General features: G+C 33.4%; 10 protein-coding genes, 1 long non-coding RNA gene and 1 other non-coding gene across 18 annotated transcripts; 6 read left to right on the forward strand and 6 right to left on the reverse strand.

The window, feature by feature from the left end:
- Positions 1–4,330: 4,330 nt before the first annotated feature.
- Positions 4,331–5,209, reverse strand: LOC146930708 (uncharacterized). The gene has a single exon (XM_085702184.1). It carries the CDS (start codon positions 5,068–5,070, stop codon positions 4,534–4,536), a length of 537 nt encoding a protein of 178 aa, XP_085558310.1. The 5' UTR covers positions 5,071–5,209; the 3' UTR covers positions 4,331–4,533.
- Positions 5,210–12,716: 7,507 nt separating this feature from the next.
- Positions 12,717–17,175, reverse strand: LOC146930709 (uncharacterized). The gene is made up of 4 exons (XR_015006454.1): positions 17,017–17,175; positions 14,550–14,658; positions 13,021–14,437; positions 12,717–12,886 (listed from the first exon to the last, which is right to left on the reverse strand). It is a non-coding gene; the product is annotated as an uncharacterized LOC146930709 (long non-coding RNA).
- On the forward strand, positions 12,881–17,394 carry LOC146930710 (tropinone reductase homolog At5g06060-like). 2 transcript variants are annotated; one of them, XM_085702179.1, is made up of 5 exons: positions 12,881–13,226; positions 13,328–13,535; positions 14,242–14,458; positions 14,531–14,637; positions 17,030–17,394. In XM_085702179.1, the coding sequence occupies exons 1-5, from the start codon at positions 12,991–12,993 to the stop codon at positions 17,216–17,218; spliced, it is 957 nt and encodes a 318-aa protein (XP_085558305.1). In that variant the 5' UTR covers positions 12,881–12,990; the 3' UTR covers positions 17,219–17,394. The 2 variants fall into 2 exon arrangements, with proteins under 2 accessions (XP_085558305.1, XP_085558306.1); XM_085702180.1 differs by having other exon boundaries at positions 12,983–13,226; positions 14,242–14,383.
- Positions 17,395–21,650: 4,256 nt separating this feature from the next.
- On the forward strand, positions 21,651–30,958 carry LOC146930711 (tropinone reductase homolog At2g29170-like). 2 transcript variants are annotated; one of them, XM_085702183.1, is made up of 5 exons: positions 21,651–21,754; positions 29,412–29,619; positions 29,738–29,954; positions 30,061–30,167; positions 30,574–30,958. In XM_085702183.1, the coding sequence occupies exons 1-5, from the start codon at positions 21,666–21,668 to the stop codon at positions 30,754–30,756; spliced, it is 804 nt and encodes a 267-aa protein (XP_085558309.1). In that variant the 5' UTR covers positions 21,651–21,665; the 3' UTR covers positions 30,757–30,958. The 2 variants fall into 2 exon arrangements, with proteins under 2 accessions (XP_085558309.1, XP_085558308.1); XM_085702182.1 differs by lacking the exon at positions 21,651–21,754 and adding an exon at positions 28,853–28,959.
- A 1,879-nt stretch (positions 30,959–32,837) lies between these two features.
- Positions 32,838–34,859, forward strand: MTPB1 (metal tolerance protein B1). Of its 2 annotated transcripts, none has more exons than XM_085702186.1 (2): positions 32,838–33,283; positions 33,646–34,859. In XM_085702186.1, the coding sequence occupies exon 2, from the start codon at positions 33,656–33,658 to the stop codon at positions 34,835–34,837; it is 1,182 nt and encodes a 393-aa protein (XP_085558312.1). In that variant the 5' UTR covers positions 32,838–33,283; positions 33,646–33,655; the 3' UTR covers positions 34,838–34,859. The 2 variants fall into 2 exon arrangements, with proteins under 2 accessions (XP_085558312.1, XP_085558311.1); XM_085702185.1 differs by lacking the exon at positions 32,838–33,283 and adding an exon at positions 33,318–33,444.
- A 697-nt stretch (positions 34,860–35,556) lies between these two features.
- LOC146930713 (ras-related protein Rab11C) lies at positions 35,557–37,831 on the reverse strand. The gene is made up of 3 exons (XM_085702187.1): positions 37,631–37,831; positions 37,316–37,509; positions 35,557–36,350 (listed from the first exon to the last, which is right to left on the reverse strand). The coding sequence occupies exons 2-3, from the start codon at positions 37,478–37,480 to the stop codon at positions 35,868–35,870; spliced, it is 648 nt and encodes a 215-aa protein (XP_085558313.1). The 5' UTR covers positions 37,481–37,509; positions 37,631–37,831; the 3' UTR covers positions 35,557–35,867.
- Positions 37,832–40,770: 2,939 nt separating this feature from the next.
- Positions 40,771–42,174, forward strand: LOC146930714 (BTB/POZ domain-containing protein). 2 transcript variants are annotated; one of them, XM_085702190.1, is made up of 4 exons: positions 40,771–40,892; positions 41,017–41,122; positions 41,657–41,774; positions 41,875–42,174. In XM_085702190.1, exons 1-3 carry the CDS (start codon positions 40,781–40,783, stop codon positions 41,733–41,735), a joined length of 297 nt encoding a protein of 98 aa, XP_085558316.1. In that variant the 5' UTR covers positions 40,771–40,780; the 3' UTR covers positions 41,736–41,774; positions 41,875–42,174. The 2 variants fall into 2 exon arrangements, with proteins under 2 accessions (XP_085558316.1, XP_085558315.1); XM_085702189.1 differs by having other exon boundaries at positions 41,657–41,754.
- Positions 42,175–43,649: 1,475 nt separating this feature from the next.
- On the forward strand, positions 43,650–46,347 carry LOC146930715 (Pentatricopeptide repeat (PPR) superfamily protein). The gene is made up of 3 exons (XM_085702191.1): positions 43,650–44,200; positions 45,014–45,404; positions 46,045–46,347. Exons 1-2 carry the CDS (start codon positions 43,805–43,807, stop codon positions 45,401–45,403), a joined length of 786 nt encoding a protein of 261 aa, XP_085558317.1. The 5' UTR covers positions 43,650–43,804; the 3' UTR covers position 45,404; positions 46,045–46,347.
- An 872-nt stretch (positions 46,348–47,219) lies between these two features.
- LOC146930716 (uncharacterized) lies at positions 47,220–48,079 on the reverse strand. Its single transcript, XM_085702192.1, has one exon. It carries the CDS (start codon positions 47,915–47,917, stop codon positions 47,348–47,350), a length of 570 nt encoding a protein of 189 aa, XP_085558318.1. The 5' UTR covers positions 47,918–48,079; the 3' UTR covers positions 47,220–47,347.
- Positions 48,080–48,145: 66 nt separating this feature from the next.
- On the reverse strand, positions 48,146–48,217 carry TRNAD-GUC (transfer RNA aspartic acid (anticodon GUC)). The gene has a single exon. It is a non-coding gene; the product is annotated as a tRNA-Asp (tRNA).
- Positions 48,218–49,494: 1,277 nt separating this feature from the next.
- Positions 49,495–51,361, reverse strand: LOC146930718 (universal stress protein PHOS32-like). The gene is made up of 4 exons (XM_085702193.1): positions 51,141–51,361; positions 50,923–51,032; positions 50,696–50,814; positions 49,495–49,846 (listed from the first exon to the last, which is right to left on the reverse strand). The coding sequence occupies exons 1-4, from the start codon at positions 51,313–51,315 to the stop codon at positions 49,756–49,758; spliced, it is 495 nt and encodes a 164-aa protein (XP_085558319.1). The 5' UTR covers positions 51,316–51,361; the 3' UTR covers positions 49,495–49,755.
- A 2,609-nt stretch (positions 51,362–53,970) lies between these two features.
- On the forward strand, positions 53,971–55,733 carry LOC146930719 (uncharacterized). Of its 3 annotated transcripts, none has more exons than XM_085702195.1 (8): positions 53,971–54,118; positions 54,257–54,494; positions 54,589–54,676; positions 54,787–54,825; positions 54,931–55,035; positions 55,146–55,181; positions 55,287–55,334; positions 55,428–55,733. In XM_085702195.1, the coding sequence occupies exons 2-8, from the start codon at positions 54,274–54,276 to the stop codon at positions 55,524–55,526; spliced, it is 636 nt and encodes a 211-aa protein (XP_085558321.1). In that variant the 5' UTR covers positions 53,971–54,118; positions 54,257–54,273; the 3' UTR covers positions 55,527–55,733. The 3 variants fall into 3 exon arrangements, with proteins under 3 accessions (XP_085558321.1, XP_085558322.1, XP_085558320.1); XM_085702196.1 differs by having other exon boundaries at positions 53,971–54,049; XM_085702194.1 differs by having other exon boundaries at positions 53,971–54,001.
- Positions 55,734–69,655: the final 13,922 nt, after the last annotated feature.

Genomic DNA, 69,655 nt, shown 5'->3' on the forward strand with positions numbered 1-69,655 from the left:
CTCTCAATTTCACACTTTTCTCTCTAAATTTTCATCACTAATAATGCTCATGTGACATACTCTCTCCAGCCTCAATTATAAGCAAAAGTTAACTTTTTTTAGATTTATTCAATAACTAAAGTATTTAGTCTTTATTAGAGACCAAACACATTAGTTTTCATCCCCATGTATGTTGATATGACATACTCTCTCCAACCTCAATTATTTAGAAAAAGTTAACTTTTGCTTATAATTGAGACCAGAGGAAGTATGTATTAATGTCGTAACAGAGATTATTAAATATATTTGTGTGCTATTATGGATATTCAACGTGGCTATATAAACTGTCACATTATTAATGAATATGGCACATCAACAAAAGTGATTATAAAAAGCGATGGGTGACCTCGGCTTTCGAAACATGGAAGCTTTCAATTTATCCATGCTTGGTAAGTAAAGTTGGGAACTCCTTTCAGATTCGTCTTCTCTACTTACATGAATTCTCAAAGCCAAATATTTCCCGCAAAGAGATTTCTTGGACGCTCCTCTCGGTCATAATCCAAGCTACACATGGAGTAGCCTTTGGAGTACAGAACATTTACTTACCTTGGGCCATAGATGGAAGATTAGCGATGGTTCAAGAATTAAAGTGTGGAACATGCCTTGGCTGCAAGACCTTCCGACCCTTAAACCGTCCACTCCTCTTCCACCAAATTTTAAGGATCTAACTGTTAACCACTTGATGCTACCGAACCTCTCTTCTTGGAACTATAACCTCGTACACTCCTTGTTTAATCATAGTGATGCTGCTGCAATTTTATCTACTCCCCTCTATAATAGACAAAGAGAAGATACTTGCTTTTGGAAGGCTACGGTTGACGGCTCCTACTCCGTTAAAACGGCCTACCGCATCTGCACCAACATTCTTAGTGAAGCATCGCTGCAACCGAATTCAACACAACGGCAGCTACTTTGGCGCCTTAGTATCCCTCCAAGAGTATGAGCCTTCCTTTGGCGTGCAACTCACCACTATATACCTACAAGAGACAATCTATCCAAGCGTGGTATCCCTTATTCATAAACTTGTTTATCTTGTGATCTTCAGTCTGAATCTCATATGCACTTATTCTTTGTTTGTCATAAAGCAATGGCTTGCTGGAACCTCCTTGGCATAGGTAGCATTATTCAAGATTTACTCTACATGGCCGATTTGTTTCAACAAATGTTTTTGACTTGTTGCATAAACTTCATGATCATCAAAGACCATTAGCAGCTATGATCATTGAAGCTTGTGGAAGAGTCGAAACTTGTTACTTTAGGAAGACATCGACACTACTCCAACTCTCAAAGTCACTCGGGCCCAAGAAGTTCTTCATGAATGGAGTTGTGTTCAAAAAGCCAAACATTAGGAGCACCATGTCGAGCTGCACCCTGCCTGGGAAAAGCCTCCTCATGGCACAATCAAGCGCAGTGTCGACGCAACCCTTTTCAATGGTAACTCCGTAATGTGTTATGGTTTCTGCTTCCGTGACTCTTCTGGAAACCTTCTCTTCGGTAAGTCAGACTTTAAACTTTTGTCGGCCACTGTTTTGGAAGATGAAGCTATAGGTCTCTTGGAATCTCTCAAAATGGCCATCTCCAAAGACCTTTGCCATATTGCATTCGAAACAGATAGTAAACTCTTGGTTGATCTACTAGGAAACACCAATATTCTCCTTAATGAAATTGGTGATGTAGTTTCGGAATGTAAAACTCTCTTGTTAAGTAATCCCGACTATGTAGTGTCGTTTGCTAGGAGGCAAGCGAATAGTGTGGCTCATAACATTGCTAGAACTGCTCTATCCAATCCTAGCCCCCGTGTCTTTTATGATGTTCGTACTACCTTGTATTCTCTATTTATGAATGAAATGCAGTAATTTTGCCTTTGCTAAAAAAAATATGATGGGTGGAAAATTCAGAAAAAAATATTAATTGAATAAAAATATAGGATTTTAAAATGGGAGGACCAAAACTTTATTATTTTTATATAAAAAAAACATAAAAAAATGAATTTAAAACTTTCATTCATATTGATTTTTTGTTAATGAGTAGCGAGTATTGGTGTTACTAGATCATCTACCTGTGCTGCCGCACGAGTCATATACATTGCAAATGTAGTAGTTAAAAGCAAAATTATCAATCATTAGTTCAAAATATGATGGAGGGAAACTCACATATTTTAAAATAGAAAGACCAAAGTTAAAAGAACAGGAGGAACAAAGTTAAATTAAACCTAAAACATAAGATAACTCATTCTGAATTAATTGACTTGCTTTATTGTTCCCGTTTTTTTTTTTTGTAGAGAACTTGCTTCATTGTTAATCGTTAAGGATTGACAACTTTCAAAATGGCCAAAAGACAACTTTATTGTTATTGGGCAGTCCCTCTAAAAGCTCTTGATTGCTGGTACCTAGAAAAAACACAATTTTTATCTTTTTCCTTTCTCTTCAAATGTGCTAAGAAATTGGGAAGAGATAGCAACTTTCTTCTTTAATTTCAAAAATATCGGTTTCTATATCACAATCTCTTCTACGTTTGCTGGCTTGCTGCTAAGGGTAGGAATAAGTTGGGCAAAATTTCCTTAAATAGGTTAGGTCTAGTTTAAAAACTAAAGCCAAAACCAAACCTATTAGTCTGCCAACCGCTTTATTTTGAGTTTGACCGGGCCTTATTAAAAGCATAGGCTGGCCTATTAGCATATCTAAAAGTCTAGTTTGTGTTAAGAATTTTAAATAGAACTTTTGAAAAAGTTTTGCGTCTCATTTCAATAGACATTAATTAAATCCCAAAAGAATAAAAATTGTGCATTTCATATCTTGGAAATGCAAAGAAGAGTTCTTTTCCATCATTTGTCCAACGCTCTAAAGACTTTGATTTATCTCAGGTATAAATAAAACATATGAAGTATGTTTGATATTTGAGAGAGTTTTAGCAGCCACAACTCTTTTGCCTTTAACATCACCATGTTCTCCATTGCCAATAACAATTTTTGAGTAAAAAGACTCATCAAGTTCTTTGGAAAAACTAACATTGTTAGTCATAGTACATCCACTATCTATTAGCCATGTTTCTTTGCTACTGCTGGTTGAATAACAAGAAGCCTTAAACAATTGCTCCTCATCTTCTTGGTGGTGCTCAACAATTCGGGCTTGTTGTTCCTGTTGGTTTCTTTTGTTTTTGCAAATCTTCTCCACATGACCAAGTTGATCAAAAGACTCTATGTTTGGACTCTGGTCTGTACCAATAAAACTTTTTTAAATGAGTATCTTTTTTGCAATGTGGAAGAGTGGAAACTTCTTTTTCCCAAAACTATTGAAGCCTTGGCTTTTGCCTTTGTTGTTGCTCAAAAAAGCACCTTCAACATTTTTTTCCATCTCTGGAAGAAACATTGAAATTTTTTCCTCAATTCTTTGAGCACAAAGTTCTAGCAATCTGATTTGTGTAACAACTTTTGAAGTTTACATGCACCTCTTTCTTCACAAATACTCCTACCCGCCTAAAGATATATAAAAAAAGGACACCTCTAATAAATTCATGCATGTATTTGAAGCCTGGAAGCTCCTTACAATGTATTGTGTGCTCTCCAAAGTTATCGAGGTACACCTTACGACTAACAGGACAAAACTCATCAATAGGAAATTTTTTGGCATCATGAGGTGACACTTGAGAATTGTATGACATATGACCTAATCCATCAATAGTGATAGCTAAAAGAAAATCCTGAACATATGTTGGTTGCAAACACCTAACCTAACAATTGCTTTCTTTCTTGTGGTCATGTCTTATTATTCCAAGTAGATTCAAATTTCTCAAATTTCAAATTATTAATAAGTACAACATGTGTGAGTTTTGTAAACTCTTAATTCGATTCTTAATCATAAACAAACAAACAAAAGATTTGGGTGGAAAAGCCAATAATAACTAGGGCTCACCGATCCCCCAACGTCTACCCTGGGCTAGAAGTCCACCCACTTCCAACGTAAGATACAGGCAAGTGAATTACCTTATACTTGTCTGTCTCAATGATACTTATTGGTTGTGGCAACAAGGCAAGGCAATGCTGGTTCACTTGGTTCTAATCGAGAACAAAATCTTATGTATAGTGGAAAACAAAAAACACTCATTCTGAGGTTTATATTGTACATATATGCCTTCACTGCTCAGCCACATCATATTGATTTTGAAAGCCTATTCTATATGACATGCAACGGCAATTAATACTACTAATCACTGTTCTAACTTTGGTTTATTTGATACGAATAAGAACATAATAGATTTGTGTTGAATTAATACAAACAAAAAACACAAGTGATTCATCTTTAAATCTCAAATATAAACTGTTGCACCCAAAACAAAATAATTAAAAGTAGTAAACTTCGATCCAATTTAACAATACAATACAAAAGAATGCTCGTAACAAAATAATCAAACAATGAATTATTTTCAACAAGAAAAAAAAATAGTTTCTTGGGCATGTACAATCAAATAATTAAATTTATGCATTGAAGTCATTAATTAAAAGAATTTTCTGGTACCCGTTGGCTTTGATGGATCATGTGGCTCAGGCCCTAATCTTAGTTCAAGGTCTAACTCCGATGAAGAATCTTGAGCAGGTAATAACAAAGCCTTTTGTGTAGTAATAATTTCCCTTTGAACTTGACCTTGTGGGATATTAATTTGTGTTTCATTTCTAGTTGGTGATTCAGCAAAAAGTGGAAGTTGTGTTCTCACTTGAGTTACAAGAATTTCATCACCTCTAGAAGGAGCTTGTTGGTGATCTTGTTGAGACACAATATTAGTATTCAAGTTTGGTAATAATTTGTTGATCTCTTCACTAGAACTTCCCTCCAAATTAGATGGTAATTGAGTTTGGTAATTTGTTGAAGATTGTTGTTTGAGCTTTGCTTTGTCTTTCCTATGGATATTCATGTGTCCACCAAGAGCTTGTGCATTAGAGAATCCTCTCTTGCAAAAATTACACTCATAAGATCTAAGGTTCACTTGTTTTGCATCTTGATCATCACCACCTTTATCATGTTGATCAGACTCCATATTCAAAGATTAGTAATTTCAACTTAATTTTCAAGTAATAATAATTATGTAATGATGAAGTAAGTAATAGTACTAGTACTATGTTATAGGAATTAATAGCTAGATGGTCAACATAGGGAAATTATATATATGTGAAGTGGGGCACATGCTAAGGCCTGCTTTTCATCCTTATATTATTGTAAACGAATGGCATGAAAGGAGAATGCAACTTCCTAGAGTACTTGAGACAAATTAAAAGACAAAAATATAAGTTATAAGGAATGATGAAAAACTGGGTCATGGTATTGAGAACAAAATTTTGTCTCTTTGCTTCTTGGCGTGTACTTCTTTGCCTACGTTAGCTTCAAATGATATATTGTCGCATGGACACACAATGTTATTATCAGAAATTTTATTGATATTATAATAATAGTTGATAACAATATGTTTTTGTGTTTGTTCAAAAAAAAACAATATGTTTTTGTGTAATTTATACAGTATGTTAATGTATTCTCTCCACCGAATTTGTCTCTTCTAAATGAGCTTTCACTTCATATGAATATATATATATATATATATATATATATATATATATATATATATATATATATATATATATATATATATAAATTACACCAGAAATTCTTTAACATAATTAAGTATAGAAAAAGTCATTTACCTTCTTTTCCTATCAAGTTGATCTTTCATGTTTAAAAAAGTAAATAATGTTGGAATGATTTCAACCCATTTGGGGTTGGCCTAGTGGTTAGCTTGAGATCTTGGAGTTTGCTCCTCCAAAGGTCTCAGGTTTGATTCCCTCTGATGCCAATTTCGGTGGGCTAAGTCCATGTTGTTTGGATGGTCCCCTCGGATTAGTCGGTCCTTGGATCGGATACCGAGTTTTAAAAAAAAAATGTTGGAATGATTTATTAAAACCATTCAAAATAAATAACATATTCAATTCATCAACGTGGCATCTAATTTTTTTTTAACCGACCAATATGAAATATATATTACCACAAAAGGTTATCTCAAATACAAAGAGCGCACATGAAGAAATCCGAGTACATTAAGATACACAAGAAAAACAAAAAAAATACAGAAAACCTGAGTTAGTAACTCAGCTAAGTAGATAATCACGTGTTAAATTATTTGTATTCTATGAAACCTTAGCCGTCTTTGTTAGTCTCTTTGTTATTTTCTCTCATTATCTACATTGTTAACATGATATACAGGGCATGGTTTAATCCTCCTTGAATTGTTTGTCACTTCCGCTATTGAATTCCCAAAAATTACGGAATGTTGTGTGATTGATTTGGTTTAATTTTTACTGTTGGTCTTTTGGAATTTTTGTTGGTCATGTGTTCGAGGAAAAAAATTATGATTTAAGAAAAAGCATGTTTCCTTCCGTCAATTGCTTGGTAGAAACAAATTAGAGAAACTGGGAACATGATGTTTGCTTCGAAATGATAATTTGCAACATTCCACTAATTGATATTATTTCTTTGGATTTTTAGATTCACGGTGTGCATATTGTTTGGATGGTTTTGAGCATGTTTTGAAATAATTGCATCACTCATCAATAGCTGAATCCAAGTTATTCTTTCACCATGGTCTTTCCTTGTTTCTTTGATACTTGTCGTCATTGGTTAATGTTTGTTCGGTTTGCTCTGGTTGTTGGTTGATATAGATAGTTTTGTCATGTTTTGGGATGTGTGTGGGTGTTCTTTTTGGTTGAGTTTTTGTCTTTGGATCGCTCTTGTTCTTGGTTTATTTGTTTGAGGATGTAGTTTTTTTGTTTGTGGGTTATTTGTCCGTGGTGGTTTGATCAAGGTTGGTTATTTGGTTGTTCGTCTCTTCAATTTCGGGTAGGGTTTTGAATTTGGTTTGGTTTGTTTTGGTTCATGCTTGTTCTTTAATTTGTCTTGGTTTGGTTTCGCTTGGTTTTATCTGGTTCTAGTTGTTTGGTGAGTTAAAGATAATGCTCACAATTAGTTTGTTTGTTTAGTTGGTGAGTCAAGTGTACTCACAATTTGGTTGTTTGATTGGTTCATTCCTTGACACTTCAATACCTTCATCTAAACCAACCTAACAAGAATTTAATCTTTTCAAAGGAAAAACATGAATGTTGGGCGAATGCTGAGGACCTGGCGTTTGGCGAGTTTGAATTACCCCATTCAAAGGTAAGACAGTTGTTGTAGTTGGAAGGTGCATTCCCTACCTAATCACGATTTTCTGGCGGAATCAGACTCTTGATAATATCTTCAGTTGATCTCAGCAACGTCACCCGCATATCGATCCACTGGAACATGATGTGCTCCCAACACATGCTCGTCACGTTTTCGTCGTTCTTTAACTCCACCCAAGTGAATGATACCCTCCCCTCGTCGAGCGTTGGACGTTTATACCGGACGTATTCCACCCTCCTTGTGTCTCTGGGGTTGAGTGCTTGGTTGAATTCATTCAGTTGATCCTTGAGACCTCTTAACGTTACATCAAGGCACCGAACCTTCAACCTCTGAGGTTCTCCGCCGTTGAATTCTGCATGAACGTCAATCCACCCGACCATTGCTTCAAATCTACACAATTAGAAATTAAACACAATCAATAAAAACTCATTCAAACATTTCATCAAACACTTGGAGTCCAAATTATACATAAACCCTAAAAATGATAACTACAACATAAACATGCAAACATCTCAATAATTAAGCAATATTACTCATTTGCATGTAACATTGTATCATATCTTCCAAAAAAAAAAATTAAAAAAACCCTAAATCTAAAAAAATCTAATCCAAGTGTAAAAAATCTAACATAATCATGCAAACATCTAAACATCATAACAATTAAGCACTATAAGTCATTTGCATGTAACATTCTATCATTTCTTGCAAAAAAATTAAAATTTTAACAAAACACTAAACCTAAACAATTCAAGATTAAGTGAAAAAATCTATCATACCAACATAATTTAAGTGAAAGCTTACTTGTTCTTGTTGTTGGAGTGTTGTTTGATTTGAAGTTGAAGGAATTTTGGTGTTGGGTAATTTGAGAGAGAATTGAGATTTGAATGTGTGTTGTTTGAAAATGAGGCAGAATGAGGTTCTGCCTGGGCTAATAACAGCACGCAGCGTGAGTTAACGTACGTAAGGGCATTTTGGACTTTTACTTTGGGAATGAGTGAAACCATTTGGGTAAAAAGCAGCACTCTAAGTGTTAGATAATAAAGTAAAGGGATATGCTATTGGGTCTGTTAGTTTAGAGTTCATTAGATTATATATATATATATTCTCTAATAACCTTTTGTAATTTTAAATTATTGGTATTCTATGAAACCCTAATTGTCTTTGTTAGTCTTTTTGTTATTCTACTCTGATTATCTTTATTGTTAACAAACCCCACACACATGAAAGGATTAATCCACCAATAATTAAGATCAAAAGCTAAACTTGAGTTATTTTCTTTCATTCACTAAAAAGATAATAATTTAACCTTATCAAGCAAGTGTGCAATCGTCTCCTCCTTTTGTCGAAAACGGCAGTCATTCCTTTCTTTCCAAACACAAGCAAGCCACACAATATGCATAGAAGACTTTATTTGATACGAATAAAATTAAGAACATATTAGATTTCCTCAAGGCTGGATCCCCCAGAACATGTGAGACTCTTTAACACACCCCTCACGACCAACACAATTGGGCTTGGTTCGTAGACATAAGTGGTGGTGACTCGATTGCGGAAACTTGATAGCATGTGGCCCAATAGATCTTGGAGATGTTTTGATAGCATCTTAAAAATCGTGGTTGAGCATAACACAGCCAACAAAATCGGCTTGTAAGGTGATGATAACCCCCACTTATAAACACGTTCAAACCATTTTTTATCCAACGTGAGACTCTTTAACAGTAAGTGACAAAGCTCTCTCTCAAGAGATTTAACATTGATACATTTTCGGTGTTTGTTTCAAACTTAAGATCTCTTATAGATCCCTTACTATTTTGTTCAAATGATTTTTAATATGTTACTAGAAGAACATAATTAACTTATTAGAGACGCTAATTATAGGGAAAATTACACCAAGAGTCCTTTAAGTTTGAGGTTTGTAACAGATTGGTCCTTTAAGTTATTTTTGTTACACATAAGTCCTTTAAGTTTGAAGTTTGTAACAAATTGGTCCTTCAAGTTATTTTGGTCACACATAAGTTCTTCAAGTTTGTAAACGTTTTCAATTTAGTCCTTCTGACATATCATCATTATGGTTAACGAATTGACTAAATTGAAAACGTTTACAAACTTAAAAGGATTTATGTGTGACCAAAATAACTTAAAGGACCAATCTGTTACACACCTCAAACTTAAAGGACTTATGTGTGACCAAAATAACTTAAAGGACCAATCTGTTACAAACCTCAAACTTAAAGGACCCATGGTGTAATTTAACCCTAATTATATATGTGGTGTATTGAATCACGAATATGAAAGTTAAAACAGAAAAAGATAAATGTTTGAGCAAATTATCCTGAGCTGTCGGGGAAAGCTAAAATAGTGGTGTTTTTGTATTTCGGTCGGATTGGTGTTTCTAAGGATGAAAAGGTCATCTAAGGAATCACGCTATCGTTTATACATTGACCATTTGATTAATAAAATAGTCAGAAAACTTTGGATATTTTATTTATACGTGTCCCGAATCATAAGTTTAGTGTATTAATTCATCAAACCTCATTAGAACTTTTTTAGTGCATTAATACACTTGTTCTTATTAGAACTTTGCAGTTAGACGTGTTTATGCGAGATTTTTTATGAGAAAAAGAAAAACTAAGTTTACTGTGATGCATGCATGCATATACTTTGAAGTAATATTTAATCAGTTATACAAACAAAATTGGTGAACACATCTTACGTATATTTGATCGTTTATCTTCATTGTACTTTTTTAATCATTTGTATTGATGAATTAAAAGGCGAACCCAATGTATTATTATTATTATTTTTTTTTTTGAAGAAGTTATTATTATTATTATTATTATTATTATTATTATTATTATTATTATTATTATTATTATTATAAGAAACCCAATATATTATTTAATGGGAATTTCTAGGTTATACACCCTTAAATTCCTTAAAAAAAAAGTTTACACCCTTAAATTAATGTGTACTGGTGCATTTGTTTCATAAATCACTAAATTAACAATTATTTTTATGTGATCAATAACTATTTGTCGACTTTTATATTTTAGAAAATATCGTTTCATAAGAAAAAAATATCATTTCGTTGTTCATAAAAATCATACTAATTTTTTTACATTTCATCGTAAAAAATAATCAATATTCTCTATTATGAATAATAAAAATGTAAAAAAATGTTAAATTTTGCTTCACCGACACTTTTGACATATAAAATTTAGTTATTATAATTGTATTTAGTTATTATAATTGTAAATGATAGAATATATAATTTTTTCTACAAAAAATAACATATTTAACTATTAATTTTTGAAAGAAAAAACTATTAATTTAAATATAGGTGTACCGGTTCATTCAAATTTTCAAGTGTACCATAGAAATTGTCTTATTTTTTTTAATGGAAATATATATATATATATATATATATATATATATATATATTTAGATATATTTTTTTGGTAGTGTAAACTAATTTAGATATATATATATATATATATATATATATATATATATATATATATATATATATATATATATATATATATATAATGATATCAAGTTCCACATTTAAAAAAAAAAAAAGTTCAAAATGAGTTTATACGAACATAATTTCCTTTATAAATCGATTTTGTAAGAAATAGTTAGATCAAGATGATATCATGGTTTATACATCCATATATTTATTAATCAAATCTAAAATGTATTAAGGAAAAAAAAAATCTCACTTTACAAATCAATTAATTAATAAGGAAGTAAAATGAAGTTTGAAATAAAATAATAGCTACTAGTCTTTTTTTTTTTTTTTTCAGTATGGAAAAAGCCAAACAACATAGCTAGTCTTAATAGATTGTTTGCAATCGACAACTTTCATAAATATAATCATCTGTCCAAGTCCAACCTTAACTGTACCATGATTCCTAGCTAGTTTAGCCGTCCTAAGCATTGAATTTGAAGCTGACTTGGTAGTTATAGTTTGGAGTCAATGTACATGCAAAAGGAAACAAAGAGTAGTACATATTGGTTTTGCAGCTAGCTGGTAGATGAACACAACTCAGTTGAACCAACCTGTTACATGACACAACAAGGTAGCCATGAATGTTTTCCACGTGGAACCACTACCATTAAGCCAGCTAGCTGGACGTATTGAGGAGCTACTAGTCATACAAAGTTGATGCAGATGATTGCAAATTAGAAGAACGTGGCACTTTAGAGCTGTGGATTATAAAATATGTTACACATGCTAACAAAGATTGGTGTATTTGGTTTAATGATAAGCATTCAAAGGCATCAGATGCAGGGGATAAATCCTGGGAAATGAGAGAAATCTTCAGCTCAATTCAGCACAAAAGAGAGAAGCCAATAAATTAATACATTGCAACTGCTGAAAATAAAGTCATCTAAATCATTTACTCAGATCAAGTTTAATTGATTGAGTAGTTCTAAATGGTGGAGGGATTTGTTGTTGGTAGCTTACTCAAGTTAACAATTGCCTAAATTGGTGTTCTATATAAATACTATTGTCTACAAAGTAAAAAATTAATGTAGGTAACAAATTAATGTATCTTTTTGAAATGATAGTTTGGATTGGTGGTTGATGTCTTAAGATTTATTCTCTAGAAATTGTTTTATAGACACTTATTAATTGTCCACAAGGACCTCAAACTTTCAAAAATACCCTTATTAGGAGTTATAAACCGTTCCGCGACGAATGAAAGTTAGGAATCATTCACTACATTTTAAATCGATTAATAGAGTAACCGCTCTAAACATATGGGACCTTGCCGCTCCAAGATTTGTGTATTAGTCACATCAATTTGTTGCCAAAGCTTCAAGCATATGCTTTTCCATAAACTCCGCAAAATGGTTGCAAATCATTCACTTTGAGATTCATGAAAACGGTTCAACAACATAAAAATTGCAGCCTCCATAAGTTTGATGCCCGCCATATTTGCACCCCTTGCGGGCACTCTAGCAAGGCACGTATGAGTGATATCCTCATAGTTATTATGAATACAAATTATGCATTCTGATGGTCATGATACGCCCCTACTACTAAGATGAGCCCTTGTGGGAAAACAACCCATACAAATCAGCTACACTAGATTTTTAACCTTTGGGACAACCTTAAACTTTTAGATTAGCTTTCATTTCCCCTGTCATTTTAGTTTTAGATGATTTAAACTTTATTAGGCTTTGACTTGAGGATACTATTTGATTTTATGATATCCGTTGAATTTAACCTAAAAAATTGGAGAGAAAAAAAATCTAAGACATGATGCACCCCTTAAGGTTGAATTTTGATTGAAAAATCAAGGCTTACATATACTTTTGCTCTTTTATCTTTTACCAAAAATACATTTTGGTCATTCATCTTATTTTTAACATGTTGTAGTCCTTTGTCTTTTAAAAAAAAGTTCACGTTTATCCTTATGTTATTCAAACGTTAGAGAAAGTTGGAAACTAACCCACGTGACTCACCACTTATCAAACGTGTTGCTGCAATTTAATCTTCTTCAAAGGCGTCGCAACAAATCATTTTTGTTCAAAGACATCACAACAAAATCTCCTTCAAACGCTTATGTCATTTTTCCTTCGTTTTCTGCATTTCTTTCTTGGATTGCTAAAAGATGACGCCATTTTTCCTTGTCCTAAATTGTGAATATTTTTAAAAAGATAAAGGATCAAAACACATTTTTAGTAAAAGGAGAAAAATAAATTTAAGTCAAAAATCAATATCCATTTGATAATATAAATGCAAAAATCACGATTAGACTGTAATTACCACAAAATGCATCAAGCTTGTCTCTGTGCTGCTACTCTCCCACTGCAGTCATACAACAATTGTTCCGGTTCTTCAACAACAATCTCTTTCAACCTTGCAAAACCAATTCGGAGCCAAACCATGTTACATTCCCACACCCCAACAAACCAGAAATGGTCTCTTAACGGTATGACAGCTCTTGTCACAGGTGGAACTCGCGGAATTGGGTACAAAGTTTCTAACTTTAATGCTCATGCTTTCTTTTTTCTTTGACCCTTTTGATGTTAATTTGTGATTTTGTATTTTGTATGGTGTAATGTATGAAAAGGTATGCCATTGTGGAGGAATTGATGGGGTTTGGTGCTAAAGTGCATACATGTGCTAGAAATGAAGATGATCTTAATAAGTGTTTGAAGGAATGGAATCATTTGGGTTTTGAGGTTACTGGTTCTGTTTGTGATGTGTCAGTTCCACAACAGAGGGAAGTGCTTATGGAGGATGTTTCCTTTGTCTTCAATGGGAAACTCAACATCCTTGTAAGCTCCTTTTTAATTTATTTTTCTCTCTCTTGTTCATAATCATAATTTTTGTGTTTTGTTTCATTTTTTGTTTCCTGCTTTGAAGGGTCAAAACTAGCATTTTTGTTGTTAAGTAGATAGTAGTTTTGGACCCTAAATGTGTGAGACAGTGTCAGTTATAGTCCCTCCCTGAGTGTATTGAATTACAAAAGACGTCTCTGAGTTTCTGTTAGTAATTTCATGGACTAAACTAACTAATAGAAAACCACAAGTCCTAGCTCAACTGGTAAAAATGTTGAAATCGCTAGGTCCGACTCCGATGTCGAGACCGGGATTCGATCCTCGGCTCCACTTGTGTGTGTGAGTTTCCAATAACTATTGTCATTTCCTCTATCTACAAAAAAAAAAAAAAATTGACTAATAGAAGTGATCTTTGAGGATCAAGTTAACTAATGAAAGACACATTTGAGGATCAATCTCACTTAGGAAAGACACATTCGGGGATTTCTTTGTTTAATATATTCAAGGACTATAGTAACAATGTTTGACACATTCAAGTATCAAAAATGACTATTCACTCTTTTTTTAACCGCTAATGTAGTTTTGACCTTTGGAATGATGGTAAATGGGGGTCATTTAGAACTTTAAGACTACATTAATATTCACTTTGGATAGTGTGTGTGTGTGTGTGTGTGTGTGTCGACCTTATTAATTTAATGTGTAGATAAACAATGTAGGGACAAACATTCGGAAGCCAATGACAGACTTCACAGCTGCAGAGTTTTCCAAACTCATTGATACCAATTTAGGATCCACTTTTCATATGTGCCAGCTTGCATATCCACTTCTCAAAGCATCAGGAGTGGGTAGTGTTGTCTTTGTATCTTCTGTTTCTGGTTTTGTCTCACTGAAGTCAATGTCTGTTCAAGGAGCAACAAAAGGTAATCTACGAATTCAGTAAGGTGATGAGTTTATAAAATTTTGAAGATTTGTTTGTTGTTTATGGTTTGTAGGGGCAATCAATCAACTTACGAGAAATCTAGCTTGTGAATGGGCAAAAGACAACATAAGGAGTAATGCAGTTGCACCTTGGTACATCAGAACTTCGATGGTAGAGCAGGTAATTTTCTTTTTCTCCATCCTGTGACCATTAGAAGAAACAAAAGAATTAGCTACATGGTATCGTAATTTTGTTACTTGTTTTAATAATTGGTTGTGTGCATAAAAAAGTATGCCATTAAGCATGAGTGCATGAGTCATGATAGGACATTGTAATGCCGACAGATCTATATAATAATTCCACTCATTGACAGAAAGGCTTTGGTTGTTGTATTTGAGTGCATGAAAAAAAAAAAAAATCCACATTAAAACAGCTTTGAAATTGCAAGGACAAATACAACTTCTAAATTTTCATACAAGTCTTTCATTCCCTTTGTAATTTTCTATTTCAACACAGCAGATTTGATATGCCAGCCTAGACATATATATACGATCAATCTATTTCCTTTAGCTCTTCCAGCTAAAGTGCCAGCCACCTTAGGTAAATTGCAGCATAGCTATTGTCTAGTGACAGTTAATAACCAAGCTATTATGTTTATAATCTGTGTGTCTAAATCAGACGACACTCACATCTATTAGTAATAGCATATAGAATAAATAAATTATGCTAATTCTAATACTAATTGTAAATATTAGGATTTGATTCTAACAACCCCCTCAAGTTAAAGCTTACTTAGCTTTAAACGTATAACGGGAGGATGTTCTTAGAATTTGGGTTGGGTTTAACTTAACCCTTACAAAACCGACTTGTATGGTGAGGATTGCCCTCACTTAGGGCCATATCTCATTTAGTGTGGGACTCTTAACACACACCCTCACACCCATGACTGGACATCTGGAGTGTGACTCGAGTGGCCCAATAGCGGTGACCTGATAGCCTCTGGCCTAATGGATCTTGAATAGGCTCTGATACTATCATAGAATTTAGGTTGGGCCTAACTCAACCCTTACAAAACCGACTTGTATGGTGAAAATTGCTCACACTTATAAACATATGCTCAGCCCATATCTCATTCAATGTGAGAATCTTAAAAGATTTAATATAGAGGAAATAGAAACGACAGGGATGTAGCTGCAGCTAGAAAGTTGTAGCGCAACCTGAGGTGACATAGCAAAGATTGTTGGGTTTGTCGGAGGATTTTGAAGGTTGCTGTGGTGGTTGTCTGGAACTGGTCTCAGTGGAGAAGGCACAACTGGTTGAATGACAACTTGATGTGGAAGAACCGGATGAAGCACGATGAATGTGCACAACAGGATGGAAGTAGGCAAAAACTTCAACTGGTTGAGGAAATGGTACATGACAGAGATGTTTGTACGGTAAACTGTGTTATCAAATTTAGAATCTCCAAAACATGGCCAGTGCTAGGACCGGTGGGGCGCGGCGACCTTGTCGCCAGAAAACTGGTCATGTGCCTCCACACCTAGCAGCGGCTGTGATCGCCAGAAGAAGGCGCGATTGTCTGTGGTCGTGGGTCTCATCAGAAAGCAGCAAACTTGAAATTTTTTCTTGTGGTGGCCAGCAGCGGCTGCGATGAACCGCACTGGTCATATAATCAGAACATGCTCTAATACCATATATGTTTGCAATTTGTGTGTCTAAGTCAGACCGCACTTACATCTGTTTGTAATAGCATATTTAATAAATACAACTAATGCTAATCGATATGATGTGCTAGTTCTAGTCCTAATCTATTTTTCTAACGCAAGCAATTTATTGTGACTCATGTCCTTTGGAACATAAACTCTTTGTAGTAAGCTTGTGCTCAAAATTTCATAGATAAGGCTGCATTAAAATGCACAGCCCATAGTTCTATTAGACTAAACAAATTAAGATCAAATCATTCAGAAGGAAGACATGATATGATAGATCATGACTGTCTTCCAAATACCCAAGAATATTGAGTTAGACACTTTTCTGATCCCATATAGTTGGATAATCCAGGACTCCGATGTAGAATATAAAATCATCTCTATCAAGTCATTGGACGCAATACGATTTCCCTAACACCAAGAAACTGCATATTTGTGGTGCCTCTAATCCCATAATTGAACCATCCAGAATTATGATCTACATCGTAGAATCATCTCAATTCATTGGACATGCTTCTAGTCCTCTAACACCAAGAAATTGCCTTTTCTTGGCATAGAAATCAAATAAATTATGCATTTTCCATTCAAAATAAAAAATTATGCATCTCAAACGTTTGTGTTTCCTCGATCACTACGTAACTATCCTTATCTGAAGCTAGTGCTGCAGAATAGCTATTTGAGAAATGCTAACAATAGTCATTAATCTTTCATTCCCTGCATTTGATTTAGAACACCGCATTTGATTTTGAAAATTTCATTTTGAATTTCATTCTTACAAGAACTTTCGCAATGCTCTGAAACACTAAAGTCTAACACAACAATCAGAAATAAAACATTATCTGAATTTTACCCTTTTGGTTTAGGTTCTGAGCAACAAAGACTATCTGGAAGAGGTGTACTCTCGAACTCCTCTAAGACGCCTAGGTGATCCAGCAGAAGTGTCTTCCCTTGTCGCCTTTCTTTGCTTACCAGCATCGTCATACATCACTGGGCAGATTATATGTGTTGATGGAGGTATGTCCATCAATGGTTTCTCCCCGACACACATCTAAGAACTGCATCTCAAATATAGTCCTTGTATTTTATTAATTTTCCTCATCACACAAAGGACCGAGGGACTGAGTTCAAATCTAAAGAAATGGTTATAAAATGACAATTAAGTGTGGCCAAAATGAATAATAATTTCCTATTCTCCATTTTTTTTAAATGAAGCTTGGAGTCCCTAAAAGTCTTGCATAGGCCTTTGCAAGGTTTTGGCATCCCTTGGAGGTCCATCTATTCTGCTATCGCAATTTCTTTTTGACTCCTTTTTTCACCTTATTGATTTCTCGCGTCCTATGCAGTTTAGATTATATAATTTGAGATGTTGCACCCAAAAAATACAAATAATCCATCCCATGAATTTTTCAATGAATCTTAAAAAGAAATACTCTCTCCGGTCCTATTTACAAGAGACAATTAATTTTTTAGATACATTAAATAATTTATGTATTTGGTTTAAATTCTTGACTAGATACATAAATTATTCAATGTATCTAAAAAGTCAATTTTCTCTTGTAAATAAGACCGGAGGGAGTATTTGTTTAATTACTTGTCAATATTCTTAAAACTTTTGACAACAATAGCACTGCCCTCATCCAGAATGTAAAATAAACAATCAAGGGATTGAATTTATGCAGTAAATGAACTAACAAATGTTTTAGGAGAATCATAGTTTGAATTTTGAATATAACAATAATTGACTAAATTTTACTTACTTCTCAATCATACATATTAGAATTCGTTTTCTCTAGGAATCAGAGGTCTAAGACCAACAAAAAGAATTCGATGTCAAGTTTATGAGGTCTAAGTAAGATTTTTGACTATCATCTAACAAATGATGTTGTATATCATCCCCAATAGGGGTATTTGCACTTCGGTTTTTAGGCAAGAAATCATTCAAAATATAATTTTTTTGTATATGGGTCGGTTTCAAATATTTCCTTAAAAAATATGACTTGATCTATTTTAGATCAGATAGGTTCATTAGGATTTTTTTTTTTTTTCAAGTGATTCATTAGAATTTTATTGTTGCATTTTTAGATATTCATATTATGTCACATAATACATTACATATTAAACAACATTAACATATACATATACATTTATTAAAAAAAAAAATTAACATATACACAATTTAATATGGGGAGAGATCAAATAAAAGCAAATAAGACTTTAATTTTGATGTGTCTCAGTACCATATCAAATGAATTTAAATTTGTATCAAATTTTATATGGATGATCAATGTAAGATAAACATTCATTCCAATAGTGAAATTTGTAAAATTTATTTTCGTAAAATTTTAAGGGGAATAATTTAATCATTCTTGTATGTATAATAAACTAATGACTAACATTTTTTTTGATCTTTTTAAGAAAATAAAATCATTTTTTTCATAACTACCTCCACTTAAATTTAACACCTAGTCCTTTTGTAATGATAAGTTTGTCTAGCATAATTGTCTCTCTCGGTCGCTATCTTATCTCTCCATAATTTCAAAGATACATGTAATGTATATTGTATGATTTGTCTGACCAACACCTAAACATGCAATGGATTATACTTTAGATCTTTTTTATAAAAGATAAATGTATCAACAAAAATTAATGTATTTGTTTTATAACAAAAATTAAATATATCAATTTTATCAAAAACATCGAAGGAAGTACAACACCAGTGGAAACAAATTTGAGGTGTGTTATTTAAACACAATTTCTAATGCCGGTTGAAAATTTAGATGTGTATGAAGTTGAAAGCTATGATAGAGAAAAAATAATATAAAAATTAGAAATATATACAATGATTTTTTTCCAGTGGAAACTAATTTGAGGTGTGTTATTTAAACACAATTTCTAATGCCGGTTGAAAATTTAGATGTGTATGAAGTTGAAAGCTATGATAGAGAAAAAATAATATAAAAATTAGACAATGATTTTTTTCCAGTGGAAACAAATTTGAGGTGTGTTATTTAAACACAATTTCTAATGCCGGTTGAAAATTTAGATGTGTATGAAGTTGAAAGCTATGATAGAGAAAAAAATAATATAAAAATTAGAAATATATACAATATTTTTTTTTTGGTAGTGGCCGGGGTTTGAACCCTTTTTTTTTTGGTAGTGGCCGGGGTTTGAACCCCGGACCTTGCATATTTTTATGCATTGTCCAACCAAATGAGTTAAGCTCACGAGGACATACAATGATTTTTTTTAGTATATACAATGTTGATGTCAAATTTTGTGTCTTAAAGGAAAATATTTTGTTTGGACTAACTATATTTAAATATATATATTTTTTTGAAAGATAATTAAATATATTGTAATATATATTTGATATTTTTAAAAATTAAACAACATGATACATAAACATATTATAATATCATTTTTCAAAATTATATATATAAAGAAACTATATATTTTACCTCAACACTCCAAAAATAAGGAGAATGATAATAAGTGTCCTTGAAACATTTGGTTAAAGTGTTAAAATTAATAAATTTGTATTAAAAAGTAATGTAATTATTGTTGAGACAAAAATAAAAACTTATATTTTTAAGACAAAGTTTCTATTAATGGATTCTTACCGATGCAACAAGTTAGCAAGACCACAAAACTAACATGCAAAACACACGGCATTAATATTGTGGACTGGGCAACAACAAGTTAGCAAGACCACAAAACTAATATGCAAAACACACGGCATTAATATTGTGGACTGGGCAAGGAGGATGCATCTAAAAAAAAGTAGTTAGTCAAACAAACAAGAAAAAACACACGAAAACTTCTACTTGGTTACGTAGTCTACATTCAAACTCTGAACTTTACTCCCATGCATATATAAATGGCTTAATTGCACTTTTGACCCCCTATCTTTGCAAAAGTTGCGGTTACAGCCCCTTAACTAATTTAAATACAAAACAGCCCCCTAAGTATTGATTCTTTGGCAGTTTTGGCCCCTGATCCATTTTTGCCTTGGTCAACGCTGACGTGGCACCCAAACCCCTTATGTTTGGTGCCACGTGGATATTTATTTATTTATTTAAATCTTGCAGGCTTTTTTGGCTTTTTTAAATTGGATGAAATTAAAAAAAAAGGAAAAAGAAAATAGAAAAATCTTAGACTGTATTAGTTGGCCTGGTTCAATGCCTGATGATCAAGTGTTAGAAAAATCAGCACTTTTTCAAAGGGTTAATAATGGAGGACTTCTCAAAGGTGTTTGGATTGTTGGTAGTTCAGGGTATCCTTTAATGGATTGGGTTTTAGTACCTTATACTCAACAAAATCTTACTTGGACACGACATGGTTTCAATGAGAAGATTGGTGAGATACAAAAAGTTGCTAAAGATGCATTTGCTAGATTGAAAGGTAGGTGGTCTTGTTTGCAGAAAAGGACTGAAGTTAAGCTACAAGATTTGCCTGTTGTACTTGGTGCTTGTTGTGTTTTGCATAACATTTGTGAGATGAAAGGTGAGAAAATGGATCCTGAACTTATGGTTGATATTGTTGATGATGAAATGGTTCCTGAAGTTAGTTTGAGATCAGTTAATTCATTGAAGGCTAGAGATTCTATTGCTCATAATCTTTTGCATCATGGTTTAGCAGGCACTTCTTTTCTTCAACCGCTTGAGAAATCGCAGATCGAAGAAAACCAATCTCCTCCTCAATCACACACGTGTCAACAACAAACAAAAACACCGGAGGCACGTGCGGGCCAAAATCGTTAACGGAATCGTATTCAACGATTGTGTATTGAGGAAAAAGCTCAGCAGGCATATTATCTTCAGAGATTTTTTTTTGAGAGAATATTATCTTCAGAGATTGAAGCGTAATGATTAGGAAAATGATTGTGTTGGAAACAAAACGAACAGATCCAGATCTTGGCGGCGAAATCGACAATGCAGAAAGGATTGAGGAGAGTATGGGAGGAGTGGCATGGTAGGGAAGTGATTGATCGGAGTGTAGATGGCGGCGACGGGAACGACGACGTTTGTGGATTCTTGTTTTGTGCCGGGGATTACGTTCCATGGCATTCGTACGCCGTTTTGGGTTTCGAGATCGATGAATTTCGTCGTCATATTGATGAAAGGAGGAGGAGGAGGATGGGCGAAAATCTCTCTTCTTCTCCATTCTTCTATTTTTCTATTTTCTTTTTCCTTTTTTTTTTTAATTTCATCCAATTTAAAAAAGCCAAAAAAAGCCTGCAAGATTTAAAATAAAATAAAAAATAAATATCCACGTGGCACCAAACATAAAGGGTTTGGGTGTCACGTCAGCGTTGACCAAGGCAAAAATGGACCAGGGGGCCAAAACTGCCAAAAAATCAATACTTAGGGGGCTGTTTGTATTTAAATTAGTTAATGGGCTGTAACCGCAACTTTTGCAAAGATAGGGGGCCAAAAGTGCAATTAAGCCTATATAAATCCCTTTAGACTAGAAGGTAGAATCACCAAGTATTAAGGAGAAATGGCAGAGGGAAACACAAACAGCAGAAGCAGTAAGTGGTCTTTGAAGGGGATGACAGCACTGGTCACTGGTGGATCCAAAGGAATAGGGTTGCTATCTTTTGTTCTTTTCCTCTTCTCTTATTCTTTTGTGCAGATTATTTTGCTTATTTCTCTTGTTGCAAATTAATTGATCTTTTAGCAGCTCTACCATAGATCATGAAATTAGTTGAGTTAGTCACAAATATACTATTTTAATTTTTAGCTAGCTACCCAAATTTTGTAGTTAATTGATCATAACTAATGTTTTTTGTTTAAAACTATAACTAATTCTAAATTAACTCAAAGCTAATTTCCTGGTTGTCAATAGTCTAATTCACCTAGTCAATAGTTTTGAGTTAATTTAGTCATGGCTAGGTGAATTAGACTATTGACAACCAGGAAATTTGGTGTCAATAGTCTAATTCACCTAGTCAAAGTAAACATGTTTAGTCATGATTCTTGTTTGGAAAAAATTTGTAAAGCAAGTCAAACATGTTTACTTTGACTAATAATAACCAATGGAATAATATTTTAACAAAATAAATATGATGGTCGTATATGCCAATTTATGTGAACTAATTTAGCTTATGATAGTCTTATATTAAAAAGATTTATGAATCATGATTTTTCTCACTGTTTATTTATGTGATTTAAACTATGACTAGGTATGATTTAAACTAATTTAAAAGAAGGAAAAGTAACAATTGAACAACAAAAGGTTAAGGCCATGATATTCCTTCGTCACCACCTTCATAAGGATCTAAAAAATGAATACCTTACCATAGAAGATCCAAAAGTTCTTTGGGACAATTTAAAAGAAAGGTTTGACCATCAAAAAACTGTCATCCTTCCTAATGCTCGTAACGAATGGATGCATTTGCGTTTACAGGACTTTAAGTCTGTAATCGAATATAACTCGGCTGTATTTAAAATTACTTCTCTATTGACATTGTGTGGAGAAAAAGTGACTAATGCGGAGATGTTAGAAAAAACATTCTCCACTTTTCATGCATCTAATGTGATCCTGCAACAGCAATACTGCGAAAAGGGTTTTAAAAGGTATTGTGACTTGATATCATGCCTGCTTGTGGCAGAACAAAATAACGAGTTTTTGATGAAAAATCACGCGGCTCGTCCCACTGGTAGTGCTCCATTCCCAGAAGTGAATGTAGCAACACATGATCACTATGGACAAACTCGTGGTCGTGGTTGTGGCTATGGTCATGGTCGTGGACGTGGACGTGGTCGTGGTCATGGAAGGGGACGTGGTTTTGGTTTTAATCGTAATCACAATGGAGATTACAAGAACACATACTCTCACCAAAACAAAAACACATTTTCCCACCAGAAGATGAAAAATGTTGAAAAGAATGATATTGGTCAAAGCAGCAAAAGTAATGAGAGTATTTGCTATCGTTGTGGAGGCAAAGGTCATTGGAGTCGTACATGTCGTACGCCAAAACATCTTGTTGATCTTTACCAACAATCACTTCAAAATAAGGATAAAAGGGCTGAAACGCATTTTACATGTGAAAATGATGAAGATGATTATGGTAATATGGAAGGTACCCACTTAGATGCTGCTGATTTCTTTGCTGATCCTGATGGAATGATTGATCATCTCATTGGAGATGAAAATGTCCAGAAATAAAACCCCACCAATAAATAATCATGTTTAAGAGTACCTTTTATTTTCTTATAATAAAAGGGTTTTATGTTATGTTTTTATCTGATGATAATAAAATTTTACAGTTTTATGTTGTATTTATTTGTTTTATGTTATGTTTTTATCTAATAATAATAAATGTTTTATAGCAATTCTTATATTCATACTTATCTCTTATTTGTTCATTTTTAGATAGAATGAGTATTAACATTAACCCCAATAATGGAGATATGTGTCTCGCTGATAGTGGAACAACTCATACAATTTTCAAGGATAAAAAATATTTCTCTTCTTTTCTAAAGCAACAAACCGGTGTTAGTACTATATCTGGAAGTTCAAAAATAATTGAAGGCTCCGGAAGAGCTAATGTAATATTGTGTGGAGGAACAAATTTAAACATTGAGAATGCATTATATTCTCCCAAGTCTCATAGGAATTTATTAAGTTTCAAGGATATTCGTCTAAATGGATATCATATTGAAACAAGAAATGAAGGAAATATTGAAACGAGACATAATTTGGATAAAATAAGTGTAGTGGAAAAGTTACCTTCCTTTTCCTCTGGTTTGTACTACACTTATATAAGTGCAATTGAAGCACATGTGATTGTAAACCAGAAGATTACAAATCATAATAAATTTGTTGTTTGGCATGACCGGTTGGGCCATCCCACGTCTATAATGATGCGAAAAATAATTAATAATTCTTGTGGTCATCAGTTGAAGAGCCAGGAGAATCTTCAATTTGATAAGTTTTCATGTACCTCTTGTTCACAAGGGAAGTTGATAATCAGGTCATCACCAACAAAAATTAGAAGTGAATCTCTAAATTTTTTAGAGCGAATACATGGTGATATTTGTGGGCCAATACACCCACCATGTGGACCATTTAGATACTTTATGGTTTTAATTGATGCATCAACTAAATGGTCACATGTTTGTTTATTATCAACTCGCAACCAGGCGTTTGCGAGATTGCTAGCTCAACTAATTCGAATAAGAGCTCATTTCCCTGATTATCCTGTCAAGAAAATACGACTTGATAATGCCGCTGAGTTCTCTTCTCAATCATTTAATGAATATTGTATGTCCATTGGGATTGACATTGGACATCCCGTAGCACATGTTCATACACAAAATGGACTTGCGGAATCATTTATCAAGCGTATACAGTTAATTGCAAGACCACTTCTCATGAGATGCAAATTACCCATTTCCACTTGGGGACATGCAATTTTGCATGCTGCATCATTGATTCGCATCAGGCCAACAAGTTATCATAACTCCTCCCCTTTAGAAATGGTTCTTGGTCGAGAACCTAATATTTCCCATCTAAGAATATTTGGATGTGCGGTGTATGTTCCAATTTCTTCACCACAACGCACTAAGATGGGTCTTCAACGAAGGTTGGGAATATATGTTGGATATGAATCTTCATCCATTATAAAGTATCTCGAACCAACAATAGGAGATTTATTTACAGCTCGATTTGATGATTGTCATTTTGATGAATCAAATTTCCCAATATTAGGGGGGAGAGAAAATGCAGCTAAAAAGGGAGATCAGTTGGAATGAATCTTCATTATCTCATCTTGATTCTCGAACTAAACAATGTGAACTGGAAGTTCAAAAGATAATTCATTTGCAAAGTTTAGCAAATCAATTACCAAATGCATTCACTGATCCAAAAAGTGTGACTAAATCACATATACCAGCTGCTAATGCTCCAATAAAAATGGATGTCCCTGTTGGACAATCTAAAATTGCAAATGAGTCTGAACCACGCTTGAAGCGTGGTAGACCAATCGGTTCCAAAGATAAAAATCCTCGAGCAAGCAAAGGAGCTAAAAGGAAAGATGACCCAAAAGAGGATATAGAAACTCTAAAAGAGCCTTCTGACATAATTAATATTTCAGTTCCAGAAGAACCTAATCAGATACCTGAAATACATGAAAATCAAGAGATCTCAATAAATTATGTCACCAATGGAATACAATGGAACCGACATGAAGTTAACGTTGACTATATTTTCGCGTATAATATAGTGCTAAATGTGATAAATGATAATGAGGATCAAGAACCAAGGTCTATAAAAGAATGTAGACAAAGCGAAAATTGGCCAAAATGGAAAGATGCAATTGAAGCAGAATTAAATTCTCTTAATAAGAGAAAAGTATTTAGACCTGTTGTCCGAACACCTAAAGGCGTGAAACCAGTTGGATATAAATGGGTGTTTGTCCGAAAACGCAATGAGAATGGTGAAATTGCAAGATACAAAGCAAGACTTGTTGCTCAAGGGTTTTCCCAAAGACCCAGAATTGATTTTGATGAGACATACTCACCTGTAGTTGATGCAACTACTTTTAGATACTTAATTAGCCTTATAGCTCATGAAGGGCTCAATTTGCACATGTTGGATGTTGTTACAGCCTACTTGTATGGCTCACTTGACAGTGACATTTACATGAAACTCCCTGAAGGATTTAATTTGCCTGAAGCAAATAGTTCAGGATCTAGGGAAGACTACTCCATAAAATTATATAAGTCTCTCTATGGGCTAAAACAATCAGGACGCATGTGGTACAATCACCTCAGTGAATATTTGCTGAAGGAAGGATATAAAAATGACTCCATTTGTCCATGTATTTTTATGAAAAGATCTGGAAAAGAATTTGCTATAATTGCTGTTTATGTTGATGACATAAACATTATCGGAACTCCTAAAGAGCTTCCAAAAGCCATAGATTGCTTAAAGAAAGAGTTCGAGATGAAAGACTTAGGAAAGACAAAGTTTTGTCTTGGATTACAAATTGAGTACCTAAATGGCGGGACTCTTGTGCATCAAGAAGCTTACACAACAAGAGTGTTAAAGCGTTTTTACATGGATAAATCTCATCCATTATCTACTCCAATGGTTGTTAGATCCCTAGATGTGAAAAAAGATCCTTTCAGACCTCAAGAAGAAGGTGAAGAAATACTTGGTCCTGAAGTACCATATCTCAGTGCAATAGGTGCATTGATGTATCTTGCTAATAATACATGTCCCGATATATCATTTTCTGTCAATCTATTAGCAAGATATAGTTCTTCACCTACACAAAGACATTGGAATGGAATTAAGCATGTACTTCGTTACCTTCGAGGTACAATGAATATGGGATTGTTTTATCCCAAAGTACCCAAACTAGAATTAATTGGTTATGCAGATGCAGGTTATTTGTCAGACCCTCATCATGGTAGATCACAAACAGGTTACTTGTTTACAAGTGGAGAAACAGCCATTTCATGGAGATCTGTAAAGCAGACCATAACAGCAACATCATCAAATCATGCAGAACTTTTAGCACTCCACAAGGCAAGTAGAGAATGTGTTTGGTTAAGGTCATTGATTCAACATATACAAAAGAATTGTGGTTTATCCTCCAGAAAAATGGATGCAACAATAATTTACGAAGATAATACAGCATGCATCGCTCAGTTGAAAGAAGGATACATTAAAGGAGATCGAACAAAACACATTTCTCCAAAAAAAAATTTCACTCATGATCTTCAGAAGAATGGTGATGTCAACATTAAACAAATTCGTTCATGTGACAATCTTGCAGATGTTTTTACAAAGTCACTCCCAAGTAAAGTATTTGAGAAACTTGTATCAAGAATTGGTCTTCGCCATCTAAGAGATATTTGTCTTCATGAGGGGGAGAAATAAATATATTCTGCACTCTTTTTCCCTTCACCTAGGTTTTATCCCATTGGGTTTTCCTGGTAAGGTTTTTAACGAGGCAGATTACACTCAAAAGGATATTGTACTCTTTTTCCTTCACTAGAATTTTTTTCCACTGGATTTTATTTTAGTAAGGTTTTAATGAGGCATATCATCGATGGACATCCAAAGGGGAGTGTTATAAATATTAATAAAATATTATAGTGGATGTCATAGGTGAAAGAAAACAAGCACGCCTATGAACAATAAATGCATATGAAGCAACAGTGTCGATGCATATGAAACAACAGTGGCTCAGTTTTCTCCTATAAATAGGAAGCTTTGTAATAGAAACGATAAGAAGAAAACTTCCTTTCTCTCATACTTTTCTCTCTTCCTTTATTTATATATCAGTCATCTCTCTATATTTTATAACATATACAATGATTTTTTGAGTATATACAATGTTGATGTTAAATTTTGGGGTTAATTATGTTTTTGGTCCCTACAAAATTGTGACCTTGTAAGTTTAGTCCTTACTTAATTTCAATAGCATTTTTAATCCCTACAAAAAATTTCTGCACTCAATATTAGTCCTTACTCAATCCAAATTTGCTTAATTTATGCTTAAACTCTTAAGTTTTTCAACAATTTTTTACAGGCGTGTTAAGAACGTTATTAAAAGGTCCTCTAAAAAAAAATATCGCAAAAATTTGATTTCTACGTCCATATTTTTGTTACTTATATCTTAAACTTTTGTCGTTTTAAAAAATTCATATTTAATTTATTTCATGTTAAAAAATTATAGTTTTTAGTAAATGAACCTTACATAGTGTTCTAAACTTGTATAAAAATAATCGTTAAAAAATTTAAGAGTTTAAGGATAATTAAACAAAATTTATTTTAGCAGGGACTAAAATTATAAGTAAATTTTTTTTTTGTAGGCATTAAAAAAGCTATTAAAATTAAGTAAGGACTAAACTTAGAAGGTCGCAATTTTATAGGGACCAAAAACATATTTAACCCTAAATTTTGTGTCTCAAAGGAAAATATTTTGTTGGACTATATTTAAATATATATATTTTTTTGAAAGATATTTAAATACATTGTAATATATATTTGATATTTTAAAAAATTAAAAAACAACATGATACATAAACATATTATAATATCATTTTTCAAAATTATATATATGAAGAATTATATATATATATATATAAAGAAAGTACATATTTTATTACCTCAACACTCCAAAACTAAGGAGAATGAAAACAAGTGTCCTCGAAACATTGATTACAGTGTTAAAATTAGTAAGTTTGCATTAAAAAATAATGTATTTATTGTTGAGACAAAAATAAAAACTTATTTCAAGACAAGGTTTCCATTAGTGGATTCCTTAACCAATGTTTTTTGGGTCCTGTTAACGAGTGTCTCCGGGGCACTCTTTAAACATTCTATATTAAGTAATTATTCTTTAAAAATGTTAAAGTTTTCAATTTTCAATGCACTTTATTACACAAACTTTCATAAAAAGTTACCATTTATAGTCCTTAACCAGTGCCCGGGGCACTAGTTAACATTTCCCATGTTTTTATGACACCGATTAGCAATACCCAAAACTAACTTGCAAAACACATGGCATTAATAATTGGGCAAGGAGGATGCATTTAAAAAAACTAGTTAGTCAAACAAACAAGAAAAAACACATGAAAACTTCTACTTGGTTACGTAGTTTACATTCAAACTCTGAACTTTACTCCCATGCATATATAAACCCCCTTAGACCAGAAGGTAGAATCACCAAGTATTAAGGAGAAATGGCAGAGGGAAACACAAGTAGCAGAAATAGTAAGTGGTCTTTGAAGGGGATGACAGCTCTGGTCACTGGTGGATCCAAAGGAATAGGGTTGCTATCTTTTGTTCTTTTCCTCTTCTCTTATTCTTTTGTGCAGATTATTTTGCTTATTTCTCTTGTTGCAAATTAATTGATCTTTTAGCAGCTCTACCATAGATCATGAAATTAGTTGAGTTAGTCACAAATATACTATTTTAATTTTTAGCTAGCTACCCAAATTTTGTAGTTAATTGATCATAACTAATGTTTTTTGTTTAAAACTATAACTAATTCTAAATTAACTCAAAGCTAATTTCCTGGTTGTCAATAGTCTAATTCACCTAGTCAATAGTCACGATGCTTGTTTGGAAAAATTTGTAAAGCAAGTCAAACATGTTTACTTTGACTAATAATAACCAATGGAACAATATTTTAACAAATTAAATATGATAGTCTTATATAAAAAATATTTATGAATCATGATTTTTCTCACTGTTTATATATGTGAATTAAACTATGACTAGGTATGATATAGTGGAGCAATTAGCAGAGCTAGGGGCCACTGTACACACTTGTGCTAGGAATGAAGCTCAACTCAATGAATGCTTACATCAATGGGTCACAAAAGGATACAAAATCACTGGTTCAGTCTGTGATGTGTCATCTCGTGCACAAAGAGAGGAGCTCATAGCTAGAGTCTCTTCTGAGTTCAATGGCAAACTCAATATCCTTGTAAGCAATTAATAATACAATACATGAAATTGAAGTTACTATTTTTTTCACCTTTTTATAGGATTTGTTTAGTTTGTTACATTAGACCGACATTTATTTATTTATGTATGAAATTTAGGTGAACAATGTGGGAACAAACATACCAAAACAATCACTAGATTTTACTGAGCAAGATTTCTCATTTCTGGTGAATACAAATCTTGAATCTGCTTTTCACATAAGCCAGCTTGCACATCCATTACTCAAAGCTTCAAACTCTGCAAGCATTGTTTTCATGTCCTCCATTGGTGGGGTAGCATCACTAAATGTAGGAACCATCTATAGTGCAGCAAAAGGTAACTATTTCATGGTTTTAATTTAGTAAAATTGACACTGTAATTTTATTTTTTTTTTGAACTAAAAATGTTTAATTTTAAAATATATATGTAATTTACAATGCAGGAGCAATAAACCAGCTTACAAAAAATTTGGCATGTGAGTGGGCTAGAGACAACATAAGGACTAATTGTGTTGCACCAGGGCCAATCAGAACCCCTCTTGCTGCAGAAGTAATTTTCTATACTTGTTGTTTGTGTATAATGATTTTACACTTTATCTAAAAAAATTGTTTCACTCACAATTATCTAGTTACATCTCACGATGTACATATTTGTTGAGAAAATAATATCAAATGATGATATATAATTCTTAAAATTTGAGTTGCGCTTAACTCAACTCTATAAAACTAGTTTGTCCGATGTGGGAGGACTAGTCCAACTCATTAGTCGCATACCAAAAAAATTTGATTGTGTCTAATCCAACTCCTAGAAAATCGGCTAATACTGTGTTACTTGTCTCCTACTTATAAACTCGTTTTTTAGGCCATATTTCATTCGATATAGGACTTTTAATAATAATTGAATAAATATGTAAAAAAGAGTTACATGTTAATGCATAGTTATTTCCTTCTTGCAGATCTTAAAAGATGAAAAACTTCTCGATGCTTTCATTTCAAGAACCCCTCTTGGACGTATTGGAGAACCAGAAGAGGTGTCTTCCTTGGTGGCATTCCTATGCTTACCTGCAGCCTCTTTCATAACAGGACAGACCATTTGTATTGATGGAGGGTTAACTGTCAACTGTCTCCTTCTACAATAAGCTGGGCTTGCAAACATGACTTTAGTTTGAAAAGCTTATTATTTTAAACTAATGACAAAAAAAAATAATGTTGGTGGTTATTATTACACGTACACATAAGTCGTGTTTTCATTTTATTTCAATGAGTTTTTTAATTAGTCAAACTCACTACTTGTAATAGTTGTATTATTTAAGTTTATAAATAAATTTTGTATTATCTTAATTTTGTATTATTTACGTTTTTATTTATATCTTTAGTTGATGTCTCTAAAACAAGCATTATATTTTTCTTTGAGGGAGACTATTTGTGTTAGTTTGTTTGTAATGTCGTCCAAATGCACTTACACAAATTTTGAGGGAGTACTTTGATGTTGTAAACTAAGTGTAAAGTATCCCTTTTTATAAATAGGTATTATCTTTATTCAATGGCTGACTTTAACTTTTTATTCAACAATATGCGGTGAGAAATGGAGAAATGATTGTTTGTGTGATGATAGATTAAAGGAAGAATCAAACCTTCCATGATTGCAAGACGATAAGAAACTAATGGTAAACAAATGCATATAAGTCCTTGTGAGCTTAACTCAATTGGTAGAGACAACGTATGGTAATATGCAAGGTCCGGCCAAAAAAAAATGCATATAAGAATCTGATGATTTTTGTGGTATTAGTTGTGGATTCTTGCCATCATTAGTGGTTGATAGCTTGATGCAGAGGATTATTGCATAATGCTACTTTTTAGATTCTATTAGGATATCCATTATTCCAAACAAATCAATATTGGGAAATATCAACAACAACAACAACAAAAAAACTATTTGGGAAAAGCTCTCGGGAATTTGTGCTCTATTAGTTGCATATTGCTACTTTACGAATTACTTGTACAAGAGATCACTTTATTTTTTGGGTAAGCAGTTCATGAAATATGGAATGATATATCTCTCTATTACTATCTTCTCTAATCAAACCTATTTGGGAAAAGAATTATTGTTTACACGTAACAATTTTTTACTATTGATACAATTATTTGTTCTTTTCTAATAGTAGCCTTAATGATTTAATACTTCATTTTATATATTTCTTTCTATGTAAGAAATAACAAAGTAAAATATTGATAAAACAATAATCAATATTATATTAAATTTTAAAAACGACAAATAAATATGCACAAATATTTTCTACCATACAAAAATAAGTACTCAAGTTTTTGTCTATGGCAATAGATTTTGATCTCTAAGAAGCATAGTTTCACAAATCGGTTGGTCTAAGCATATGATAAACGGTGAATCCTAACTTGAAAAAATTTGGGAAGAAGAAAATCACTAAAGTGATTTTAGATGAATATTTTAACATATTATTGTTTAGAGATAGTTAGTAAGAAGATCATCTCACAATAAGGATAGGTTAAATTAAGATGTATGAATCGCAATTCGGTCTTACAACATATCTCAACCCGAATGCAATGGATCAAGGTTGATATGGTAAAAAAAATTAGAGACGTGACAATGACGCAACTTAAGCATGGATCGTGTTTGAGTTACCCATCCCAAATTTCATTTGAGGACTAAGAATTTTTTTTAATATTATTTCACATACTCACCCTAAACTCATCTCTCTGACACACGACTCTTTCACTTCCCCACTACTCACTTTCTATTTTAAAAATCACCTAAGGTTCACTTCATACTCGATTGTTGCTCACCTTCTCCGACTCAGCCTCACACCGTCTCAAATCGTTGTTTTATTTTGAATGATGATTGTACTCTTTAATTTATGCACTATTTATTTTGATAATATATTATGTAAATCGTTAATTAGTTTATAACACAATATTCCTACTTTTTAATTTTGATGATATAAATTCGATACTCATACACACCGGAATCTAGCGATTACGTCAAACACTTATCAATCTTGTCCATTGGATTTTTATTTTTTTATAAAACAATTGAGTTAATTTTTAATCTAAACTGTCGGATCTCAAAATAATGGCCAAGATTAATTTCAGTTAATAATATCCCTATACGTTTCTTGTTCGAAAAAAATATACCTATACGTTTATCTATAAAATACATGGAATGGAATCCATATCATGTTAATGTAACCTGAAATTGTTGTACCAGAAAAACTAGAAGCTCTTTTTTTCTTCCCCTAATTTCTGACGGAAATCAATATATTATTATTTTTTGTCTCAATTCGGATTCCATTTCCAGAGAAAGGGTCTCTGCAAACCCATATAAAGAACACAAACATATTTCTTTCCTTTCCAAAAACATATTATGTCTTTGTCTGTAATTTAGGTGATTGGTGCTAACTCTATGCCGATGTATGTGCAAAAGGACAACATACGGCGATGCCGAACAACCAATGTCTCAATTGCGTCTTCTTCATCTTAATGCCCCCTTAATATTCTTTTTTATTATTATTCTCCACCTTTTCGCAACTACCTCGTTCCAACTTCATCAATATCATTATCTACCATTCTCAATTCCCAATTCAATCTTTGTCGTCTTTTGGGTTTTACACGTTATATTCTTCTCTTTTGCTGGTATAATTTTTATTTTTATTTAATTTATTTATCTTATTAATTCTTATGTTGTAGATGTCTAGTTTTGAATCTCTTTATGTTTCTCTTACTTTACCAACTGTAACAATAAATAAATTAATAAACCTTGGAATTTTATGTTTATTGTATGTACATTTCTTGAGGTAGTCATGTTTGTGCTTAACCTACTCGACCCGTATTGACTTAAATGTCTTTTTTTTTGTTGTTCTTTGCCTAGCTTTAGTTTGAATTGAAATTTTCAAATGTGCACAATTCACCAAACATTTGCCTGTTTTTTCTTCTGATACATAATTTTAAATGTTCCTTTGAGATGACTTTTCTGAGTGGTTTATTTGTTTTTATAGGCTCGGTTTAATGAAGCAAATGGAACACGTGAAAGCACCTATCTCAGATACAAGATCGGTAGAGGAAACTGGAATACCTATGACAACATTGTCACTATCCTCGCGCAAAAATTCTGTTTGTCGTTTTTCCACAAAGGAAAAGAGTGTTGGGGGATCAAATGAATCGGCGAAGAAACTTTCTTTACTAATAGTTTTCTATGCTATTGTTATGGTTGTTGAATTTATTGGGGGTTTGAAAGCTCACAGCTTATCTGTTATTAGTGATGCTGCACATTTACTTTCTGACATTGGTGGATTTGCAATCTCTCTGTTTGCAGTGTGGGCTTCGGGTTGGGAGGCAACGCCTCATCAATCTTTCGGGTATAATCGACTTGAGGTTTTAGGTGCTCTTATATCTGTTCAGTTAATTTGGTTCATATCTGGTTTTTTGATATATGAAGCAGTAGGTAGACTTGTTTATAAAAACGATAGAGTGAATGGAAAGCTCATGTTTGCAATTGCCACATTTGGGTTTGTTCTTAACTGTATCATGGTTTTATGGCTTGGTCATGATCATCATCATGGTTTTGGAGCCTCGGATCATGGTCATGATCATGGGCACAGTCATGATCACGGTCATCATCATCGTCATCATGGTCAAGATCATAGTCATCATCAATGCCATGGATCGGATCATGATCATGGGATGGAGGAACTACCTAAAATAACTGATGAGGAGAACCTTACCATGCTTTCAAATGGTAAGAAGAATACTAATGTTTTGAATATAAATATCCAAGGGGCTTATTTGCATGTGATGACTGATATGATTCAATCTTTTGGAGTGATGATTGCTGGAGGAGTAATATGGGCTAAACCAGAATGGTTTATTGTTGATCTTTTATGTACTCTAATATTCTCTGTTTTATCCTTAAGTACTACTCTGCCAATGCTTAGGAATATTTTTGGCATTCTAATGGAGAGAACGCCCAGTGAGATTAATGTCATTCAGCTGGAAAATGGTCTTAGATGTATCAAGGGAGTGCAGGAGGTTCACGATTTGCATGTCTGGGCTATAACAGTGGGAAAACTGTTTCTATCTTGTCATGTAGTGGCTGAACCTGGCATAAATTCCATTGATTTACTTTCTGTGATTAAACAATATTGTGAAAACACTTATCAAATACAACATGTAACGATACAAATTGAGTAAGGTTATATTCTTTTCTGCTCCATTATTTTCACCTTATTAATTGTTTGTTTGACGCATACTCATATAGATTCACAAGACGTGCTTTATTCTATTCTATTTTGACTTTGAACAACAGAAATACCAGTACTTGAAAATGCCCATGTTTCAAGGTCATAACCAATTTTATAAGACAGCTGTATCAAACAACATATTCGGTCATTTTATTCGCTATTTGGTCATTCTATTCTATTCGCTATTTGGTCATTTTGATGTTCAATCAAACAACATATTTCGTGTTCCCTTTAAAATGCAACTATTTGGTTTTGCTATTTCTAGTTCTATTTAAAATTCAACTATTTGATTTTGCTAAGGAGGAGCGAGACACCTTGAAAAGTAGCAAATGAATTTGTGAATTTATTTACAGACTAATTCTGTGGTGCACAAGTGAGCTAGGCATGCTGTGTATCAACACAAGTTTGTTTCAACCATTGAATCCATAAGTTCCACAATTGGTTCAAGTGAGATATGATGAATCTTTTTATTCCAATGGTTGAAAACAATTGCGCATTGTACAACACTACCTTATTTGTGCACCAATATAATTAGTCTTGGTAAAAAAAGATATTGCAATCGTACCAAAAATATATACTATATTCCATTCCAAAGGGGATGACCGTACATTCGGTGAAAATATCTCAAGTAACCTTGTAACAATTTAATAAACAAAAACCGAAAGCAGATTTTAATCTTACAAGACCACCCTGAAACGTCAGATTCTCATTAACCAAAGCTATATCATCAAATATCTGTCAGATCCAATATTACATCGATTCAAAAGAAACTATCACATCAAGGAAGAGATAACCAAAGAAACTAGCAACACTAGTTTTGAATCTTTCACAATCTTCCTCATCGCAACTCAATAAAGTAAAATGTAATCTACATGTTTATCTCTCACCCATAAAGGAAGAATAAAAAGAGAAAGGAGCAAAAACAGAATTGGGGGGAAAAAATACTATCTGCTAGTAACAATTTATCTGAAAATATCACATTAAGTCGAACAGCAGCCTCTCTTTGTATTGGCAGATGAATCTGCAACATTGATGGTGGTTCCTTGGCCAGGAAGTGAGGTACCAGCTGCTTCCTGAGCTGCAAGTGCTTTTTTGCTTACAATATGATAAATCTCTGTCAATATGGTCTGGAATGCCTTCTCAATGTTGGTTGCTTCCAATGCAGATGTCTCGAGAAAAGAGAGACCTTCCTTCTCTGCCAATGCTTGACCGTCATCCTCCGAAACAGCTCTAAGATGGTTCAAATCAGACTTATTTCCTGCCATCATGATCACTATGTTAGAATCCGCATGGTCCCTTAATTCACGCAGCCACCGGTTGACATTGTCAAAGGTTTGCCTCTTAGTAATGTCATATACAAGAAGAGCACCAACAGCTCCTCTGTAATAGGCACTGGTAATTGCACGGTACCGCTCCTGACCGGCTGTGTCCCAAATCTGTGCCTTTACAGTCTTTCCCTCTACCTGTGGAGGAAGACAAAGAAACAACCATTGGTAACATTGTAATACAAACAAGGATTCATAGACAATCTCTGCACAACAGCATATTAAAAAAATCCAACACAGGCAAAAGAAAATTTACTCTCGATATACATCATATCATAATATTTGTTTTAAGTTATAACAACAGAGGTCAATGAGTTCGTAATATTTTTTAAAACGGAAAAAATTAGAGTGATGAGATGTCACTCCAAGGAACACCTTTGGAATGGTGATATATGGTGTAATGAAGTGGAATGGAATACTATAAAACTGATAAGAACATATACTACATTGATCTTAGCCAAAAGGCCCCGGAAAAGGTGGAATCAAATTTAGTTGGATTTTTAAAAATAGATGTTATCGCATTCAATTTCATCTCACTCCATTCCACCTTATACCATCAGTTCAAACAAGCCTTCAAGCTTCGGTGAGTGTTTACCAATAAAATTACATTCACCTGGCCCGAAAGGTACTAGCAGAAACTTGAACCGGCGACATGGTGCATACAAACATTGTCACACTTCACTCAACCAAACCATTGGGGTTCTGAATAAAGCATATTTGGTTACTGATATGCTTAAACACACAAGATGAGTTTACATTTGAAAAGCTATATATTTATATTAAGTTACAACAAGTCAAGCTTAAACATCAATCAATATACTTTTTCAACGATAACATGAATTTTAGTTCTCTGCACTTGATCACAGCAATTGAAGCTAAAATCATTCAACTATAACAAACTAGTTGCAATTTTCAAAATTCTAATCAATCGAAAAATCAACCAAAAATGAAAAGAAAAAAAAAATACTTAAGAAAAAAAAAAATACTTAAATAACTTGGAAAATTAGGATTATTACAAGGATCAAACGGAAAAAGATACACGTTACAAATACACGCATTCAAAGGTATTGATCGAGAAATCAACAAAGAGAAATTGGAAGTACCTGAAGGGTTCTGGTGGCGAATTCAACACCAATAGTAGATTTAGACTCCAAACAAAACTCATTTCTTGTAAACCTAGAGAGAATGTTGGATTTACCAACACCAGAATCTCCGATCAAAACGATCTTGAACAAGTAATCATACTCATGATCCACCCTATGTGCCATCGATCTTCTCCTCTCCGATCTCTAACAACCTATCAGATCCAATCACAAAATTCATTTAGATCCAAATTACACAACGTCAAAATCGTAAATCAAAACATTAAAAATGAAGAAATAGATCTAATAACTGAATCCGAAAGGAAAAGAAGTTACCGTGAGAAGAGTTGAATTGATTTGGTGAATTTTCTTCAGCGGTTAGTTTGATGAAGTTTTCGGGTATGTGAGAGTGTGGTTTGGATTTTGGAACGGTTCGGGTTAAAAACGAACCGTAGAGAAAAAGAAGAAGAAGAAGAAGGTGGAGGTTTTTTCAGAGAGGGGTGGAAATGGCCAATTGGAGAAAACGGAAATATCGATGAGTGAGAAAGCACTTACAACGGCGATTAAATAACGTATTATTTAATTCATGAATTAATGTTTTTAATTAATTCATTTTTTTATTTCATGTTTATTTTTTTATATTGGATAAAAACGGTGTCGTATTGAAATGGAGTATAATAAGACAAGGAAGATGAAGGTGACTGTGTCTAGGCATTGGCAAGCTGGATGGTGGGTGAATGAAGTACAAGGTGTCAATTGCCAGAGATTTTACACGCTTTTCTTTGTTGGCCTCTTTTGTTCCTTTCCTCTTTTCATATCGTTTTAAATTAAGGAAAATGTTACCAACTGAGGGATGTTAAGGGACAACTATAAGTTTGTTATTTGGAATATTCAATATTAATATACATACAATTAATGATTAATCCATTATAATATGGAGGGACTAAAGTTTGAACCTCGAACACCTCACTTATTCATTTGAAAACACATTCTTTTTTTGAATAAGCCAAAATGAAACGGTATTTACTGAAAACACATTCTTCCTTTTTTTTTTTGTTGCAAATGGGGTCGAAGCCCAACTGAATACACACCCTGACTAGACCAAGGTGTACTAAAGTAGAAGAGAAATGATATTTTGACAATCACTTTTTGACAACTTTTGGACAACTTTCTCTCTCATACTCACATGATGTTGTTATCCTCTCTCTTCCTTTTTCTCTCTCCATTGTTTTTGACCAATAAGAAGTGAGAAAAACAAGGTTGTCAACAAAGTTGTCATCAAATGGATGTCAAAATATCATTACTCAAAGTAGAATGCAAAAAGAGTTCACAATATGTTGTAATAATAACGAAGCCAAGAGAACAAATAAATTACAAGTCAATACCCAAGACAATGCCAACAATTTTAAGTGGAATCCATTTATTTAGGTTTGAATATGGTGTCTCGCAATTCTAAGTGAGTTTTAATGGTTTCTGTCATGTTGTATAAAGAAAAAATTGTCATGGTAGTTTTAAAATAAGGTCATTAAATGAAGTTGATAACGAGTTAACTTATACTTTGTAAGTAGAGGTGGTAAAATGGGTTGAGTTCGTCCAACCAACTCGTTATACCATCTAATTTAAGCATGTCATTTGAAGTCTTGAGCTAGACCACCTAAAATAGTTTATCTTGTCTAACTTGTTAAAAACTAGAATAAGTGGATCCGCCTAATCAATTTAAAAATAGACGTTTTATGAATGTCCATGATATAATATAATTACATTATGTTTTTTAACTTCGGATCAACCTTAACTTCAATGCTTTGGTTTTATGGTAAAACGAAAGGCTTTGGACCCAAAAGTCCTGTAAGTGCCTTTGGATGAAGGTAAAGATAAGTACATATGTAAGATCTTCCTTGCTTTGAATTGGTCATCATCTCCTCATCCTAAATTTACTTTGTAAAAAAAAAATTATGGTGATGCAATACCTCATAATTGATCCTCTTGTTAAAATTTATGATGGTTAGATGCAAGCGTTATTATTTTTATGAGATGTGAATGACAAAAAATTAATATTTTTAAAGGCCAACCCATTAATAAGCTTAAGTTTCAACTCGACCACGGGCACGGTGCTCATACCTTAATTTTTGATATCCATTGATATCCACAAATAAAATCTATCACGGGCACGGTGCTCATACCTTAATGGATATCCACATATAAAATAAACTGATATTTCTATTAATTGTTATTTTTTGGATATAGATGCAGATTTAACGACATCCGAGCCTGCGGATATTCGTACTTGTTACTAAACTAAGAGAATTAAATAAATATTTTTACTTAAATACTCGTTCTGGTCCTAAATATAAGAGATTTTTTTTCCAAGTTCATAGAATAAATGATGTATTAAGCTTATATTATTGCCCATACACCTTAATTATTCAACCAACTTAAAAAAAAAAAAAATTTATTCTCTTTTTTTTATCCAACTGTATTGAAGGATGGATGAGGTGCAAGACAATAAGTTTTGAGAGAGGTCGCACATCATATTACTCTTTTCGTCCAAACAAGTTTAACCGTAAAGTTTTGATGAGATTAAATGTATTAACGTTGATATGATTAGACCACATAATAATAAACTAATATCATGTTTTTTTTCATTGATAACTACTAATATCATGTTTTGATACGCGGCTAATAGCATCAAACATCCAAAAATGTGAAGGTTCAATTTAAAGAGTTTTTTTTTTTTTTTTACTCAATTTAAAGGACATTGAAAACTTTGCAACGTGAGTTTTTTTATGGAACGGTAAATCAAACATTACTAATCAACTTGATAAATGTTCAAAGACCAAGCATTTTCTCATCATATATAAAAAGACCAAGCATTTAGTAGTTATATACTATAGACTTTTTTCCTCAAAAAAAAATATACTAGACTTTTTTTGTTTTTGACAATTTATATATATATAAACTTTGTCATCATCATCATAAAGAAATAGTTATTGACTCGATCAGATGGAGTAGTTGTCAATTTTTTCCATAACTAGTTGTTCAATATTTTATTTATTCTCTCAAAAAAAATAGTTTATTTATTTTTTGCATCGTAGAATTTTTTTTTTTTATACACAGAATGTTGTTACAAGTATAGAATGATTCTTTTAGAAAAAAGAGAATTGTTCTTTTCCCATCTGATTTTGTTCACTCATGTTCAATGTGAGTTAACTCATGTTGAAAAATGCTCCTACATGAATTAACTCACGTTGAAAATGCATGTGTGAGTTAGCTCATATTCGACTTTTTTTTACCGAGCAATTCTCTGGAGAAAAAACATACTGTAGAAGGTAAAACCCAAAACATAATAATGGGCCTGTCCATATCATTGATGAACGGGTTAGTGGAACCCAGCCATTTTCAATCCAAAAACCCGGTAACAACCCGTTTCAAAACGCGATTTCCCATTTTTCATAACCAGAACGATTCAAGAACACAACAAAAGAAAAGATGAAGAAGGAAGAAACAGTGAAACTGATCAGTTCCGATGGATTCGAATTCGTCGTTGACAAAGAAGCTGCTATGGTTTCACAAACCATTCGTAACATGCTTACCTCTCCAGGTTTGTTTTTCTTCCTCTATCACTTTACCTTTTTATACTTTTTCGATTAGTTCAATTAGGGTTACGAATTAGCGTTAATTCATATAAGGTTAAGATTGTTGAAGATGTGATCTGTTTTTGTTAGGTAGTTTTGCTGAAAGGGAACACGGACAAGTGACTTTTCCTGAGATTAGTTCCACTATTCTTGAGAAGATTTGTCAGTATTTTTATTGGCATCTTGAATTTGCTAGGTATTTCATTTTCTTATTTTCATGTTAGAATTGCAATTGGAGAAAAATCTGAAATTTATGCACATTCATACACTTTACAATGAAATCTGAAATCTGAATTGCAATTGGAAGATGATAGAATTGCAATGAGAATGTTTGGTTGTTTTAAGCTCAAAAAAAGTTATTGTTTGTGTGAATCCAGATGCGTTGTAAACAGTGTTCAACTCCGGATTACCAGGGCCACTTTCCCTTGGGAATCGAAGGTTATCACAAAAAATTGAAAATTATTGAGTGACTTGAAATTATAACCAAGCAACCTTACCATTTTTAGTTTACACTTGACCCGCTAGCCTGCATCCGTGGTCGTGGCATGGAAACATTCACATCATCATTTTATAATACCTTTCTCTTGATTGCTTTTGTGGTAGTTGCAAAAGTTTGTTTTAGGTATTAGAGTTATGTTTTTCTTACAGAAGTTAAGCTTTTTAAATCCCTAAATTTTATTTTAGTGTTATTTAAATTATAGTGTTGATGTGTTTATGTTGGTTTTGCTAGTGGAAAGGACAGAGAGTTTCCTATTGAACCTGAATTAACTTTGGAGTTAATGATGGCTGCCAATTATCTACATACTTGAGCATATTGACTTCCCAAAGGTTCATAGTTCTCTTCATTAGTAGGTTTTTGTTATTCATTGGATTCTGACAGTATGTTATGTTTAATTTTCACAGTAATTGTTTTTAGTTGTAATCTTCCCTCTTTTCCCCTTTTGATAGGTAATGCAGCAGGAACTGTTGCTTTGTCCGGCTATGGAGAAGAATAAGCTACCATTGTTGTTGCCGTTGTAAACTATATACCTGCGACAACTAGAATATACCTATAATCTGTGTAATCAAATGATAGTTAGAATCAGCTGTTAGAGTAACCTGATTGATGCGTGTCTAGATTTTTCTGTAATTCTGTTTCGCTAGTTGGTTCCATCAGTTGATCATACTTTGTTCTAATTCAACTTTGATTACATATGTAGCTAATTATGTCAAATCTTTGTAGTGATATGTTAACAATTTGTTTGGTTTTTTTTTATTGTGAAAAAAATGTTTGATTTGGTAGTCATTGGAGAAGTATATGACACTGTAGGTGCATGTCATTCGCAATACAGGACAGGACAAATGGTAACGTTGAGTGAAATTAATTTTTTTTCTATAAGTTGACAGAAGTGATTTTTTTCTTTTCTTTTTGAGTGAAGCACAACAAAGTTGATTTTAACAATGAAATGACACATAAAAAACTTCAACGTGTAATAACTATCATGTTTTTTATTAGCCGATCAACTAATGGGCGTGTTAATGAACTTGCTAGAGCATCTATATGCTCGCCGCAAAACTCACAGATCACAATACAATTCATCGCAGCTTGATTGTATCTCTTCAGCAACATCTGGCCTCCAAAACCCAATAATAAACTAAAGATATGAATCATCTCATATTCTACAATAGCTCTCGAGTCTCAACTAGTTTTCACTACTGAGTATCTTGAAAGTCCTGCCACCATGATGCCACCCTTTTTTAGCCACCATATCTGAATGTTGAATTGAGCAAAGGCTTCTTTTGTTTTTTTTGTTTTTGGCCAACATATAGAAGCCTTTGCTGAGCAAAGGCTTCTATATGTTGTCATCGTGAAAACCCAATATATAGTCATGTTTATGGACCGTCACCGCAAGAAGTGCTGCACACTGTCACTATAACAACCGCACTATCATCGATGGTGAGCACAACCGCACAATCATCGACGCCTAAACGCTGAGCGGATGATGTCTGATTGTTTATATTCTTCAATTGTGTGAGATGCTCCTCTCCTATTAAACTTGTCAGAAAATGACTATATAACATTTTCTGAATTGAAGCTATTGTTGCAAGGAAAATGATTGGGGACTATGAACTTTAAGCAACCAATTTATGAGAAGGTTAACTAATTAAGTCCTTCTTTTTTATTAACAACCAATTTATGAGAAGGTTAACTAATTAAGTCTTCTTTTTTATTAATATTGATCCCTTACACATCAACAATCATATCATCAACATGTTGCTAACAGTGTTGGGCGAAAACCACAGTTAGATATAACCACACACATATTTATCTATATATCTATACATTTTTTTTAGGGAATCTATACATATAAAGAAGTAGCTTATAAAAACATAAAGGACTAATAAACAAGAGGGGGGAGGATCAATTTTGCAAAATTTGATCACTAGCTATTTAGATTTTGAGTTGCATGCATACTTATAGTCTGATTACTTTCTAAAATACTTTCTATTTTCATTTTTTAAAATACATGTTTATTTTAATTTATCAACAATAAGATTTGAGACACTTAAAATAAATCGTTGGGATGAAGAAAAGATGCAATACAACTAGAAATGATTCATTTCTAAAAATAATGAAAATAATTATTTCTGCACTTTTTATTGTTTCCAATGTTGACAATTATTTATTTCAATAGTCACCTATATTAAGCTATATCCACTTGTTAATAAATAAAATTAATACAAATAAAATTTAAGTTAATTTAAGTCACTTCACAAATTTTAAAAACAAAATATAGAAAATGTTTTCGATTATGGCTTTTGTTTTGTAAGTCACTTCACACGTTTACATTCATTCGCGTCTCAACCTTAAACCCTGCTCCAATATTTCAGAAGTGCAATGGCACTTCGCTGTATCCTTAGAAAATGGAAAACCCATCGTTTAACCTCAGCATTCCTCACACAATTCACATCAAATTCAACAAACAACATCAACCCCATCAGAGACATTTCATCTGCATTCTCTTTAACACACTTTATTACATCATTTGAACACAAAAACGTGACTGGTTTTAGAGAATACCACGACGGAAGACCAAGGGGTCCCCTTTGGAGAGGAAAGAAACTCATTGGTAAAGAAGCACTCTATGTGATTTCTGGGTTGAAAAGGTTTAAAGATGACGAAGAAAAGCTTCCTAAGTTCATCAAAACTCATGTTTTAAGGTTGTTGAAGATGGATTTGATTGCTGTTCTCACTGAACTTGAGCGTCAACAAGAAGTTTCTCTCGCTCTCAAGGTTTCTTTTCACTCCCTCTTTTTGTATCCTTGTACCCTTCTGTTTTTATGTTTGTTGCCTGTAACCTGTTTGTTGTAATGATTCTGAGAAACCGGTTTGATTATTGTTATGTTGGTTCAATATAAGCTTTGTTTTAACAATGTGAAAATATAATCCCACTCAGTTTTTTAAATTGAGGTTAAGTCGCAGTCCTTGATATTACGTAGAGTCGTGGTCAAAATGTATCTGATACAGCCTCAATCGCGTATGCAGGACATCAAAAACCTTGATGTCGGCAGCCCAGATCGCTACTGTGAACCTTTTTTAAACCCTAATTTTAGTTTTTTTTTTTTTTTTTTAGTAAACCAGCAATTTTAGTCCCTCAAAAATATCAATCTCTTCTATTTATTCGCTAAGATATATGAAAATGGTAGTCTTTAAACGATATGAAAGCCGTCAAGTTAGTCCCTAAACTATATGAAATTCGTCATATTAGTCCCTAAACTATATGAATTAATCTTTAGTCCCTTCTGTTCTATATTGAGAAGAGGTTCTACTGACTAAAGATGCGGATTTCATATAGTTTATAGATCAACTTGATGGGTTTCATGTAGTTTAATGACAAATTATTATTTTCATTTAGTTTAAGGACTAAATGGGTGAAAGAGTTATTTAGGGGGGACTAAATTGATGGTTGACTCAAAATCTTATGTCAGACTATCCCCTTTTTTCTGGAAATTATCGGTTGATATTAGGTTTTGACTTTTACTAGTGGTGATTATTATAATTATGGTTGTAATGTTTGCCTTATGAGTGACTTAAATGGATTTGCAGGTGTTTCAGGTGATGCAAAAGCAGGACTGGTACAAGCCTGATATATTCCTGTATAAGGACTTAATTATTGCGTTGGCAAGGGCCAAAAGAATGGACGACGTATTGCAGTTATGGGAAAGCATGAGGAAGGAGAATCTCTTCCCTGATTCTCAGACTTATACTGAAGTCATAAGGGGCTTCTTGAGTAGTGGATCTCCTGCAGATGCGATGAACGTATATGAGGACATGAAGAATTCTCCAGATCCACCAGAGGAGTTGCCGTTCAGAATTTTGTTGAAAGGGCTTTTGCCACATCCTCTTTTGAGAAACAAAGTGAAACAAGATTTTGAAGAGATCTTTCCCGATTCCAGTATTTATGATCCACCACAGGAGATATTTGGCGCACGCTGAGGTTTGAACCCTTACTCTCTTCCTCTCTCTCTGCTGTCCCATGTTCAAAGTTTTATTTTTAAGAAACTTTGTTGTTTTCACTTTTCCCTTTGGAGACAAGGTACAATATTGATGAACTTAATTTAGAGGTTCTTCCAGAATTGTAAATTTGTGAATATATTTGATATACTTGTGAGTTGTGACTTATGAGTGGAAAGATAAAAAGATAGTTAAGTTAGTAGAGTTAAGCTGGTATGGAAAGCATATGAAAAGAAGTCAACAATAAAGAATAAGTTATTGATTTAAGACATGATACCCGTTTCTGTCATTGTAAAATAGAAAGATGATACTGTCTTTAAACTCTGCATCCACTTGTCATCCTCTTATATGTTACGTGGTCATGTTGGACTCGGGAGCATGCCATTTTCCTGCTTTTGTTTTTAGATGTGTTAGCAAGTACTGCCTTTAAGGATGAAAGTAGTTTTGGTAAAGTAAAAGGCTTCAACGATTAGTTGTCTTTTCTTTTTCCATGTGAAAAATAGCTGCTCTATAATTTTGCATACGTTTGAAATTTAATCTTCTCCTGCCTAATAACTCGCCAAATCAAATTTCTAGGAACTAATGCTTTTATACAATTCTAATACCCTCTTTTGTATAAATAGTTGCTCCTTGGAGACATGATGCATTATGGAAGAAGCAGGATTCTGCAACAAATTTGGAAGTAGTAATTGTGGATTATGACTTCTGTCATTCAAGTTTTGAGTGCATTACTGGGTTCTGTGCTGGCTAGTTTGTAGATTAGGATTGACATTTACTGTTTACTATTATTAAGTCTTCACTTGATGAAGGTAAAGGCTTTAATGTTGAAACTGATTGAACTTCACTCAATGGGAAATCCACCTTATCTGTAATGTACAAATTGTCATAGAAAGAAAAAGGAAATCGTCATCATTTTTTTTTGCCCAGCAGTTTTTATGATGGATAACCTTGCATAATGAAGGTGTTGAATGAGACAGCAGCTTGTATATTTTATCTACAGGGTCAATCCAAATTGATCTTGTTCGAGATCTGCTATAACACAGACTCGCGTTTTTCCAAATGTGAAGTGTACCCATTTCAAATTCCACTCCAATCAAATTATTTGCAGCTGTCGACATATCTTGCCTTTACAATGCCAACAGATTTGATTTCTACGTGCAAACTCGTAAAACTGCTACTCACATGGTTAAAAGAAAAAAAAATTCAAACTAAATTAGATTGAACTCTGAATTATCAATTTGTGGGATGAGGCTTGGTTATTATTGTTGATCTCTAAATATAAAAAACTACTAACCTATTATGGACCTTTTCTTCTGGAACCATTCCATTTAGAACATTTGCATTATATTCTGGCAGCATGATCATTAAGAGCTAATTTGGGGAGTACTTCATCTCTTCAACAATCTTCGCAACACCCAGTCAATGAAATTTGCCTATGTTATTGCGGGCTTAGTAGTTCTTGAATGATATCAAAATGTATGTTTTGCATTCAATCCCATATCAAGTGGTAGCCAAATTAGAGACATTGGGAAATCGTTACACCTATAGCACCATTTTCGGTAAGAACATGTCAAGTAGCCTCCGATTTAGGTTTTATGGTTGAATTTGCTCTAAAAGAAAATTTTGGTATGTAATCAGCAATTGTTGGTTTGGATGAATGAAAAAAATTCTCAAATTAATCGGATTATTTGGGAAGCTGAAATTTGGGGAAGACAGACATTCGAAAGAACTTGAGCTAACTTTGAGAGTCACACACAAGAGGCCTAATCACCTTCCTGGATAATTTGGACCCGGTCTCTTCTTTAAAATATTTTATGCATTTGATTAATTCATTGATTATTAACAACAATATAAACATCATTCATTTTGATTTATCAAACACTATTTGAACTTATCTATACACTTTTGCAAATTGCAATAATAACATTAACGAGTAAAAGCATAAAGGACAAGAATAACATAGATAAGTAACGCAGTAGGAACAAGAACAAGCAAAGGAGCAACAGCAGCCAAAGTATAATGACTCCCACAAGCCAAAGTTCCCAACTTAATCTGCACCAAATCAACCAAAGCCATAACCAAAAACCCACATCCGAAAACCGATCCAAAAGCCGAAACCAAAGTTCCCAACCTCAAACCAACAGTATTAACTTCCACAGCAAGTTCAGCATAACCCTGCACCAAGTAATTTCTAGCAGCAGCTCCATCAACACCTTTACTAATATTGATAACATTTTTGATGGCCAAAGCGATGAGGCTCGAGAAAAGGAAGGAGCTGAAGGAGTACACATGGTACTTCATGAGGCTTTCGGCGATTGAGGGTCCGGCTATGCAGGCGGGGTTGTCTCCAACCAGAGCGCTGTTCATGTTGGTGGATGTGATGCCGAGGAAGAGTGCCAATGTGAATAGTGAATTCACGTTAACGATTCCGTCTAAGGCCATAATGTGAATGCTGGTTGTTGTTAGGTTCCGGCGTGAAAGTGATACGTTAGACATTGCCGGTGAGATTGTGGTACTGGTGGTGGAATCAAAAAGGTGGAGAAAACATAGCGTAATAGTTTATGTTTTCTTTAATAATAAGAAGAAGGTGCCGTTTTGTTAAATTCATTACAAGTTACAAACTTAGTATAACTATCGCTTGCAAGCAACATTTATGTATGAGTGCGTCGCGCAGAAGCTTGGTACCCACTTGAGAGAGAAGTTTCAAAAACAAAAAACAAAAATCGCCGTTGCCGGGGATCGAACCCGGGTCGTCCGCGTGACAGGCGGAAATACTTACCACTATACGACAACGACTCTGGTGTTTAAGTTTGAATACTTTATATTTTTTATTTATTATTATTTTTATTTTCTTCTTCCCACAATTTAAATTTTTTATCCCATTTATATTTCTAAAACATAAAATACCGAGTGGTAATAACATGGTGAACACCATATAACATATTTCATTATCAATTAAATCCACCGCATATTTAATGAGTGTGAGATGATTGTGGTTCCATCTCTACATATTCTTTTAGAGGGGAACGAATTTGGAAGCTAAAATTATGAATTTAAGTAGAGTTTAGTTCTATAGCCTATCTAAAGAAATGAAGATTGTGGAATGAATACTTTGTATAGTCATTGCTCATTTAGGTGTCAAAAATCTTAATTATGATGATTTCTTAAAACAAATTAAAACATGTTCTGGTACACCAAAAAGTCATATTTGAAAAAAGAAATTAATAGAGTTTTTATGAACACTTACACTTTTCAATTTAATGAGTCGCCTTAAAACAAACCAACAATACCTCCGAAAAGTGGTGAAACAACCATAAAGTCGGAACAAATTCTTTACATGATAAGCATATATTGAATGATCAATGAATCAAAAGCATAACACAAAGTAAAACGGGAGACAATATAACTCTCTTATTCCAACGCCACCTCCCTTCCCCACTCTCCTCCACCTCCTTCTCTCGCTCGACTTTCCCACTCCTAATGCCTTCTTTAGTCTTGCTCACCCTTACGAGAAAAGTGCCCACACACATAAACACGTAAGATGGACGAGGAGTGACAAGACCATACAATGATACACCTTTCGACTGCGAAGAAAGAGAGCTTTGACAATGGTGAAAGGCCTCGATGGAAAAAATAAAAATGACTGTCTTGGTATTTATTCCCTCTGTAAATAAGTTTTGTTCTTGAATTTCAATTTGATCCAAGTTTGTGATAAATTTCTTATGAAATTGTTGAAATGAGTTTTTCTTTTTCCCCTATTTTCAGTTACATTTCCCTCTCTTTGCATTTTCACTACTTCTTGACCTTGAAATTAATTTTTATACTGTACTGAAAATTGGCCCACTGTGAAAACTCATTTGACATATTAACGCCAACTCACTCACCTCTAATAGTTATAAAACACTTGCTTCTGTTAATAGCTGTATTTAGATGACTAAGAACAATGCATTGTACATGCTATAAGAAAGATACATTATCATTATTGTTTAAATTGATCGAAAAGTTTAGGGATGAAGTTGTAGTTAAAGAAAGCCAAACCACCTGAAGATGAACACAACAAACAAGACGAAGAATATCCCGAAAGCAAATATTAAACATGGCAATCCACTCCATCATGTTAGGTAGCAAGTTTGAAACAGATCCATCACAAAGCTCAATTATTAACACACTTTTGGCTCTAGCTTAAGCACTTATATAAACTAATAATAGAGTCTTGAGAAACTAGTGCTTGATGAATACTTAATAATCAAGTTTTAAGTAGACCATAAATAAGTACATGTAAGAACTGAGGGAATGGTCATTTGCAAAGATCAACCAAACACAGCTGCAGCATATCAGACGGTAGAAGGGACAGATTCTTTCACAATTGTTACAGGGCAACTTGCATTTGAAGTGACATAAGTGGACACACTCCCCAGCAATACCCTACAATCAACCAAAAAATAAATATCATTGAGAAATTAACACCGTGGATCAATTCATTTTGTTAATTAATAAGTTTGTTTGTTTCAATATCTTTGGGAGACAAAAACCCCACAAGTCCCTCATCCAAGAGAATCAGGCTATAAAACTCAAGTAAGATTAATTTGAGAGTGTTGTTTACACAATTGGTTAGTAAACCTTCTTGACAGTTCATGTGATCTTATTCTGATGCATATTATATCACTAAGGCTAAATGAAACCAGCTAAAGGATCATGCTTTAAAAAATTTAAATGAAAAAAGGGATGAATAAGAAACGATTAAGTCCCAAATTGGACCCGGAATTTTGAAGTCCTTCACATTATCAATATTCTAAAATAATCTCTAAAATTGCAAAATGTTAATAAAGTTCACTCCGTCTATTTGAATTTGTTATCAAATGGATCCCTAACATTATTCACTTGGTTTCAATTGCATCCATGACATTGCTACCTTAATATCATTATAGTCACTACGAATACTAAATGTTCTATTAATGAAGGGGCAAACTTGTTTACATTTTGCAATTTTATAAATTCATTTTAAAATATCGTTGATGTGGCCGACTAAAGTCATGTTCTATTAATATTGTATTCATAGGCTATCATTAGGAGCTTATGAAAATAAGCTGAAAACAACTTATGAACATGTCATAAGTTGTTTTCATAAGTTCTATCAATTAGTCTCAGAAATGCTTACAGCTTACGTTAGTAGATAAGCTCAAATAAATCAATCTAAATAGACTTTAAGTTGAATAATAGCATATTTCAACACACACACACACACACACAGAGGAAAACAAACCAAAGTAGTACCTTTGTATAGCACCCAAACCTCTGCTACCCATAACCAAAGCATCAAGCTTCAAATCCCCAACAGAATCAACAATTTTCTCTCTTGCATCTCCCCAGTATACCTTCGCAACCACAGTCACCTATACACAATTCAACTCAAGTCAAACCTCAACAAACATCTTACAAAAAACATTAACTTAACCAAATTCAAACATTAATTAATTAAAACATTAAAAAAAAAAAAAAACCTGTTTCTGTCTAGAAGCAGTATCAAGTATGTCCAAAACCTCAGCATCAGGTTCCACTTCATACTGGTGCACCACGTTCTTCTCACGAAATTCCGACAACGGGATCAAAGCTTCACCCACAAAAAACCCACATAAAAATTATTATAATTCTATGATCCTTATCAACAAAAATTAATTTTTTATGAAAATTGATTAATGAAAAAAAAAAGGTTACTTACGAGAACCAGTGGTTGACCAAAGAAGATTACGAGATTCAGTGGGTTGAGAATGATTGATATGAACTATATAAAGAGTATCACCGTTACGGAGAAGATTGTCGATAGCCCATTTGAGAGCGATCTTGCTTCCTTTGGAGAAATCTAAAGCTACACCAATTTGCCTACCACTCGCCATGTTTTTCTTTCTGGTGAACAGTACAAGTTATGAACTGTGATAAGATAAGGGATATATTCACAATTCACCTATGACTATGAGCTTTCAGCTTTGTAAAGTGGTTATCTTTTTCTGTTTGTAGTGGCCAGGTGGGTTACAATGGTCGGAACTTGTCAATCAATTTGGAGAAAATCTTGTGTGGTCCTGGTCCACACAAGTGGTCTTTGGTCACACAAAGAAAAAAAAGAGAAGAGAGAAAAGGGAGAAGAGAGAGAAAATGAAGAAGAGAGAAGAGAAGAGAGAGAAGGAAAAAACTTGTAACAACTTTTATTATTATTAGATATATTATCCTTATAACAAATTTTTTTTTGAAAGATTGTAACAACTTTTATTATTATGTTATCTGTCACTCTTATTTGTTTACATGTAAAAAACCACTCTTCCAACCCTGCTACTACTTTGTTGTTGCCAACCGCTGCTTCAGACCTCCTCCAACGTGAAATGTGAGTATTCATCGTCTACATCAAGTTGTTATCGATTACATTGTTATTGTTTGATCCGTCTATGAAATCGTAAAAACAAGCATTTTCGTATATTTAATTAGGTTTAAGGATAAAATCGTAAATTAATTTTAAAACCACTCCACTCCTCTTGTGAACCAAACACATTTTTAATTAAAATATACCCCCTTCCCCCTTTTCCGTCCCCTCTATTAAAATCCCACCCCTCCATTAAAGTGGGCCTCATGGGCTTGTCCAAATTGAATATTTGAACCGATTCCAATCCAAATCAACCGAATGTCCAACCATAATGGGCTTGTCCAAATTAAGTATTTGAACCCGATTCTGACCCAAACCGACCGAATGTCCAACCATAGGAAATTATACCCTATACCCTTACACATATACTTTCACCCCAACAAATTATCAAGAATTCCAATTTTACCCTTTTTGAATTTAACATTTTACAAATTAATTTTTTACCCCCACTTTCAATTTAATATGAGTTCACCCTCACTTTCCGGTGATATGAATTCCCTGAAACTTGTAACAGGAAACCATACATAATCACAACGTGAACTTAGAATTAAAAAAAACAAAGAATTAATTAAAAAAGTAGCAAATTAAAAAACAATATGACTATATGAGCCTGAATCGGAAATGGTTTCAAAATTAGATTTAATTGTAGCCTGAACGGGAAAAAATAAGAAAGGATTTTGATATCAAAGGTTGGGATTTTTGGGAAGCAATCAAGCAGCGGATTTTCGGGATTCAATCAACGTGTTTTTTGGGGTTCAATCAATGATTTTTGAGTAAATTACACTCCGCTCCCCTCAAAGATGCTTGAATTACACTCCCCTCCCCTCTTATGTAAAAATATACACTCCCCTCCCTTGCAAAGTAAATTTTATACTCTCCTCCCTTATAAGATGCTTGAATTACAACCCCCTCTCTTAATAATTAAATATGTCCTACACTTTAATCTATTTAACATAAATAAATATTTTTATGATATATTTTAATTTTGAACCACCATTTAAGAAAAAATAATTCATTTCTTTATAATTTAAATGTCAATGATAATTAAATTTAAATATTTTGCTATTGATTTTACATATTTTAATTTTTTTTTGGGTTGTTTCATATTTTATAATAGGGTTTAAAACTACATGTTAATGAAATTGTGAATAAAAAATAGCGAAAAATATGTATTCAATTTTTTGTTATATTAAAATAGACCCGTAATACAATTTTTTTCGAAGTGTGTTAGATTATTATTATTATTATTATTATTATTATTATTATTGCTAGATTATTAGAAATAAAAAAAAAATATCGAGGGAGTAAAGTGTAGATTTTAACATAAGAGGGGAGGGGAATGTAATTCAAGGTTCTCTTAGGGGAGGGGGTGAAAAGTTTTCTAATATGTTTTGAATAAGAGGGGAGGGGGGTGAAAAGTTTTCAATCAAGTAGTGGTAAACGATTCAATCAAACATTGAAAAATGATTTTTTTGAACCAAAGGCAAACCTAGAAGTCCTCAATCAATAATTTCCGGTAACAGATGTCGATTCCGGTGAAAGAAAAACAAAATCCGAAAATTTTCCACCAAAGAACGGTTCCGTAATGCACGTATTGTTTTTCTGCGAATGTTTTCTGGAAAGAGTAGGGTGAAAAGGGGTGAACAAGTGAAAGTGTTTAATTTTTAGTTTATATGGAAGGGTAAATTGGGCAATTTGAGTAAAATGTTGGGGTCAAGATATAAATGTAGGAGTGTGAGGTAAAACTTCCCCAACCATAATAGACTTGTCCAAAAATTGAATATTTAAACCCGATTCCGACCCAAACTGTCGGAATAACCTTATAAAATAGTGCACAAAATTACAATTAACCTAAAAATAAACATTGAAAAATTGCACAAACCTTTGCATCAACCAGCAACATGTTCATGAAAATAATGTTAATGGAAACTTTCGTCTCTGGAATTAACCAAATATGAGCAACCCGCACACACATCTTCACGTTATTCTTTCCTCCGGTCTCCAGAAATAGCTGAATATATAAGGACTAATGGGTAATTTCATCTCCACATGCACATAGAATAGAAATCAAACGGTGACGTTTAATAACAAAACGACACTTCTTCAAATACACACAAAAGTGCTTCGCTTCTTTCTCATCGAATCAATCCAGAATTTGCACCGCTACGGTACTTTCATTGATTCTTCAATTTCAATCGCTTAATCTTTAATCATATGTATATTTTCTGTTTGATTTACCTATTTCATTCTGCATCGGTTCGATTTCATATTTCGAAAAACCTAAGGTTGTAAACGAATCAATTTATGTCGAAAAACGGTTATTCTTTGTATTGGTATTAGTATTATTAATATGTATTATCGTGTTTCTAAGCTTCTTATTTATATTTGATCTCTCTCTCTCTCTCTCTCTCTCTCTCTCTCAGAAACCCTTGCCGCCACCATGGACTTGGAGTTTCCGAAGGATCATCCATTATACGGTCGTCGCTTTCTAAATTTATATTCGGACGAGGCACTCTTGGAGTCATATAAGTACGAAGATATGGTGGACGCTAAATTTGATGTTGCTCTTTTTGAAGAGCTTCGCGCAGCTAAATTGGAAAAAGATGAACAAAATCTTTGTTTAGATTCTGAGCAAGCTTCTGAAGTGAAGAAACCTGAGAGGTGAAATTTTTCCCCCAATTTTAGTCTGTGAATATTGTTGGACTCTGGTTTTTGTTAGTATTTAGGTTTATTTATTTTTTTTGGAATTTTGTAGGAAGAAACCAAATTCAAAAGAACCAACTGCGAAAAGGGCTAAAGTTGGGAAAGGGAAAAATGTTAATGAATCTAATGCTGAAAATGAAGTATGTTTTCTTTTGGGCTTCTATGAATTGTGTTTGGTATTGTTTGATTAACTTATCTAAGGATTAATTGTTGATCATGTTACATGTATTGAAAAAATTATGTTGGTTAGGAAGCTACTGGTGAGAAGCGGAGGTCTTTGACTGAGGAAGTAAGTTTGATCACAATGTTTTGTTCTGTTTTGATTGGATTTGGTGCAAAATGTTATGTCTATGTGATGCTGATCTAATGGTATGATATGGTTAAAATTGTTTAGGCGAAGTATCATTCTTTGGTTAGAGTTTTTGAACGCAGGCCAGAATATACGAAGGCCATGGAATTGTATGCTGCTGCTGCTGCTGCTTCTGCTGCTGCTGCTAAAGTATGTTTTCTTTTGGGCTTCTATGAATTGTGTTTGGTATTGTTTGATTAACTTATCTAAGGATTAATTATTGATCATGTTACATGCATTGAAAAAATTATGTTGGTTAGGAAGCTGCTGTGAAGTGGATGGCTTTGATTGAGGAAGTAAGTTTGATTACAATGTTTGGTTCTGTTTTGATTGGATTTGGTGCAAAATGTTATGTTTATGTGATGCTGATCTAATGGTATGATATGGTTAAAATTGTTTAGGAGAAGAAGGCCATGCATTTGTATAATGCTGCCACTGCTGAAAATGAAGTATGTTTTCTTCTGGGCTTCTAAGTTTGTTTCATAATATGCTTTTATTTATTTTGCTCTCTTTTCTGAAGCTGGTGCTATATTTATGTTTAGGATCAGGAGGGATATGATAAGGAAGATAAGGATGGCCAATCTGATGATAAGGAAGCCCCTGCACTAGGAGAGGTGGAAGAGTTAACAGATGAGGAGTAGTGGTAGCATTTTGGTGCTCTTCAAACTTGATTTCTCTATTGAACCGGCTTGATTTAGGCTAAAGCTGTATAGTTTGGAACATGTCTCAGTAAACACTGTTTTAATGGGTTTGAAGTTTTTGTGCAATATCTTTTCGCACTGTCCTTGGAATATTGCTAATGCCTGTTACATTATTTTCTACTAGTAAAAATGTGTTGTTGCCTTCTATATCCTGCGATCATGTTAAACTTGCCAAATGCATTATCAGGTTTCAGTCTCAGTTTTCTATATTTTCTTTTCTGCATGTTCACTAGGGGAAATTTTCTTAACTGATGGATCTGTTAGATGGGCAATGACTTCTGTGAATGAATACCAGAGAAAATCCTACTTAACCAGATGCTTTGGTTCATTACTTACATTATTTTGGATTAGGTTTATAACTTTACTTTTGTATGGGGGATTTTTTGCTTCAATATTGATCACTGGTGATTAGTTGCTAATTTTTTATTGGGTTCTGCACTTTACGATTGATCCTATGCCTGATGGTCTGTTTTGTAATATTCGCTGCGCTCGCTAGTTCGGTATGTTAGCTCACTGTTTTGGCATTCAAACTGTGTCATTTGTTAAGATATAAAGAAACTTCCTAGTTAATTTGCAAAACCAGTAAAGTAACATTGCATAATGGGACACTGATCTAATTATGAACTGCTTGTGTTCAGTAATCAGTACATCCAAACTTTTGCAAGACCTTTTATTTTTCTCTGCTGCATTCTTGTTCTGCGTTTCTCTACTGTGTTTATATACCTTGTGCGTAGTTGCCTCTTGCCTAGCCTAGTAATTTACATGGGGGCTTTAAATTTTTATGTTTCATGATTGTGGCATGGTTAGTTTTTGATTTTTCCTTTCCATTAGTTTACTAATAAATACACTTGTTGAATTTATGTGTATATGGAGTTGATAGTATATACCTGATTGTTTTGTTTGTGATTTGTAATTTGAGCAAACCAATGTTTTGTTGATACGAGATGTGCACTTCTTTTCTCAATATACTGATATATACAGAGGTAACTAACCTTGATTAAGTTGACCTCGTCGTAGGCATGGCAATGGGGCGGGGTGGGGACGGGTTTTACATTCCCCATCCCCATACCCGATTCTCATATACTTACCTGTTACCTTACCCATACCCAACATGGATGAGAAATTGAACCCCATTCCCTTCCCCAACGGGTTCGGGTACCCCCGCCCCATCCCCATACCCGCATTGAATAAATTTTTTTAATAAAAAATGAAAGTTTTTTTGCAACCCTTAGAGAAATGTTGTAATGCATTATTCAACAATATGCTCACTTTAACATTTGTTAGATCAATTGATTTAGTTGCTTCTTTAAATATCAATGGTAGTTTTTATAACACGGCAATTATCAAACAAAATAACATGACATATCAACATAAAATAATTTTCTGCATTCGGGACGGGTTTGGGTACGGGTTCGGGGTGGGTACTTATATACCCGTTACCCGTCCCATACCCGTGTTTTGACATCGGGGAAAACCCAAACTCATACCCCACCCCAGTCAAAACGGGAAAACCCGTCAAATTGGGTTTGGTTCGGGTGGGTAACCACGGGTATGAGTTTTGTTCGTCGTGGCCATGCTACATAACAAATGTTACCTTTCAAATTGTTGGTTTATAGATGGCAAAGTTAATTTTATCTCTTCTATATTTTATTACTTTTTACACTTTCAAATAAAATTAATATTTTATTCCTATGACTCACTTCTAAAATTGCTAGTAATTGTTTTTTTAAAGCAAATTTTTAAATATATAAACAATTTCATAATTTGTTTTTATTTTTCCATCTTTGATTCATCAAGCTTTTTTCAAGAAAAAAAATGACAATAAACAAGAACATTTTAAAAAGATAGAAGATAAAAAAGAGAAACGGAAATAAGCTAATTGCAGAAGCAATGTAATGCATTTCTACTTGATCTTAACTTTACACACTATTATGAAAAAAAAAATGGAATTAGTATCCCCTTCCTTTAGCCACTTAGATCTTGATCTTTGCACAATTAACGAGTCCTTTGCCATTAAAATCCTCCATAGCTCCGCGAACTTGTCTTTTCTATTTTGGACCTCAGGATCAGTCAACACCACCTCCTCCCCATTTTCATCACCAAGGGATGTGCCAGAACACTTGATGTGCCTAAATATTTGCTAAAGAGGTTAATGAATGGTCAAAACATAGTTGTATTGAAGATGATAGTCCCCATAAGTAACATACTCTTTTTCAACAAATGCTAAAAAATTATCAATAGTGTAATTGTTTTTGAAACTTTAAAAAAAAAAAAAAAGTTAAACTAACCCACCAAATTGAAACCGGGAAAAATCGAATATGAGACTTTGAGGAATACCATCCGACCAACTCAAATGAATTATTTTTTAAACTTAAACGACATGTGTGGGAGAACAACAACTTAAATGACCACACATACAATTTACCAAATTTTTAATGCAGGCATATGCAATATTAACAATTGATTTATTTATCGACTATCTAAATTATTTACTTTCTTCTCTAAATAGTTGCATATTTTTGTTTCTTTGAATGATCTTTACGTTCTCTAAAAAAAAAAATCATTTAATAATTTTAGATTTTGAAAAAATTGTCCATAAAGTTCTCAAAGTGTTGCTTTTAGAATCTCAATCACGGCTTTCGTTCTATCAATTTTAACATTTGGTAAAATATGTTAATGGTTCTGCAAAAAAATGCATCTAAAAATATATCAATTTTAATATTTGGTAAAAATATGTCAATTCCATCTAAAAAAATCCATCGCACCAATTTCATTCTTATCCTCTTGCCTTCTTTTTTTTTTTGACAATATTTTGTACACTTATTTAATACTAAAAAAAATGCAATTTCATGCCTTTTTTTTGACAATATTTGGTACACTTTTTTTTAAGGAAATATTTTGTACACTTATTTAATACTAACAAAATGCATCGCACCAATTTCATGCCTTTTTTTTTGAAATATTTTGTACACTTTTTTGGAAATATTTTGTACGCTTATTTAATACTAAAAAAATGCATCGCACCAATTTCATGCCTTTTGTTTATACAATTTTTTGTACAATTTTTTTTGAAGGAAATATTTTGTACACTTATTTAATACTAAAAAAATACATCGCACCAATTCCAATTTTTCAATGTTATTTTTTTAAAAAATATTGAGGGAGTAAAGTGTAGATTTTAACATAAGAGGGGAGGGGAATGTAATTCAAGGTTCTCTTAGGGGAGGGGGTGAAAAGTTTTCTAATTTGTTTTGAATAAGAGGGGAGGGGGTGAAAAGTTTTCAATCAAGTAGTGGTAAACGATTCGATCAAACATTGAAAAATGATTTTTTTTGAACCAAAGGCAAACCCAGAAGACCTCAATCAATAATTTCCGGTAACAGATGTCGATTCCGGTGAAAGAAAAACAAAATCCGAAAATTTTCCACCAAAGAACGGTTCCGTAATGCACGTATTGTTTTTCTGCGAATGTTTTCTGGAAAGAGTAGGGTGAAAAGGGGTGAACAAGTGAAAGTGACTAATTTTTAGTTTATATGGAAGGGTAAATTGGGTAATTTGAGTAAAATGTTGGGGTCAAGATATAAATGTAGGAGTGTGAGGTAAAACTTCCCCAACCATAATAGACTTGTCCAAAAATTGAATATTTAAACCCGATTCCGACCCAAACCGTCGGAATAACCTTATAAAATAGTGCACAAAATTACAATTAACCTAAAAATAAAATCGTAGTGTTCACTCACAACACACATCATCACATATCGCAGCTTTAGGGGACACATCTGATTAAACTTGTTGAATCCAAAAGTCACTAACGACTAACGAGTACTTCACTTCACAATCACATCCGAGAAAATCTTGTGTGGTCCTGGTCCACACAAGTGGTCTTTGGTCACACAAAGAGAAAAAAGAGAAGAGAGAGAAGAGAGAAGAGAGAGAAAATGGAGAAGAGAGAAGAGAAGAGAGAGAAGGAAAAAACTTGTGTGTGTGACCAAAACCAAAATTCTTGGTCCTGGTCCACACAAGTGTTTCTCATCAATTTGTCACTGTTTTTTCAATAGAAAATTCACTTTTTTTTTTTTGAGGGAATAGAAAATTTATTATTCTTCTTCACCAGCATACTATTCCATTTTAATCTTTAACTTTTCTACTTTGTTCAAAAAAAAATCTTTAACTTTTCTCCTAATTATAAATAGTATTTTAGTAAATGATACTCCCTCCGTTCTGGAATATCTGACCCATATACTAAAAAAAAGTGTCCCAAAATAATTGAGCAATTTCAATTTTCAATACAACTTTCATCATTCTCAATACAATATAACTCTAATTAATACCACTTCATCATTCCCAATTCAATATATTCCACTTTCCCCTTTATTTATACACCCTCCGCTCACTAATATAAGCAAAAATCCACTTTTTAGATACATTCAATTAATGAATTAATGATGTATGTAGTCTTTACTATATGTCACATACATCATTAATTGAATGTATCTAAAAAGTGGAATTTTGCTTATATTAGTGACCGGAGGGTGTACATTTTTCTTAATATGTGTGAAAAACCAAACTGGCTCAGATATTCCGGGACGAAGGGAGTACTTATTTTACTACTCCCTCTGGTCCTATTTATAAGAGAAATTTGGGTCAACAAAAGTTAATGTAACTGGTTAAAAAATTGGATCAGATACGTCAACTTTTGTTGACCCAAATTTCTCTTATAAATAGGACCGGATGGAGTATTAAATAGAAGCATGGAAATTTGGACAGTTGGATATATTTGTATTTGTAGACTTATATATATTTTCCTTTTTATGTTATTAACATAGATGATGTGAGTTTGTTCGCATAATCTTTTTTTAAAAGATTTTGAGTTTGTGTTGCATTTATGTACTCTTTTCATTCAAATGAATATATATAGTTTGCTTTTCTTTTCGATGAAATGTTGAATATGAGTGCTCAAAAGAGAAAAAGTTTAATATGAATGCTAATTTTATTTTACAATAAATAGGAGTTACATTCTGAAAGAAATTACATATCCGAAGAGAGTAAGAATAGAATACTCTATCATCATCTCTACCTCCACTATCTTGCTTTTTCTATTCATTTTTTAACATGTTATCAACACAAAACTCTATCGCATCGTAAAAGTATGCTAATCTTGATATTTCTTTAAATGTGTAGATATTTTGTAATTTTGTATCGATGATTGTAACAACCTAACGACTTTTAGGATTGTCGACTGACCCTACGAATCAACACGGGTCTTTTCAGCGTGTTTTGTCTTCACTCACGCTTTCCGAAAAAATTCCAGAAGGTCACTCATCCCAAAATTGCTCTAATTCAAGCACGCTTAAACTTAGAGTTCTTATGGAATGGGCCACCAAGAAGATGCACCTCGTTCATACAATTAGTACCAAACAATTCTTATAAGTCTTCCTTTAACTATGTATCGTACCTGCACGACCTCAAGAACCCTCTCATTCCGATGTGAATTTGGTTCTCCTAGAAGATGTCAAGAGTCGCGCATTGTCATGTCTTGTGCACCGACGATCACTCTCGGCCCTTGTTAGCCTCGAGTGTTACTATGATTGTTGACTATATTGTTAAAATTCAATCAATCGATATTGAAATTCTGGCACTCGCTGGACATATGTCATACCTAATGTCATGGACAATAGGTTCGACAATACTGATGTCCTAGGCAACATGTACGACATTGTAGCGCAATAAACAATAGACAGAAATAAAGTCAAGTGCAGTAAAGAAGGACACAAGAGGTTTGCAACCTAGATCGGTGCAATGTCACTTACATCTGGAGGCATCCATGCCAAGAAAGGAAATCCACTCTCAATAGTATTAGTTCCTAGTCTTATGTAAACATACCTTGTTCACTACCTTTTCACCTAATCACCACCCGTGAATTTCTATCTAAGACTCCCCCTAGATATGAGAACCCCTCTCACTTTCTCTTAACCACAACCCAATGATTGACTCAATCACAAATACAAACAAATAAGGAGAGCAACTCTAATACAAAGACCAACTCTTGCAAGATGCTCTAGAGTGGTCTACAAATAACAACTTACAACTCAACTAAACAAACCAACTATATGCATCAAGATGACACATAGAGAGGAGTAAAAATAACAAAGAACATGACATGAAACCCTAAAAGATACTTTTTCAAAATGACGGCTTCGATCAACCTTCACAAAGGTTTGAGTCTTCCTTATATAGCCAGAGAGTGCATAGACTTTTTCTTCAATCGGGCTAAACAAACCAGGTAACCAAAACTTATACACGTTCACAATCTTCTAGGAGCAAAATATATTATTACCAAATATGTTTATGACATTTACTTCAAAAACACGACATAGCAAAACCGACATGAACAAGCTTCTATAAACACATGCTTCTTGGAGCACAAGCTACATGAATAAAATCTTCAATCAAATCTTCTAAGATCTCACGCGAAAATCCAATCTTCCAAGAATGTACAACAAAGCACTTCACCTTAAGTTAAGATGTCATACTTACATGTCTAGAACATTTGATAAAACGCCTTGCTAGAACTTCTTGTTTTAACAAAATGAAGACAACAAATAATAAAAAACCCAACATATATGAGAGTCTGTTGATGGAGCAAGAATTTATCCGAGGCTCGACTGATGTCCTCAACTGTGAGTTCCTTTCTTCAAGTACAATGGTTTTATCAACCTTGTCCCTCGACTGCTTCGATAGAGCATTAAGTATAATATTTTTGAATTTTGAGCCACTAGGGCGGATCTGGACTCACAATATCAGTGGGGCAAAAAAAATCCGTCAAATAATTAAATAATACTAAATTTAAGGCCAAATTTAATAAATACATTACAAGAGATCGATCAAATGCTCTAACATAATACCCGTGCATATGGACGTTAAGCGTGTTGCGCTCTTTTTTTTGGAAGCAAGTCGCAATTGCGTAGAAATTTAAAATAAAAAAAGATCTCTGTATTGATATATGAATAAAAATATAGACAAATGAACAAATTGTACAGAACATTATTTATGTATAAATACGAGTAAAAATATAGACATGTGTATAAATTAAAAATAAAATTGATCCCCATATTAATAATATATAAGTTAAAGTATATATAGACACATGTAAGCATTAAAAATAATAGGTTCTTGTATTAATATATGAGTAAAAATATTGACACATATATAAACATAAAAGATATTTGTATTATATAAATAAAACTATAAAGGAAACTAATAATAAAAAAAGTAAAAAAAAAAATTGGTGTGGCACTTGCCACACCATGCCAGGTTCAAATCCGCCCCTGAGTTATGTATAAAAATAATAGATAAAGGCAGATTAATAAAAAGTTTAAAATAGCAAACTAAGGTTGTGTGTTTTATTGATTTTTTTTTTTACAGTGTACAATTCAAGTATTTTAGGAAAAAAACTATTCGCACTAGCCAAACTTTGTGGTCTGCAGTATCCAGCCTTTGCTCGGTTAATTTCATCCGTAGTGTGTGAGTTTCCCATGTTATAGTTTAATACATTCGATGGTCAAAGTTTCTTTGGAATTTCAAATTTATTATTTTAATGAGATTTTTTGCATCATCGAATTTGTAAAGTGAATGTATTAAAATAATTTAATAAGGACAAATCTAATTTTGTGTTTTAGAATGGTTGCGACCAGGGGCGGATCCACCTTATGGCCATGTGGGGCTATAATTAGAAATTTTTTATTTAGCGACTGAATTTTCAGTCGCTAACAGGTTTAGCAACAGAACAATGACTAAATATTCAGTCGCTGGAGTAAAAATCGGTCTCTAAATTACTACGCGACAGAATTAGCAACCGAAATTTTAGTCGCGAAGGTATAAAATATTAAAAATCAATCATTTTTTCGGTTGCTACATATTTAGCCACACTTGAAATGTATTCCTAGATCCGTCCCCGGTTGCGATGTCACTTGATGTGAACAAAAATTTTGTCATGCCTCGAGAAAATGACGAACAACTTAAATCGGTTATGAAGTACCATATCTTAGTTCAATTGAGGACAATGATATATTTTGCTAATTATAAATATCGTGGTAGTTTATATTTATGCATATTAGAGACTCAAAGATATTGGAACAAAAACAAACATCAGAGACTCAAAGATATTGGAACAAAAACAAACATATAATTTGTACCTTAGAGACATGTCAATATCATCCAATCATGTGAAAAATTTAGCGCTACATCAAGGAAGTTGTGAATGCGTTTTTATTGAGGCATGTGATTCTACACATAAGGGAAACTTGTGGTTTTCTCATTCTAAAAGAGAGTTCTTGAGTAGCTTCTATGTGAAGATAGTATTGCACACATTTTTAATTTGGATATGAGTGTAATAAAGGTGAGGTGATATAATAGATCTCATATAAAGTCATCAAGTAAAACTTTTGAGTAAATAGTGGAAAAAAAATTAATTGACCTTTTTCATCTCAAATATAATTGTCTTTATGAAGATGATAAATAAATGTCTTGTCGATTCAATTTGCACACAAAGAATGTTTACTCTTTTTCTTTCACTAGAATTTATTCCCAACAGTTTTTCTTTTCAGTAAAGTTTCGATGAGTCATATCCTCGTGGACATCCAAGTGGGTGTTATAAATAGTATTAGAAAATGTCCGGTAATCATTTGTCTATTGTATTTTCTTATAAATAAGACTCACATTATAATAGAAATTACAACCGAAGAGAATAATAAAATACTTTCTCATGTTCTATATCTATATCTTTTGCTCTTTCAAATCATTTTCTAACAAAATCTATTATTTTTAAGATAGTGTTTTAAAAATTGAAGTATCTTTTTATCGGTTTTGACGGTTTCGTAACAATTTTGTTAGAGTCTTACAAGTTTTTAGCGCTAAATCATGATTCAAATGTCTCACCAGTTTGATATCCAAATTAGTTTTTTAGGTGATTGAAAATATTTAGTTAATATTTTTAAGAATGTTTTATTTTATGACTTCGAGTAATTATCTTTTTATTTTGATTATATAGGTGTTAACAAAACATATTTAAAAAATTACGATTAATTTTTTTTTTTTTTATGGTTGATATGATTTTGGAAGGCAAATAATACGTTCCATTTAAATAAATAAAAAAATTATGGAGAAAGAAAATTAAGGAACGATGAGAGGGAAAAAGATCCCTCTACAATGATCATAACAAAATAAAAATAAAAAAAGGATGATGGATGAGAACTCTTTCAAATCAAGCTCTCCACCATGATAAAGATTTGCAAGACGGTCAACACTTTGATTGACTTCCGTAAACATATGTTTGATCTCACAATTCCACTTCGTTTGGTCCCTGGAAAATAAAGCTTCTTGGAAGAGGGGGAGAAAACGGAATACACCACTTCATACTAATTTTGTGTTTTATGTGAACGACATGTTGGTGATTTCCAAAATAATGTAATCACTTTAGATCAAGAGTTGTAAATCTTCATGAGAAGCTTTCATATACATTAGAACCTTTGGCAAAGGGGTGCTTAATGAACCTTAGCATTGGTTCAAGTGTGAATGATCATAACCTTTGGCAAAATGGTGCTTAATGAACCATAGCATTGGTTCAAGTGTGAATGATCATAACCTTTGACAAAATGGTGCTTAATGAACCATAACATTGATTCAAGTCAAAGGGGTGCTTTCTCTCATGTGAAGGGTCATATAATGCACTATAAATACTTGGCATTTGGGCATTAATTTGACACACAATTTTGGACAGAATTTTGTTACAGTAACAACATAATTCTTCATCATTCTCTTACTCTAAATCATCCATCAATTCTCTAATGCATGAGTGAATTGCTGGAACCATAAATCTGTAAAATACTGTTAGGAGATACGCTTGGTGTGGTTGTGCAATACACGTCAAGGAACTCATAGTATCCTGAAGGGGATTCGCCGGTCATTCCTGATTGCATCCAATTACAGTTATTGGTGGGGGCGAATCGAACTTAAAGGTTAGTGTGGCAACCCCATACGCTTTGAGTTTTACATGCATAATCATTAAACATTTCAGGTTTCAAGTGCAGCAGCCTCTTCCCAACAAACAAGATATATAACACGACATAATATGGACAGTGAAGGTAAAGGTGATGATGAATTGAGTGCAGATACCTCAGAAGATTAATGCTCATGATCAAGGCATGTCATTGAGAAAACAAGATAGTTCATATCATGCCACAACATATTTGTCATGGTACCAGAGAGAGTAGGTTGATGCCACTAATTAGTCACAACAAATATTTTGTCAAATTTTTTTTTGGAACAAATATGACGGGGAAGGATTTGATTAATTGAGGAGTAAAAGTAACAATAATTGTTAGCTTGCTAGTATTAAGAATCGAGTCTCCATGCCAAAAAGAAAGAATGACCATTACGAAACACCCAAGAAATTCCACTTTCCACGAATGGCCAATTGTTAGCAATACCTCTCCATATATGAGATAATAAAAAGCAGTTGGACAACTAATAACGCGATCATGGGGATTCATGTTGGTCATTTTCAACATCCATATTTTCATGATAATATGGACTTTCCATTCCATCAACAAGTTAGTTAGGGTTAGCAATACCTCTCCATATATGAGATAATAAAAAGCAGTTGGACAACTAATAACGCGATCATGGGGATTCATGTTGGTCATTTTCAACATCCATATTTTCATGATAATATGGACTTTCCATTCCATCAACAAGTTAGTTAGGAATAGCTTCAAATAACAGACGAACCAAAAATCAAATATGGAGGTTTGAATTTTTGAAGCAGACAGACCTCATTGTTACTATTTTGCTTACCACTACTTTCTTGGTTATCAATTGGAGAATGAATTAATGACTGGAGGATAAACCAAACTATCTTGTTGAGAAGAAAGATGGCCATGCATAGTTGGAGAGGGAGGTCGCTAGTTGACAAGATTCATCGCTTGCTTGCTCTTGATTGGGAAGTTGTTGTTCACCACTCTTACCGTGAAACAAACCAATGCGCAGACGCTTTGGCTAACTATGGTTGTTCGATGGATTCGGGGATCTGTTTCTTTGATGTATGTCCTAGCAATATTAGGCTTCTGTTACTTTCTGATTTGATGGGGAATTCTACCCCACGCGTGATATCGTTGTAATCTCTTTCCTTTGGGCTTAGGCCCTCATAGTTATCAAAAAAAAAAAAAAAAGATGGCCATGCAATAAAGCAGAATTATCAATTGATTTATGACAAGGATTAACTTTAGGGTTGGTCATAATTGGGTCGTCCAATAATTCTTCGAGCCGCTTTTTATGAAGCAATATACACCACTTAAACTCATACACGAGTGTGATGTAGTATTGGTTTGCATCCGGGTAAAAGTGTACAATCTAGAATGGTATCCATGGGTACGAATAGTATGATATCGTCTCCGTCTCGTTGGATAAATATGATACCCGTGCGCGGCCGGTACCCTCGTGGGTATCCACTATGCGCATAATCTATTCAAAAATTTCATAAATCATACATAATCCAAAGAAAATTCACGATTCTTACATAATTCATATGATGTGTTTTATGATGTGAATGAAGTAGAAACGGTGAACTTAATAAGATGAATTAAAAGAATCTTATGTGGACTAGGGATGGCAATGGGTACCCTATGGGTAGGGTACTACAATGCCCTTCCCCATACCCGCATTTGTAAAAAATACCCGTACCCGTGTCCGTACCCTCGTGGGCAACAACTTTAGTCCGCTTCCCCATACTCTATGGGTACTTAACGGCCCATACCCGCACCCATTACCCGCACTTTAACTATGAAAAGACAATAAAAACATCACAATTGAAATAAAACTACATTCCAAATATTTTTAAAATTAATTTATAAAATAGTACGAATCTTAGTATTTAGTCAAATAAAAACATCCAAAATATCCCTAAAAAATTGTACACCGGCATGATGGAGTTGTTATTGTATTAAGAAGTTTTTTGGTTTAAGTTTAGGTTTAGGCTTAAAGAGCTAAATAAATTAATTAATTATACACCAAAAATAAATATATTATTTATGATATTATATAGATATGTATATACGGGGTTGCAGGTCTGGGCAGTATAGTACCCTTACCCGTGCCCATACCCATTTAAATTTGTGGGTATTACCCGGACCCGTGCCCAAACCCATAAATGCGGGGTTTTACCCTACCCATTGTGGGTATTTTTTGTGGGTACCCATAGGGCCTGGGTCCAATTGCCATCCCTAATGTGGACAGTAAAATTTCCTTTAATAAGGTAACAACTTTAAGTAATAAAATAAGATATATAAGGATATTTTAATAATTTACTTAATTTATTATCGGATATGGGTACCCGTGGGTATGGGTACAAGCAAATCTGTATCCCTGTCTATATAATAATGGGTAGTCAAATACAATCCCAATGGATACCCGTTTAGCTACCCGCCCCGTGCCCGTGATGGATTTTATCCACGGATACCCGTTGTTATACCCTAATTTTGGACCTAAAAATACTAGCTCCACTTTTCTTTTCTTGCACTTCAAGTCATTTGAATTTGTCTCTGATCAATTGCATCTTTCTCTGCATTTTATTTCAATATTACTTGCAAAATTCATGAAAAAGGGTATTTTAGTCATTTCCTGTATCCAAATTCATTTTAGTCCTTTAAAAATTGTTTGAGTCTTTTCAATTGTTTGAATAAGTTTTTATTTCAATTCCATGTCAAAAGCCATTTTAAAAAATTGCATTTGAAGTCATTTTGAGTCAGTTTAGCCCCTAGGGGCATTTTAGTCTTTTCATGTGTTAAAACCCTGTGTAATTTCTAAAATTTGCCTCTGAGTCTTTTAATTTTGCTTGCATAAAATCTTGCTTCAATTCTCTGTTAAAAACCATTTTAAAATTGCATCTGAGTCATTTTGAGTCGTTTTGGTCCCCAGGGGCATTTTGGTCTTTTCACACGAAATTTTGGCAGAGAGAGGTTACTTTAAAGTACCTCATTTAAGTAATTGGTTCGTTTTAGTCCGTTTTGTCATTTTTAATCGTTTCACTTTACGTTATTTTCCGTTTACCAATTTTAATTCAATTTTATTTTAATTTTCATTTTAGTCCTAAAATTTCTAATAATTGCATTCTAGTCCCTTAAAGTCTCAAGTCTTTGATTGTTTAGTCCTTTTTTGTTATTTGCATATTAGTCATTTTAATTTTGTTATTTACAGAATTAGTCCTTTTAGTCCAAATTTGCAGTCCAGTCCACATGTCAATTTTTCATTTGTCCAGAAAGTTAGTTATGCCACGTGGCAGTCTATCATTGGTCCAGATATTCCAGTCATCAGCTATAAAAGCCAACTCATCAGTCAAGGTCAAAAAAAAAACCATTCATTTTCTGCCAACTCACACAAACACACTTCATTTTCTCTCTCCCCACAAAAACAGATCAAAAAGCCACAAAATCTGAAGAACACGATGAAGAGCTTCATCATCTCCAAACCCTAACTGAATTTCCAGAAACACAATCCATCACAAAACCATCCAAATCCAGTCAATTCACGCCAAATTCAACATCACAGAACCATCACAATCATCAAAACTGGTTCAATTTCACGAGAAAACAAGAAATTCACAAGAAGTCACGTAAACCCTAATTCTCCAGAATCAACAATTCAAGACAAATTCGTGAAATTCATCACGGTTCTCAGCAATCCATTGCTGGATTCTCATCACTGAACTGTTGCTTCGCAATTCCAGTGCGAATTCATCACCTACGGTGACGAATTCAAACACGATCACGAAGGCTTGATCGTACGAAGAGAAGAAGAGAGAGCGAAGTGAACCTTGAACCGGTGAAAAGAAATACGAAGAACATCAAGTTCTTCTCAGATTCAAAAGCTTTCTCTGGATCTTTCGTTCACATCTCCGAAACTTCAAAGAGGTAATTTCTCAAAGCTCACTGTTACTTTCCCAGTTTTCAACCAATATGTGTAGTGTTCATCATCAAACCAGTGTAGATCGAACAAGATCCGAAGAAAGCTTTTAA

Source organism: Medicago sativa, chromosome 4 (genome assembly GCF_051527215.1).
Source record: "Medicago sativa cultivar Bolivia chromosome 4, Bolivia_mono, whole genome shotgun sequence".
NCBI classification, from domain to species: Eukaryota; Viridiplantae; Streptophyta; class Magnoliopsida; order Fabales; family Fabaceae; genus Medicago; species Medicago sativa.

Excerpts from the sequence above, each read along its gene's own strand:
- LOC146930718 (XM_085702193.1), bottom strand. The coding sequence starts at position 51,315 with ATGGCGAGTGGTAGGCAAATTGGTGTAGCTTTAGATTTCTCCAAAGGA. Across the intron at positions 50,815-50,922 it reads CTGCTTCTAGACAGAAACAG|GTGACTGTGGTTGCGAAGGT; the intron begins GTTTTTTTTTTT and ends AATTGTGTATAG. Across the intron at positions 49,847-50,695 it reads GGTTTGGGTGCTATACAAAG|GGTATTGCTGGGGAGTGTGT; the intron begins GTACTACTTTGG and ends GGTTGATTGTAG.
- LOC146930719 (XM_085702195.1), top strand. The coding sequence starts at position 54,274 with ATGGACTTGGAGTTTCCGAAGGATCATCCATTATACGGTCGTCGCTTT. Across the intron at positions 54,677-54,786 it reads AATCTAATGCTGAAAATGAA|GAAGCTACTGGTGAGAAGCG; the intron begins GTATGTTTTCTT and ends TATGTTGGTTAG. Across the intron at positions 55,182-55,286 it reads GGATGGCTTTGATTGAGGAA|GAGAAGAAGGCCATGCATTT; the intron begins GTAAGTTTGATT and ends AAAATTGTTTAG.
- LOC146930715 (XM_085702191.1), top strand. The coding sequence starts at position 43,805 with ATGGCACTTCGCTGTATCCTTAGAAAATGGAAAACCCATCGTTTAACC. Across the intron at positions 44,201-45,013 it reads AAGTTTCTCTCGCTCTCAAG|GTGTTTCAGGTGATGCAAAA; the intron begins GTTTCTTTTCAC and ends ATGGATTTGCAG.
- MTPB1 (XM_085702185.1), top strand. The coding sequence starts at position 33,338 with ATGTCTAGTTTTGAATCTCTTTATGTTTCTCTTACTTTACCAACTGTA. Across the intron at positions 33,445-33,645 it reads TTGTATGTACATTTCTTGAG|GCTCGGTTTAATGAAGCAAA; the intron begins GTAGTCATGTTT and ends TTGTTTTTATAG.
- LOC146930716 (XM_085702192.1), bottom strand. The coding sequence starts at position 47,917 with ATGTCTAACGTATCACTTTCACGCCGGAACCTAACAACAACCAGCATT.
- LOC146930711 (XM_085702183.1), top strand. The coding sequence starts at position 21,666 with ATGGCAGAGGGAAACACAAACAGCAGAAGCAGTAAGTGGTCTTTGAAG. Across the intron at positions 29,955-30,060 it reads CATCTATAGTGCAGCAAAAG|GAGCAATAAACCAGCTTACA; the intron begins GTAACTATTTCA and ends TTTACAATGCAG. Across the intron at positions 30,168-30,573 it reads GAACCCCTCTTGCTGCAGAA|ATCTTAAAAGATGAAAAACT; the intron begins GTAATTTTCTAT and ends TCCTTCTTGCAG.
- LOC146930713 (XM_085702187.1), bottom strand. The coding sequence starts at position 37,480 with ATGGCACATAGGGTGGATCATGAGTATGATTACTTGTTCAAGATCGTT. Across the intron at positions 36,351-37,315 it reads TCGCCACCAGAACCCTTCAG|GTAGAGGGAAAGACTGTAAA; the intron begins GTACTTCCAATT and ends CTTCCTCCACAG.
- LOC146930710 (XM_085702179.1), top strand. The coding sequence starts at position 12,991 with ATGCAAAAATCACGATTAGACTGTAATTACCACAAAATGCATCAAGCT. Across the intron at positions 13,227-13,327 it reads GGTGGAACTCGCGGAATTGG|GTATGCCATTGTGGAGGAAT; the intron begins GTACAAAGTTTC and ends ATGTATGAAAAG. Across the intron at positions 14,638-17,029 it reads GAACTTCGATGGTAGAGCAG|GTTCTGAGCAACAAAGACTA; the intron begins GTAATTTTCTTT and ends CTTTTGGTTTAG.
- LOC146930708 (XM_085702184.1), bottom strand. The coding sequence starts at position 5,070 with ATGGAGTCTGATCAACATGATAAAGGTGGTGATGATCAAGATGCAAAA.
- LOC146930714 (XM_085702190.1), top strand. The coding sequence starts at position 40,781 with ATGAAGAAGGAAGAAACAGTGAAACTGATCAGTTCCGATGGATTCGAA. Across the intron at positions 40,893-41,016 it reads TAACATGCTTACCTCTCCAG|GTAGTTTTGCTGAAAGGGAA; the intron begins GTTTGTTTTTCT and ends TGTTTTTGTTAG. Across the intron at positions 41,123-41,656 it reads TGGCATCTTGAATTTGCTAG|TGGAAAGGACAGAGAGTTTC; the intron begins GTATTTCATTTT and ends TGGTTTTGCTAG.